This window comes from Molossus molossus, unplaced genomic scaffold (assembly GCF_014108415.1).
Source record: "Molossus molossus isolate mMolMol1 unplaced genomic scaffold, mMolMol1.p scaffold_m16_p_7, whole genome shotgun sequence".
NCBI lineage: Eukaryota > Metazoa > Chordata > Mammalia > Chiroptera > Molossidae > Molossus > Molossus molossus.
This window is the reverse complement of record NW_023425401.1, coordinates 70,606,442-70,678,530: the sequence shown is the minus strand read 5'-3', so window position 1 is coordinate 70,678,530 and position 72,089 is coordinate 70,606,442. Positions and strand designations below refer to the sequence as shown.

The 72,089-nt window shown below is 37.9% G+C and overlaps 3 protein-coding genes across 5 annotated transcripts; 2 read left to right on the top strand and 1 right to left on the bottom strand.

The window, feature by feature from the left end:
- Positions 1-15,700: 15,700 nt before the first annotated feature.
- On the bottom strand, positions 15,701-62,784 carry MRPL32 (mitochondrial ribosomal protein L32). Of its 3 annotated transcripts, XM_036246599.1 has the most exons (6): positions 62,757-62,784; positions 52,579-52,769; positions 47,276-47,351; positions 42,969-43,153; positions 41,628-41,809; positions 15,701-16,196 (listed from the first exon to the last, which is right to left on the bottom strand). In XM_036246599.1, exons 4-6 carry the CDS (start codon positions 43,036-43,038, stop codon positions 15,939-15,941), a joined length of 510 nt encoding a protein of 169 aa, XP_036102492.1. In that variant the 5' UTR covers positions 43,039-43,153; positions 47,276-47,351; positions 52,579-52,769; positions 62,757-62,784; the 3' UTR covers positions 15,701-15,938. The 3 variants fall into 3 exon arrangements, with proteins under 3 accessions (XP_036102492.1, XP_036102491.1, XP_036102490.1); XM_036246598.1 differs by lacking the exons at positions 47,276-47,351; positions 52,579-52,769; positions 62,757-62,784 and adding an exon at positions 43,485-43,601; XM_036246597.1 differs by lacking the exons at positions 42,969-43,153; positions 47,276-47,351; positions 52,579-52,769; positions 62,757-62,784 and adding an exon at positions 43,485-43,716.
- PSMA2 (proteasome 20S subunit alpha 2) lies at positions 43,817-56,851 on the top strand. The gene is made up of 8 exons (XM_036246596.1): positions 43,817-43,898; positions 47,293-47,369; positions 48,283-48,415; positions 51,539-51,661; positions 52,636-52,717; positions 54,013-54,086; positions 55,129-55,186; positions 55,272-56,851. Exons 1-8 carry the CDS (start codon positions 43,858-43,860, stop codon positions 55,386-55,388), a joined length of 705 nt encoding a protein of 234 aa, XP_036102489.1. The 5' UTR covers positions 43,817-43,857; the 3' UTR covers positions 55,389-56,851.
- Positions 62,541-65,289, top strand: CUNH7orf25 (chromosome unknown C7orf25 homolog). Its single transcript, XM_036246595.1, has 2 exons — positions 62,541-62,624; positions 63,637-65,289. Exon 2 carries the CDS (start codon positions 63,658-63,660, stop codon positions 64,909-64,911), a length of 1,254 nt encoding a protein of 417 aa, XP_036102488.1. The 5' UTR covers positions 62,541-62,624; positions 63,637-63,657; the 3' UTR covers positions 64,912-65,289.
- Positions 65,290-72,089: the final 6,800 nt, after the last annotated feature.

Sequence of the window (72,089 nt, the reverse complement as noted above, 5' to 3'; positions counted from 1 at the left end):
CTCATTGTTGTTTTAATTTGCATCTCTCTGATGATTAGTGATGTTGAGCATTTCTTCATATGTCTCTTGGCCATTTATGTCCTGTTTGGAGAGGTGTCTATTCAACTTCTCTGCCCATTTTTTAATTGGGTTATTTGTCTTCCTTTTGTTGAGTTGTATGAGCACTCTATATATATTGAAAATTGACCCCTTATCTGATATATCATTGCAATGATGTTCTCCCATACAGTGGGTTTCATTTTGATGATTGTTTCTTTTGCTGTGCAGAAGCTTTTTAGTTTGATGTAGTCCCATGTGTTGCCTTAGGTGATGTATCAGTGAAAATTCTGCTGTGTAGGATGTCCGAAATTGTGATGCCTACATTCTCTTCTAGAATTTTTATGGATTCACAGGTCACATTTTTTTATCCACTTTGAGTTTATTTTTGTGTATGGTATAAGTTGATGGTCTAGTTTCATTTTTTTCCATGTAGCTGTCCAATTTTCCCAACACCATTTGTTAAAGAGGCTGTCGTTACTCCACTGTATGCTCTTTCCACCTTTGTCAAATATTAATTGAGCATAATGCCTTCAGTCCATTTGTGGGTTCTCTGTTCTGTTCTACTGGTCTATATGCCTGTTCTTGTGCCAGTACCAGGCTGTTTTGGTTACAGTCGCTTTGTAGTATAACCTGATATCTGGTATTGTGATCCCACCTACTTTGTCCTTCTTTTCCAAAATTGCTGTGGCTATTTGGGGACTTTTTTGTTTTCATATGAACTTTTGAAGTATTAGTTTTAGTTCTGTAATATATGTCACTGGTATTTTGATGGGAATTGCATTGAATCTATAGATTGCTTTGGGTAGTATGGACATTTTAATGATGTTAATTTTTCCAATCCATGAACAAGGTATGTGCTTCCACTTTTTTTTATATCTTCCTCTATTTATTTTTTCAATGTCCTGCAGTTTTCTGCAAATAGGTCCTTTACTTCTTTGGTTAAGTTTTTTCCTAGGTATCGTAATTTTTTTGTCATGATGGTAAATGGGATTGGTTTTTCAGTTTCTCTTTCTGTGAGTTCATCATCGGTGTACATGAATGCCGTCGATTTCTGGACATTAGTTTTATATCCTGCTACTTTGCCAAATGCATTTATGAAGTATAGTAGATTTTTGATGGAGTCTTTAGGGTTTTCTATGTATAATATCATGTCATCTGCAAATAATGACAGTTTCACTTTCTCCTTTCCAATTTGGATCCCTTTTATTTTTTTCTCATGACTGATTGCTGTGGCTAAGACTTCTAGTACTATGTTAAATAAGAGTGGTAATACTGGACATCCCTGTCTTGTTCCTGTTCTTAATGGAAATGTTTTAGTTTCTGCCCATTGAGATCTTTCATATATGGCCTTTATTATGTTGAGATGTGATTCCTCTATTCCCATATTCCCATCCATTTTATCAGAAATGGATGCTGGATTTTGTCAATTGCTTTTTCAGCATCTATTGATATGATCATGTAGTTTTTATTCTTCAATTTGTTTATGTGGTGTATCACATTTATTGATTTGCAAATATTGTACCAGCCTTGCATCCCTGGGATGAATCACACTTGGTCATGGTGAATAATTTTTTGATGTATTGCTGGATCCAATTTGCTAGTATTGTGTTCAGGATTTTGGCATCTGTTTATCAGGGATATTGGTCTGTAGGTTTTTTTTTTTTTCTTTGTAGTGTCTTTTTTCTAATTTTGGCATTAGAATTATGCTGGCCTCATAGAACGAGTTTGGAAGACTTCCTTATTCTTGAATTTTTTGAAATAGTTTGAAGAGAATGGGTGTTAGTTTTTTTTTTTTTTTTTTTGAATGTTCAGTAAAACTCCCCCATGAAGCCATCTGAGGCTGGGCTTTTGTTTGCTGGGAGAGTCTTCATTACCTCTTCAATTGCCTTAGTAGTTGTTGGTCTGTTCAAGTTTTCTATCTCTTCCAGGTCCAGTTTTGGAAGACTGTGTGTTTACAAAAATTTGTCCATTTCTCTTAGATTGTCGAATTTGTTGCCATATATTTGTTCATAGTAGCTGTTAACAATCTTTTGTGTTTCTGTGGTGTCGGTTGTTACTTCTCTTTCATTTCTGATTTTGTGTATTTGGGTTCTTTCTCTTTGTTTCTTGGTGAGTCTAGCTAGTGGTCCATCAATCTTGTTTATCTTTTCAAAAAACCAGCTCTTAGTTTCATTGATCCTTTGAATTATTTTATTTTTCTTTTTTTTGGTCTCTATGTAATTTATTTCTGCTCTGATCTTTACTATTTCCTTCTACTTGCTCTGGGTTTTTTTTTGTTTGTTTGTTTGTTTTCTAATTCTTTAAGTTGTAAGGTTAGACAGTCAATTAGAAATTTTTCTTGTTTCTTGAGGTAGGCCTGTAGTGCTATGAACTTCCCTCTCAGATCTGGTTTTTCTGCATCCCATAGATTTTGTGTTGTGTGTTCATTTTCATTGGTTTCCAGAAAGTTTTTAATTTCTTCCTTGATTTCCTCGGTAACCCATTTATTGTTCAATAACATGCTATTTAGCCTCCATGTGTTCAAATGTTTTTGCATGGTCTTGTTGTAACTGATTTCTAGTTTCATGTCATTGTGATCTGAGGAGATGCTTGATATGATTTCCATCTTCTTGAACATGTAGAGATTTAGTTTCCTATCATGTGGCCTCTTTGGGTTCTTCTTACTTGAGACTCTCTGTGCTTCTTGACCTTGAATGCCTTTTTTCTTCACCTAGTTAGGAAAGTTTTCTATCACTAGTTTTTTTCAAATAAATTCTGTAACCCTTGCTCATTTTCTTCTTCTGGAACTCCTATGATGAGCCAACGTTTTATGTTGTCTCACAGTTTTCTTAAGCTGTCTTCTTGTTTTTTAAATTTTTTTTTTTTTCCGTTTGTTTATCTGAAAGGGTAGTTTTTTTTTATCCTGTGTTCTTATTCCCAAATCCTGTCTTTGGCTTTATCTACTCTGCTGATTATTTTTTCCAATGTGTTCTTCATTTCTGCTATGTCATTTTTGATCTCTGCTTAGTGGTTTTTCACTTCCAATTGATTGATTTTTAATATTTCTGTATCTTTATTCATGCTGTTGAACTCTTTACTCATGCTGTTGAGCCACCTCATTATCATTTATCTGAACTCTACCTCTGATAACTTACCCAATTGCATTTCATTTATCTATTTCTCTGTGGAATTCTCTTAGTCTTTCATTTGGGATTTGTTTATTTGTTTTACCATTTTGGCTGTCTCAGTGGGTTTTGGAGCCTGTTAAATTTTCCCTGTGGGTGGTGGTGTTTCACTTATTGTGGCTTCCTCTACTGAAGTGGTTCTCAACCTTCCTAATGCCATGACCCTTTAATACAGTCCCTCATGTTGTGGTGACCCCCAACCATAAAATTATTCTTGTCACTACTTCATAACTGTAATTTTGCTACTGTTATGTATTGTAATGTAAATCAGATATACAGGATGTATTTTCATTGTTACAAACTGAACAGAATTAAAGCATAGTGATTAATCACAAAAATAATATGTAATTATATAGTGTGAAATATTTTTTTCTAATTACAAATAAATGACATTTTGTCTTGCACCACAGGGTAGCATGTGTAATAGTCTTAATATAACAGCAGTAAACTACATTGCTACATTTTGTGACAGTATGCATAAAAAGCCAACATCAGTGCAAAGGTTGAGATGGCTTCTTTCTCACCAGATCAAAAATTCTTGGGGCCGTTTTTGCAAGAGCATAGTGAATATCATCTTCCACAACAAGTTTACTTTTGTATTTAGACTTAATAACCAACAAGTTGGAAAACCTATTTCACAAATATATGTTGTTGGAAATGGAAGAAGAAGGCACAACACAGTCTCAGACAGAACAGGATATTAGTGCAAACACTTGATCCTGAATTTGGTAAATGGCATTGTAGAGAAATCAGTTCTTGCTTCATCACTGTTAATAAATTCAATGAACTCCTCTTGGGCTGTCTCAGGAACATCTTCAATTTTGACTGTGAATGGGCTTCTGGCAAGTGCAAATGGGGTGTCAGGTAGATTTGAAAAGTATGATAAACTTTTTTTTGCAAGCATGTGCAAGTGTTTTTTCATGAAAATTACCTTCGTAATCCTTTTGTCTGGTTCAATGTTATGTTTCTCAAAGAAAGTAGATAAAGTAGGCAACATATAAATTTTATTTTCATCTAGTTTTTGTGTGTGTGTGTGTGTGCCAAAGCTGGTTTCATTTGAAACTTTTTTCTGCAGTTCACTTTTATCACTGAAAAGTGCTTCAAACTGTGGTCTTGTTTATTATTATTATTATTAAAAACATTTTGAGTTTATCACAAAGCTCAAAAACACATTTTGAAACTTTTCCTGTTGACAACCATCTCACTTCAGTGTGAAATAGCAGAGCATTGTTTGGTGCATCCAACTCATTGCACAGTTGTGAAAACAGTCAACTGTTTAAAGTGCTCACTTTTACAAAATTAACAAAACTTATGATGCTTTTCATTACTTCTTGTAACTCTTGTGGCAGCGTCTTCATTGCTAATATTTACCAATAAATCATACAGTGATTTCCAATGGTTTTTGATGACTCATTCAGTACCAAACCCTGAAATCCAGGTCGACATCCTAGCATAGCTGGAGCACCATCTGTGCAAACACCACAAACCTTTTTGCAAGAGATCTTATACTGTTTCAGAAATGAACCAACTGTGTCAAATACATCACATGCAGTAGTTGTCATTTCAAAATGTTTGCAAAAAAACCTCATCTTTAAAGTAACCATCATTAATATACCTCATGTAAACCAGTAACTGTGAACAGTTTGCAACGTCTTTAGATTCATCGAGCTGGATGCTAAATATTGAAAGTGGAGTAGATTTAATTTCCTGGATTACCTGATCAAGAATATCAGCAGATATGTCATATATTTTTTCCAGACAGTGTCGTTAGATAAGAAAATTGCACTCAATTGTGCAACAAATTTGTCTCCGATCATAACTTAATGTATTTGGCCACTGGCAACAGTAAATCCTCAGCAATGTTGTGAGGTTTCATAGTCTGGTGATTCTGAGTGCCACCAAATATAAAGCTTCAATGGCTGCTATGTCTTGTTGGTGGTACTTGCCACCGGTATGGCTTTCTTGAGTCCATCAACTTTGCTTCTAAAATAGTTGGTATCCTTGCTGGCAAAGCTTGGATGCTTGGTATCAAAATGGTGTTTTAGTTTGTTCAGCTTCATAGATTCATCTCATAGAACTTAAACAACAAATAACACATTGTGGTTCCTCAATTTCTGCTATAATTATTGAGGTAAAACCATACTGCAAAAAATTCTCACTATATTTTCTTTTCTTAATGTTCTTCTCTATATGATCCATTGTCATGGGATGGTTTGCTAATGAAAATAACATATTACAATAGCTTTAATAATACAAAAGATGATACATGGCATTGTTTAGTCAATACAGTTCATTAAAGTTTCCTATGATTTACCATTCTCTGTATTGTATTGTATTTTTTTTTTTTTTTACATACCTGTTTCTATCACAAGGGGGCAGTATTCACATCAACCACAGCTAAATATAAAAAGACCAGTCAGGCCCTGGCCGATTTGGCTCAGCAGTTAGAGTGTCAGCCTGCAGTCCAGAGAGACCCACGTTTGGTTCCCGCTAAGGGCATGTACCTCGGTTGCAGTTTGTCCCCAGCCCTGGTTGGTCATGCAAGTGGCAGTCACTCGATGTGTCCCTTTCACATTGATGTTTCTCTCTCCCTCTCTTTCTCTTTCTCTTTCTCTTTCTCCTTCTCCTTCTCCTTCTCCTTCTCCTTCTCCTTCTCCTTCTCCTTCTCCTTCTCCTTCTCCTTCTCCTTCTCCTTCTCTTTCTCTTTCTCTTTCTCTTTCTCTTTCTCTTTCTCTTTCTCTTTCTCTTTCTCTTTCTCTTTCTCTCTCTCTCCCTCCCTCCCTCCATCCCTCCCACTCTATCTGAACAAAAAATGGAAAAATGTCCTTGGGTGATGATTTAAAAAAATAAAAATAAAATAAAATAAAATGACCTGTCAGCATCCAGATTAAGTTCCCATGGTACAGATATTTTTTGCAGTAGTTGATGATTTTACAGTACATGATTTTACATTTACCCAGTAATTATAATTCATGAAGTGCCATTTTACCTCCAATACTGCTGTTTTCAACACAGTAGCTGCTTTTCACAGAGTAGCTACTTTCTACACAGTAGGTGCTCTCTACACATGTGTGACTGGTCCACATAAATACATTATGGCACCAACCCTGTCACATACACTTGTATTTGTATGGGGTGTGCATGTGATGGGGTTGGCACAATGGTGTCATCATGCTGGGTACTTGGTATGTGGGCATATCTGTATGTGGGCATATCTGCATGTGGGCAGACCCACCTGGAAATGGATAGAGGAGTGGTGTCTTGGTGCCTAAGACCATCAAAAATATGTGTTTTCCGATGGTCTTAGGTGACCTCTGTGAAAAGATCATTTGACCCCCAAAGGGGTTGTGACCCACAAGTTGAGAATCACTGCTCTACTGGGTTTGGATGAGTGTGGGAGGACCCACATTAAACACCACTGTCAAATCTTACTTTCCTGGGTATATTCACAGACCAATCAAAGGTTTAGTTTTTCTCTAGCTTTTGTCTGGAGGCTATTAGTCTCAGCTATTGCCTCCACAGTTGCTACCAGGCTTAATTTGGTGTCCTCTTTCAATCCCTAGTTATATGAGTTCTCTCCAGCTGCTTTTCTGTTGGTTTTTCCTGATGATTTGTTGTTATTTTAGTTGTAATTCCAGTTTGGTCCTGGGATATGATCTGTGTACCTTCCATTCACTTCGTCACCATTTTAAAATCCCAGAGGAAAACTTTTAGAAAGACCTGTCTAGAAACGCTATCTCCACTTTCTCAGTTCATGAGCCTACTCCAACCTGGCTTCTGCCACCAATACTAAAATAAAGTCACTTTTTTAATATCACACATGAATTCTATTTGCCACAATCATTAAGTCCTTTTTTATCCTCATTCCAGCCACAATCGAGAGAATGCATGATTGCCTCTTCTTAACTTGCTCCCCTCTCTTGGAATCTGTGGCAGGACAATATCCTGGTTTCCTCCTTAGTTAAGTGCTCTCTTTTATCTCTTTAGTACTTTCTTGGCCTGGATAATCCCATTCCTTTCCATGGTTTTAAATACACTCCATCTTGGAGTACTATGCAGCTGTAAGAAAGAAACATCTCTTATCCTTTGAGACGACATGGAGGGACCTGGAAAGTATTTTCCTAAGTGAAACAAGCCAAGCAGAAAAAGACAAATACCACATGATCTCACTTATATATGGAATATAATGAATATAACAGTCTGAGGAATAGGGTAGACCCAGAAACACGGAAGTAGGGTACAAACTTACAACCCGCAGAAGAGGGGTTGGTGAGGGGTAGGAAGAGATAAACCACAGAACTTATATGCATGTATGCATGAACAATGGACATGGATAACAAAGCTGGGGACAGGGCAGGGAGTGAGGAAGGGGGAGGGGGAAATCAGTGGGGGGAAAAGGAGAAACATCTGTAACAAAAATAAATAAATTAATTTAAAAAAGAAAAAGAAAAAATAAATACAAAGAACCATGTTTTATGAAAAAATAAATAAATAATATAAAATAAATACACTTTATCTGCTGTTTCCAAATTTATATACTCACACATCTATTAGTCTCCTTACCATTTCTGATTAGATGTCCAATAAATATTTCAAATATAATTTGTCAAAAATAGGTATCTAGAGTTTTCCCCATAACCTGCCCTCATCTCATATGGGCTTCCTAATCACACTCGTGCTGCTCAAGCTAGAAACCTGGGAAGCATTCTTGATTTTAATCACTAAGTCCTATCTATTTTTCTTCTGAAACATATCTTAAGTTCCTCTGATTCTTTCTAAGTCCAGAGAACTTTGACCTATTAAGCTAGATCCATTCTTGCCCCTTCCAAATGCATTCTTCTTTCAGTATGCTTGCCTATGGCTCCAAACCCTTTCCACTCAGGACTTATTTTATAGGGGTAAGGTCAAGAGGGTTTTCTTATAAGGGATGAGAAGAAAGAAAAATCAAGAATAACTAGAGTTTTGCTGGAGCAACTTCACAGAAGATGATAACATTTATCAAGGTGGGTAAGATTGGATCAGTTACAGGTTTGGAAGAATGATCAAGAGTTCTGTTTTCTGTGTGTTAACCCTGAAATGTCAATTATTGAAGTGTAGATGTGCTATAGTTGGAATATTAAATACCCTTTAAATGAATAAGTGAACTAAGCTAGGCTACTAGAGAAGCAAAGTATTTAGGGGGGTAAATTTGGAAGAGTTGTTAGGTTGTAATGTGACATTGTAATAGAAATTTCTATTATTTGCATATATATGTCTGAAGATCAATAGGATAATTAAACCCAGAATTTAGGCCTGAGACTCATCCTGGCAAGTTAAAGTACAGAAAAGAGAATATGGAAGTGAGACTTCTAGAAATTTAAATATTTTCATGTCATATTATATTGAAACTAAAATTAGTGTTTTTGAGTCTGACGGGGAAATGTTTAGTAACATCTTTGTTTTCTCTACCCACTAGTAGCTAGTAGCACTCCCCCTAATCCAACTGCAACTACCAAAAATGTCTTGTGATATTTTTTGTTCCCTAGGGGCATGCCAGGAATTGCCTCTGATGGACAATTACAGATTAGAGGAATGTCAATGAAAAAATTGATACTTCATTTTTTTAGCCACTGAAATATTAATATTTGAGAATATTGGAGAAATAGTTACAAAGCAGTATCATTCTTAGTTTTTATCTTGCACAAAGCTCTCAGAAAGGATTTGATAATTAAGCAAGTTGCATGCACCCCAAAGGTGCAGGACAGGGAAAGAAGAGTGTGGATGGGAGCCCTCAACAGTGAGCATGACAAAAGCACAAGCAAAAGAAGAAAGCCAAGTACCTTCACTCAACATTGTGTTGGTGGTGGCAAGAATGGTATCAGGTGTTACACCAGTGGGGTCAGACTGAATCTTGGTTCAGCAACCTTAGTACTTGAGTTCTGGATAAAAAAGAATTCAGAGACAAGAAAACTACAAGAGAACATTTAGAGAATCAGAGGTGGAAGAAGTAAGAGGTAGAATGAGCCCAAAAGACAAGTTACAGAAGCAAAGGAATGGTCCTTGGAGCTTAGGAAATAGATAAGAAAAATGCACCGGAGGGAAGGGGAAGGTGGAGTGAGAGGGGAAAGGCACGAGTGTGATATTAAAAGCTTTTAAGGGTGAAGATCTTACGGGAGGTCCCAGAGGAGGATCTCAATAGAATATTCATCAGCTTTCTAGGTGGTCACTTTCAGGGTCATGGTCTCCACTGATAGGTCAGTATCAGGGCAAGGGGGTCCTTAGTCAATGCAGCTTGTCCTAAGGTCAGCCAAGGCATACATTTTCTGGTTCTGCTGCTTTTCTGGGCCTGGAAATGAAATACAACTGAAGCCTAGATGTTATCTCTATGAAGGAAAGGTCAGTGATCTAAACTGCTTGGCCAGTCTTTTATCCATTTTGAGTTTATTCTTGTGTATGATGTAAGTTGGTAGTGTAGTTCCATTTTTTTTGCATATAGCTGTCCAATTTTCCCAGCACCATTTATTAATAATTCTGTCTTTTCTACATTGTATACTCTTCCCTCCTTTGTCATATATTAATTGTTCATACTGTCTTGGATCGATATCTGGGTTTTCTGTTCTGTTCCATTGATCTAAATGTCTGTTCTTGTGCCAGTACCAAGCTGTTTTGATTATGATGGCTTTGCATTGTAATGTGACATCTGGTGCTGTGATCCCTCCCACTCTGTTCTATTTTCAAAATTGCTGTGTCTATTTGGGGTCTTTTATGGTTCCATATAAACTTTTGGAGTATTTCTTCTAGATCTGTGAAATATGCCATTGGTACTTTAATAGGGATTTCATTGAATCTGTAGATTATTTTTGGTAGTATGGACACTTTAATGATGTTTATTTTTCCAACCCATGGACATGGTGTATGTTTGCACATTTTTATATCTCCCTCTATTTATTTTTTCAATATCCTGTAGTTTTCTGATAACAGGTTTTTTACCTCTTTAAGTTTATTTCCAGGTATTTTATTTATTTTTTTGTTGCAAAGGTAAATGGGATTGTTTTTGTTGTTGTTTCTCTGAGTGTCCATTATTGGTGTTTAACAATGCCATCAATTTCTGGATGTTAATTTTGTATCCTGCTACTTTGCCAAATTCATTTATTAAATCTAGTAGATTTTTGATGGATTCTTTAGGATGTTCTATGTACAATATCATATCATATGTGAATAATGAGTTCTAATTTCTCCTTTCTGATTTGGATGTCTTCTATTTTTTCTTCTTGTTTAATTGATGTGTCTAAAACTTCCAGTACTATGTAAAAAGAGTGGTGAAAATGGGCATCTCTGTTTTGTTCTTGTTCTTAAGGGAAATGCTTTTAGTTTTTGCAGTTGAGTACGATGTTTGCTGTAGGTCTTTCATATCTGGCCTTTTATTATTATATTGAGATATGATACCTCTATTTCCACATTGCTGAGCATTTTTATCAGAAATGGGTGCTGGATTTGGTCAAATGCTTTTTCAGCATCTATTGACATATCATATGGTTTTTATCTTTCATTTTGCTTATATGGTGTATCACATTTATTGATATGCAAATATTGTATCAGTCTTGCATCTCTCAGATGAATCCCACTTGGTCACAGTGAATAAATTTTTTAATGTATTGCTGGATCTGATTTGCTAATATTTTGTTAAGGATTTTGGCATGTATGTTCATTAGGGATATTGGGCTATAGTTTCCTTTCTTTGAAGTATCTTTATCTGGTTTTGGAATTAGGATTATGCTGCCTCATAAAAAGATTTTGGAAGTTTTTTTTTTTTTTTTTTGGAATAGTTTGAAGAGAATGGGTGTTGGTTCTTCTTTGACTGTTCAGTAAAACTCCATGAAGCCTTCTGGGACTGGGCTTTTGTTTCCTAAAAGTTTATTGATTCTGAGACATCATATGTAGTGGAATTTTCACTGATACTTCACCTAGAGCAAGTGAATCACAGTAAAAAATAAATAAACGGGATTACATTAAACTTAAAAGATTCTGCACTGCAAAAGAAACCAGAATTAAAATTAAAAGGGAACCCACTCTCTGGGAGAACATATTTGCCAATGATACATCAGATAAGTTGTTAATATCCAAAATATATAGAGTACTCATACAACTGAACAAAAGGAAGAAAATCCAATTAAAAAATGGGCAGAGGATCTTAATAGACACTTTCCCAAATAGGACATACAAATGGCCAGGAGACATAAAAAAATGCTCAACATCAGAGAATGCAAATTAAAACAACTTGAGATGCCACCTCACACCTTACACCTGCCAGAATGGCGGCCATCAACAATAAATCCTCAAACAACAAATGCAGGTGGGGATGTGGAGAAAAGGGTACTCTAACACACTGCTGGTGGGAATGCAGACTGGTGAAGCCACTATGGAAAACAATATGGTGTTTCTGCAAAAAATTAAAAATGGAACTGCCATTTGATCCAGTGATTCCACTTCTAGGAATTTATCCTAAGTAGCCAGAACCACCAATCAGAAATAATACATGCACCCTTTTGTTCACAGCAGCTCTATTTACAATAGCTAAGATCTGGAAACAGCCCAAGTGTCCATCAACGAATGAGTGGATAAGAAAACTGTGGTACATATACATAATAGAATACTATGAGCTGTTAGAAAGATGACATGAGGGAACCTGGAGAGTATTATGCTAAGCGAAATAAGCCAATCAGAGAAGGACAAGTATCACATGATCTCACTTATTTGTGGAACATAATGAACAAATAAGCTGTTGACTAAAAGTGATCCAGAATCATGGAAGTAGGGAACAGACTGAAAAACTTCAGAGAAAGGTGGGTGGGAAGAGATAAACCGAAGAATTTATATTCATATATGCACAACTAATCAATACGGACATTAGTTTGGGTAGCCGTTGGAATAGGAACTAGTTGTCTCATGTGAGGGTAAAAGTGATCCTCACACCAGGAATGTTTGAAAGGCCCCTACTTTTAGTACTTCTTTAAAGAAATCTTGAATATATAAGACATACCACACAAATTATAGAAAAAATTATTCATATTTTAAAGATTTTATCACAATTTCTTTTGATGGGGCTTACCCATAATATATCCACAATATTTTTGATATACCAAGGAATATACATTGTGTAAGCAAAAATCCTCATACAGTCGTCCCTTGCCACTTCACCCTTCAACTTGCGTGGCTTCACTCTATCACGGTTTTTTGAAATTCTATATTTGAAATAAACACGATAGAGTGACGCTGCGGAAGTCAAAGCACGAAGTGGTGTAGTCAAGTACAAAGTAGTGAAGGATGACTGTATATAAAGAATTCTACTTCGTGAAAATTCATTTATCATGGTGGAGTCTGGAACTGATTAACTGAGATAAACAAGGGCCGACTGTATATGTATCTGCATGATTTAAGAGCAGAGACATGCCAACCTGTTTTAGAAGAACTCTGGCTACTACCCTGGGACTAGGCTATAGGAGACTAAGCCAGCAGCAGGGAGACCAGTTAGTGGAGTGTTTTGGTATTATAGACAATATTATGGGGGCTCTGACCGGGGTGGTAGCTATGTAGGTGGTGATGAGTGGTCAGGTTCTAAGTATATTTTAAATGTAGAACCAATGTGATTTGTGGATTTGTTCAAGGTAGGTTCTAGTTTGACAATTATGTTAGACATTTGACTGAAGATGCCAAGTAGGATTGCAGGGGAGAGGCCCATGTCAGAAATACCAAATTGGAAGTCCTCAACATGTAACTGCTATTCAAAGCCAGTGTGAAATAGATCACTAGGGATGGAGACTTTGGCACTCAAAGTTTAGATGTTGGAAGAAAAGAAGGAATCAGTAAGGGAGTCTGGGAGGGAGACTCAGTGAGGTAGGAGGAAAACAGGGTGAAGCCAAGACAGTGGGATAGGAGTGATGCATACTGAGGTGCTAAACAAACTCTCCTACATTTGGTTATGATTTCAATAGCCTGAGGGGTAAGGTGTGTACTTACCACACCGTGGTAGGTGGGCATAAAGAGTTGCAGATTACGAGGACACAAGAGAGCTTAAATAGGAGCCTGAATTTGATCAGGGGAGTGATATCAGAAATAATGGTGAGGTAGTGCAGCTTTCAGAAGCATATTCACCATGAGGTGTGGTAGCTGTGATGGTAGACACAATTCTTGACTTTTTGCTGGTATACTTTGTATTGCCTTCAGTAGCTATGTGTTACTGTTGTAATATAAAAGCTATTAGATAAAATTAATTAGAAATATGAGACTGGAAAATAATTGAAAAGTACACTGTAACAGCTCAGGAAAGAAACACTTCGGGTTAGGATGAGGACACCAGCAGGGAAATGGAGTAAGTCAGATACTTCAGATTTTTAGAACCTGGTTAAGGGCAAGACAGGAATCCCTCCTTCCAAAAGTGCCTAGTGAATGTCTTAACATCTTGATGTTGTAGGGATTAAGAGGATGGAGTTCTTTTCTGATGTTCAGAACGTGTATAAATCAGTCACATAAATGACTTAATTCAAACTCCTGATGGTTTTTTTTTTTTTTTTTCCTGACAGTAAAAACTGGAGGCAATGAAATGATATAATATACTACAAAGATAACTTAGAAGGAACAACCTCTTGAAAAAGAGTGCTGAGTACTCTTCTTTAAGACATGGTTTCTGACATGAACTAGACATCTGGTTTTGCTCTTTAATTTGGGAACAAATGCATTTTACATCTATCTGTCTGTCAATAGTAAACAATGCCTGCATATTAAGTCTACCTGAATACAGAGCCTACTGCTAATCAAAGTACAAAAAGTAGGGGTACATTTTGCAACCTGGTTAGACTGTCAACTGAGATGCTGAGTAGGCAGTGGAATTTAGGTAAGTACCTGGTTAGCCTTAGCTTTCTTGAATCATTTGTACCTTAAGTGTGACACAGCATTTTGAAAGCTTGCTAGATACTAAGAAATAATTATCTGCAAAGAAGTGTCTTAATAAAAATATTAAGATAATTAATTCCTCCAGAAACTCAATTGTATGCTCAGATCAAGCCAAACCTTACAAAGTTCTTTACCGAGATTCCAATACTGTTAGTTTTAAGGATTTGGCTTTACTAAATTGTATTTTAACATACTGGTCTTATTGTACCTCATGAAACTAGTCATTGTTATAAAATCCTCAGAGAAAAATGTCTGTCAGGCCTTAGTACCAAGAGTGGTGTACTTCTGGATTGTGCCTTAGCTTGTAGGCTTATCCATGTACATTCTTTCCAAGGAAAAGTAAGTTCAGTATTGAACTTGCTGTATAATTCTAATACTTATTTAGACTACTGTGGTATGCATTGTTTTTAATACGTCTACTGATTTTCCATTTAACCATAATCCCTTACATATGTGTTTTAAAAAGCTATCTTTTATTTTTAAGTGAAGCATGAAAAAAAACCCAACAAACCTTCAGTTCAGGGTAGACATAGAAGAAGGATAGAGAAATAGTAATTGATTTGTTTTAAGTTAAAAAGGCCATTGCTATAGCCCTGGCCGGTTTGGCTCAGCAGTTAGTGTCAGCTGGCGGATCAGAGACTCAGGTTTGATTACGGGTCAAAGGCATGTACCTTGGTTGAGGTTTGGTCCCTGGCCCTGGTCAGGGTCACGCAGGAAGCAGCCAATCAATGTTTCTCTCTCCCTCTCTCATATTCTGTCTGAAAATCAATGAAAATATATCCTCAGGTGAGGATTTTTTAAAAAGGCCATTGCTATAGAGATCAAAATGATAAAACAAACTCAAAGAAAAATGTAAAGGCAACACTCTTAGCACATTTTCTGTGTGCTATTGAATTGACCTACATCTCCATTTAAGTCTTTCCCCCAAGACGGTAAATTACAAATCTCATAAGCTATTTAATGAATTCTAAATGTCATTTTGATTTCATGTGAAAACGTCAAGAACTATTTTTGTCTAGGATAATTAACATAATATTATCCCTTGTAAATTCCACCAAAGGCAATTTTAGTTTTCAAAACCAAACCAAACAAAAACCCAAACAGAACAAACCTTTTCTTACTGCCAGAATTACCATCTTAAAAAACAATATCCATAATGAAAATGATAACCTATTTCCGCCTTGGCCATTTTGGCTTAGTGGTTAGAGTATCAGCCTGTGAACCAAAGAGTCATGGGTTTGATTCCAGTCAAGGGTACATACCTTGGTTGTGGTTTTGTTCCTGGATGATTGAGGTCATGCAGGAGGCAACCAGGCGATGGTGTCTCTCTCACATCAATGCCCCCTACCCTTTCCTTCCCTCCCACTCTACCTGAAGATAATGGAAAAATATCCTCAGGTGAGGATTAAAAAAATAAATAAAAATAATAACCTATTTCCATGTGTTACTTAAATAAAAGTATTTGTGAAAGTATTGTTGTATAAGAAAAAAATACTGGCAAACAAAGAAAACCAGAGACAAACACATAACTCTTGGTGTGAATTTTAAATTAATTTATTTTTCTGTCCTGGAAATTTAATGTTTACTTAAAACCTAATAATAGAAAGAGACATATAAATCCACCAAGCCTCTGCTTAAACAAACATTTACAGACTTTATTGCTGATACAGTCTTCAAATTATCCACACAAAACTGCTTATGAAGAAAGTTTTAAGCTATATTGATGATTTTGAAACAGACACAAAACACTAAAAACAAAAATCTCCCTCTTTCCCAGAAGAAATGTTTTATGTTATGTTACCCTCTTTAAACACCTCTGGTGAACCAAGATGGTCGCCTTCCATCTCGTTCAATGATCCTCTTGCCCTGATCTTGTTGAGATGGTGTCTCTCCCCTGTACAGCACCATAGTCCCTACAGTAGGAGCCTTAAAAGGGCCCCCTTCTTGATTCCCTATCTGTCTTCTGATTTCAGCAGTCTCCTTGCACACATTCTCATAGCAATAGCCACAAAGGACATGTTTCTGTTTCAGGTGACCACATTCAGGACAAACGTCTATGTTGTTCTAGAAAAAGAAATCAATAAACAACAAAAAAATATTTTAACAAGAGGCAAAATAATGAATAATTACTGACAGGAGTGATGCTTATATTTAAATTTTCTTGTAGTAGTCATGCTGCACAAAAGGTTATATACCACCTAGTTCAATCTCACTTTAATAGAAAAACTAAGAACATTGAATTAGTAGAAAATTGGGACAACTCAGGTCCACTGACTCAATCCACACAGCAGTAGTCATATTATATAAAACGGTACTCTCTTCCTTCCCACATCTTCAAATACTAAGCATTTAATAAAAAGGAATTCACTTTCCCTTTCAACTTATCTTGGAAAAAACAAGATGATAAACACATTACAAGCTGGCTTTCTCTGATTTATCACAGTCTAACTCAAATCCCTATATAAAGTACAGTTGGTAGATGGTGTAATTTTGAAAAAATATATGAACATTGATTATTCCTTAATGTAAAACTTCCCTGTTTAGTTATAATTTGAGGATATTTTAATGAGTTTTTATGCATGTCTACCCAATTTTAATGACAAAATTATAACCTTTAAACTCTTTTTAACGTGTTTAAAAGAAGGTCTGAAATATAAAGAAAAATAGTAGTGACATCAGCAGGATAGTACCATGAGAACCTCCAGGGCTCTCCCCTTGAAGTAAAAAATCAGGTAAAAAATTAGATAACTATAATGTAACAGAAGATTCTCTGCTCAACACATAAACATATCTGAGAAATCCACATACTGAAACATCTGAAGGTGGGTGTATCTCACGAAATGGAAGGAGGGAAGGAGAAAGGACAGACACAGACACAGGTATCAAAGCAGCAGCCCAGAACTCACTATGGCCCCAGAAGACTCAGTAACAAGCAAAGTGTCGGGTTGCAGTGCACATATTCTGCAGCCCTAAGGAACTGAGGGTTAGAATCAACATTTCTCCTGAGTGACCACCACACACTGCAGCAAAACCCAGTGTAGGGCAGAGATGGAACACAAAAGTGTGACAGCTGTGCTCTAGCAGTCGTTATTACCAGGCACAAAACAAAGCCACAGATGCACAGTTGTCTCCCTCACCCTCCCAAAACTTACAGTGACTGCTGTAGATAATATAGCAGTGGAGGTGTAGGGTTACAGCACACACTATCTTGGCAGCCCTCAGGACTAGAAGGGCAGAAACAGTTATCTCTAAGTGACAGGAACACAATGCAGCTTAACCAGTGACAGGAACAGAGAAGTGGCAACTGATGCCTGGCAGCCAACATTATTGGGAGGAGAGCAAGGCCATAAATGCAAGAAGAGTCCTCTCCCAGCCACCCAACCCCACTCACTGCAGCGGAGACTGGTGGAGGAACTGCAAACACCTCAGAGTGCAGCACTGCTACCAGCATCTACCTGCTGGAGGCAGTTCTGGAATATCACAGGCCCAGAGTACCCATCGCCCACCACAATCCCCAAGTGGGTGGTGCTGAGACTAAGGGATGTCCACTTTCCCAAGGAATAATGGTCATACTTCATGGCAAACACAACACCGCCCCACAGAGATCACAGAAGTCCCAGCAGTCCCTGTCAGAGGGTTGAGATGCAGTGTGTGCCTGATGTCTGATGTTGAGAGAGAAATACTTTGCCCTTCCAGTTCTGTGTTGCAGAGAAAGAAAGTGTGTTGTCATCAATACATCCACTGTTACAGAATCTGCTGGGGCTGCTATGAGCTCTGGAAGAGTGAGGGGAGGCAGCTATACAACTGTGACACTTACTGGAAAACAAACAAACAAAAAAATCTTTACTTATTAATTTACTAAACAGTGAAGTGTCAAATATTTTTAAAAGCAGATATTGCCTTGGTGGGTGTGGCTCAGTCTGTTGGAGTGTCGTCCTGTACACAAAAAGGTGGCAGGTTCAATTCACGGTCAGGGCACATACCCAGGTTGTGGGTTCAATCCTGTTGAGGTAAATGAGTGAGGCAAATGATCGATGTTTCTGTCACATCAATGGCCCCTACTCCCCTCTTCTCTATCTAAAAATCAATTAAAAAATAGGTTTCATTTTCACAAATATCTAGGCAGAGAAATAATCCATCAAATACAATAAATAATCAAGGTAACAAGACAGCTCAAAAAGAAAATAAAAAAATCTCCAGAAAATAAAGTAAAAGACCTAGATATATGCAATTTAAAAAGAGAATCAAGATGGAAGTCCTTAAAAATCTCAACAATACACAAAAACTCAGAGTTTAATGAATCCAGAAATATAATCAATAAATAAAAAGTGTACTTTACTAAAGAGATTAAAACTATAAAAAAAGTAACCAAACAGAAATTCTGGAGCTAAGTTACTCAGTCAGTGAAATAAAAAAATGAATTGGCAAGCCACAGATAATAGAACTTACCAAGTAGAGGAAAAAATTAGTGATACCGAAGACAGAAATTTAGAAAATGACTCAGATGGGAAAGGAAAGAGAGAGAGATGCCAAAATGGTTGCAGACTAGGTGGAAGCTCCAACCACTTGCTTCCAACACTGGACTGGACTTGCAGCTAAACTGCAGAGCAACTGTCTTGAAAAACCAGTTTAAGTGTAGCTGACCTAAAATATTGACAGCAGGAAACACGGAGGAAAGACAGGAGGAGACATGAAGAGGGTGAGCCAACACACAAAGGTGCCTGGCTGGGAAGCCGGAAGCCCCCAACCCTGGGGAGCACGAAGTCTCCCTCCTCCCCCACAGGTATCCCCAGTCCGGAACAGAGAAGGGAGGAGAAATCAGTGGGGATTCAGTTGACCTGGGATCCTCGGAGAGCAGCATGCCAGATAAACTGCAATTTCTTTGTTACACCAGCCTGGGAAGTTGGCTCTAATCTATGACTGTGGGAGGAGCCACAGAGCAAAGCTCAGGGCAGGCTGAGGGGTCTGACTGGTACACCCAGCAGTGACTCTGAGGAGACCTCTAATCTCTGGAAGAACTTTGGCTAAAGATCTGGCAGGGGGCCGGGCAGTGTGACTTGGGAAAGAGGATAGCGATTCTGACCACCTGAAGTGCATGGGCAGTGCCCCTCTCCCTACTTATGAAACTGCTAGTTTGCCCCCTTCCTGCTGTGACCAGAAATAAAGGGGAATGGTGCTGGGCCGGAAACCTGCACCCATACTGCTTGATATGATGGCACAGGTGACTCAAATATTTGGCCCAGTCGGAGCACGATTTTCTTTTTTGATCCCCTCCTATTTGGTATGGCAGGGTCCCAGGGAGCCAGGCAGAACTAAGGCATTGTGACTCTATCTCTAGAGTGGTTTCTGTCCGGGGCACAGATGAGCATGTATTGGGCACTTACTTCAGCTGCGTTACCAGGAAGCAGATCCAAGCTCCCCAGGGAATTCAGCCAGTGCAGTCCTGGGAAAGAAAGTGCCTCCTCCCACAAAGGGAGTCTGTTTAAACCACTTAGCCTGGTCCCCAATACCCCTGTAGAGCTAGGGGGAAGAGAGAGAAGCTCAGAGCAGGGACATTCAAGGTGTGAGACCCCAGGCAGACCAGCCCTCTGGGCTTTCTGGGCCTTGAAGGCCCTGCCCATTAGAAAACTTGAGGCTCCACCCTGCCAACCTTTACTTAGGTTACCTAGGGTGAGCCAGGAATAGCAACTAACATTCCCTTATACCAGATAACTTACTGGGAAGCTAAGAACCAGCATACCAAGTGGCCAACTTTGGGTATCAGAGCAGAATCCAGTGATCTACACAAGCTGCAGATCAAAACATCTTTCCTTTATTTTTTCTTTTATATTTCATCTCTTCTCTTTCCTTGTATCTTATTTTTTCCTTTTCTTCTATTTTTTTAAATTTTTTTCATTATTTTTTCCTATTCTATTTTTCCTATTCTATTTTATTTTTCCCATTTTATTGAATGTTACTACTGCTTATTATTTCACTTCTGTATTGTTTAAAAATCTTTTTAAATTTTGTTTTATTCTTTATCATTTGTCCTTTTCATCCATATCCTTTTTCTTCTCTAATTCTTTTGGAATATTGTCATTTAGTATTCTTATTGTTATATCTTTTTGTTATTGTTTATGTTGTTGATTTATGGGGCTTGTTTTTTTTCCATGTTGTTTTTTGGTTTGGTCTTATGTCAGCACCTGCATAACAGTTGGCATAAAGTGGTTGGAGTTGATCTTTACACTCAGCTGGTCAGAGGGCTGAACCATCAACAAATGGGACAGTAGCAATCAAGACCTAATTACAGACCATGGTTTGGAAGATGGCGGCAGGACTGGGGTGGGTGTGTGAAGAGAGAGGATGCAAGGATGAGGGCGTGTGTATAAGAGCTCTATCTGTGTGGGAACTTGGTGCAGCAGTTCAGGCTTGCTGCTGCTGTCGGCCCTATACTTCTTGCTCCAGGTTTGGAGAGTGGTCATTTTGGAGTATCTGCAGTGTTCTCCAGGAGGAGACTGCTGGGGGCTGCTGCAACTTGACACCTAGCCTTGCCAACACAGTGGCTGACCAGCCTGGTGCTTCTTGCTCCAGGTTCAAAGCATTCGCTACTTTGGAATATCTGTGAAGTCCTCCCGAGGAGGAAGTCACCACAACTCAGCGCCAAGCCTTGCTGCTGCTAGGTTCCGGGTCTGGCATGGCAACACAACCCTGCAAATGGTTATCAGGGTCTGGGAGCTGCACTATTGGCCACAAAAGCAGATAGTTGATTCCCCGACCCTGGGTGCTTTTGGAACAGCAGACTGGATAGTAAGTAAGCAAATGGTAGGTAGGCAGCAGAGCTGGGCAGTGCCAAGAATGGAGAAAGGTAGGTAGCAGGGACAGAGTTGGTTGAGGGGACACAATGGTAGTGTGGGGGCAGGAGTCCGAACTTGAGACTTGCTGGTAAGAGCAGGGTTGAGTGCCCATCCATTGTAACATTGGGAAGTTAGCCCCAATCTGAATCTGCAGAAGGGAGCCACATAGTGGAGCTTGAGATGAGCAAGTGTCAAACAGGCATTTCCACCAGTGATCCTGAGATACCCTTTACTATCTAGAAGAACTTCTGAAGGAGAGTCAGATGGAAACTGCACAGTGGGGCCCAGTAAGGTCTTGCCCACCTCGAAATCCAGGGCGGCCGCCATTCCACCTGTTGAATGGCTGGTCATGTCATGCCCTACAGTGGCCTAGGACAGGCTCTGAGCTAAAAAATCTGCACCCCTGCAGCTGGGTCTGGCAGTACAGGAGACTCGGCCATTTAGCCTGGTCCCTGGTTGGAGCCTTAGAAGAGGCCCTGCCCAGCAGGGACTAGTGGCAATGAAAGAGTGGAGCGCCAAGCAGGATTGATTTATTTTTACTTTTTAGTTTCTTATTCCCTCCTGCTTGAGGTGGCAGTGTGGGGGTGCCAGCAAGCCAGGCAGAGGGGAGCTAATGAAAGGGGAGTAAGTGCCCGCTCCCCACCACTTAAAAGCTATGGGACCAACTCCCAACCTGAGTCTGTTTTTCCATTCTCGCCAGGACCAAAATCCCCACTGTAGAGGCTGGTTCCATGGGGAAAGGGAGAGTACCCCAGTATACAGACATTCAAGTGGGTCTTTTGGGTCTGTATGAGACCCAAAGCAGACCCAGTCTCTGGGCTATAAAGGCCCACCCACAGGACAACTTGGGGCTCTGCACTGCCAGACTTCAGTCAAATTGTCCAGGGCCAGGTAGGGACAGCAAATCACATGGGACCTGAATCAGAGAACCTCTCAAGAGATACAGCACCAACACAACACAACACAACACAACACAACACAACAACAATCTGGGGACCAGATTAAACAACATAGTAGCAAAACCCAGCAAGATATAAAACAGCAAATCCAAGATACAAAAATAGCAGATCCAAAACTTCTCTTTTTTCCCCTTTTACTTTCATTTCCATGATTTAGCTCTCTCCTTTTATTGTATTCTTTTTTTTCTTGCTCATTTTTTTTTCAGTTTCCTATTTTCCAAATTCTTTCTTTAAGATATATTTTTATTGATTTTTTCTTAGAGAGTGAGGAGGGGAGAGAGAGAAACATCGATGTGAGAGAGATCAATCAGCTGCCTCCTGCACATACCCCCACTGGGATCAGCCTGCAATCCAGGCACACATGCTAATTGGGAATTGAACCAGGACCTCTCAGTCCATGGGACAATGCTCAATCCACTGAGCCACACCAGCCAGGTCTGACTGAGCCTCCCAGTCAGCAAGCCTAAGAACTATTAACACCCAAAAAGGGAACAAAAGCAATCACATCCAAAATGAAACAAAAAGTTGACATAACCCACATAAGGTACATTCCTAGAGCACCCAATTCAGAAGACCACAGAGACTACCTCTGGATCCCACAACAACGTCACTTCATCAAGACAGGGAGGCATAACAGACTTATCCAATACAAAGAACCAAACACTAAGAAACAGCAAAAAAAAAAAAAAAAAAAAAGAGGAAACAAGCCCCAAATGAAAGAACAGGAGGAATCTCTAAAAAGTGGGCTTAATGAAATGGAAGCAAGCAGTTTATCAGAATCAGAGTATAAAGTAATGGTCTTTAGAATGCTCAAGAGTTTGAAAAAAGACATAGAAACACTGAAAATCAACCAGTCGAAAATGAACAATGACAACAAAAATAAAGAATACATTAGAAGAAATCAACAGCTGGTTAGAAGAAGCAGAGGACAGAATAAGCAAGGTAAAGGTCAAAATAAAAAAAAAAATTACTCAATCAGAGCAAAAACAACAACAAAAAGTTAAAAGCATGATGACAGTTTAAGGGATCTTTGGAACAATATGAAATGGAACAACATCTGCATCATATGGGTACCAGTGGAAGAAAGTGAGCAAGGGATAGAGAACCTGTTTTAAGAAATAATGAGAAAGCCCTGGCCAGTTTGGCTCAGCAGTTAGAGCTTTGGCCCATAGACCAGAGAGACCTGGGTTCAATTCCTGCTAAGGGCATGTACCTTGATTGAAGTTTGTCCCTGGACCCGGGTAGGTGGCAACCAGTCATTGTGTTTTTTCTCACATCCATGTCTCTCTCTCTCCTTCCCTCTCTCCCTCTCATAAAGATAAATGCAAAAATGTCCTTGGGTGGGAATGAAAAAAAAAAAGAAAAGAAATGAGAGAAAACTTTCCTATACTGGTGAAGGAAAAAGTCACACAAGTTCAGGAAGCACAGAAGATCCCCATCAAAATAAATTCAAGAGATGCACTGCAAGACACACCGTAATTAAAATGGCAAACGTTAAAGACAGAGAGAATCTGAAGTGAAGCAACAAAGAGTCAGTCAGTTACCTAAAAGGGAGTTGCCATAAGGCTCTCAGCTGAATTCTCAACAGAAAACAATATAGGCCATAAGGGAATGGCATGAAATATTTAAGGTAATGAAAAGCAAGGATCAGAAACCAAGACTGCTCTATCCAGCAAGCCTATTATTCTAAATTGAAGGTAAAATAAACAGCTTCCCAGAGAACAAAGGCTAAAGAAGTTAAGTGTCACCAAACCAGCATTGTAAGAAATGTTAAAGGGACTGAGTGAGAAGAAAAAGAACTATAATGAGGAACATGGACAAAGAATAAATGGCAATAACTAAATACCTATCAATAATAACCTTAAATGTATATGAATTAAATCCTCTAATCAAAAAGCATAGGGTAGCTGAATGGATAAAAAAACATGACCCATATATAGGCTGTCTACAAGAGACCTACCTCAGAACAAAAGGCACACAAGATGAAAATGAAGAGAGAAAAAAATTATTGACGCAAATAGAAATTAAAAAAAAGCAAAGGTTAGCAATATTCATATCTGACAAAACTGACTTCCAAACAAAGGCATAACAAGAGACAAACAAGAACACTATGTAAAACTAAATGGCTAGATCCAACAAGAGGATATAACCCTGGTCAACATATATGTACCCAAAGTAAGAGAACCTAAATATATTAAAAAAACTCTTGGAGGACTTTAAGGAAGAGATCGACAGCAATACAATCATAGTAGGGGACATTAACACCCCACTGACAGACATCACTGGATAGACCTTCCAGACATAAAATCAATAAGGAAATAGCAAATTTAAGTGAACACTGGATCAGATGGACTTAATTGACATTTACAGAACATTTCACCCCAAAGCTGCAGAATATATGTTCTTCTTAAGTGCACATGGGACATTCTCAAAGATAGATCACATTTTAGGACACAAAAGAAGTTTTACTAAATTTAAGACTGAAAATATATCAAGCATCTTCTCTGACTACAACAGCATGAAACTAGAAATCAACCACGACCAAAAAACTCAAAAAGATTCAAACACATGGAGGTTAAATAGCATATTAAATAATGAGTGGATTACCAATGAGATCAAGGATCAAAAATTTCCTTGAAACAAATGAAAATGAACAACCAACCAAAATATCTATGGGACACAGCAAAAGCAGTCCTGAGAGGAAAGTTCATAGCATTACAGGCCTACCTCAAGAAAGACAAAATATCTCTAATAAACTAACTGTACAAATAAAAGAACTAGAAAGAGAACAAGAAAAGCCCAGAGTAAATAGAAGGAAAGAAATGATAATCAGAGCGCAAAGAAATGAAATAGAGACTAAAAAGCAATGGAAAAGATCAATGAAACTAAGAGCTGGTTCTTTGAAAAGATAAACAAGATTGACGGACCTTTAAAATGACTCAGCAAGAAACAAGAGAGGATCCAAATGAATAAAATCACAAATAAAAGAGGTGAAGTCAGATCTAATACCACAGAAATACAAAGGATTGTAAGAAAATACTATGAATAATTATATGCCAACAAATAGGACAATGTTGGTGAAATGGACACATTCCTAGAAACGTACAATCCTTTAAACTTTAATCAGGAAGAATCAGAAAACCTGATTAAACCAATAACTAATTAAATTGAGGAGTAATCAAAAACTTTCAGCCACCAAAAGTCCTGGACCAGATGGCCTCACAAGGGTGTTTTACCAAACATTCAAAGAACTAACATCGATCATTCTCAAACTATTTCAAAGGACTGAAGAGGAAAGACTTTGAAGGTCTTTTTACGAGGCCAGCATATTCTAATTCCAAAATCACAAAAAGTTACAGGTCAATATCCTTGATAAACATTAATGATAAATTCCTCAAAATATTACCAAATCGCATGCAGCAATATATTAAAAAGGTCATATACCATGACCAGGTGTAATTTATTCTGGAGATGCAAGGTTTGTACAATATTCACAAATCAATAAATATAATACATCACATAAACAAAATGAAGGATAACAATTGCATGTTCATATGAGTAGATGCAGAAAAAGCATTAGACAAAATACAGCACTCATTTTGAGTAAAATTTCTCAAAGTGGGAATAGTGGGATCATACCTCCACATAATAAAGTCTATATATGACAAACCTATTGCCAATATCCTACTGATTGGGCAAAACTAAAAGCATTTCCCTTAACAACAGGAAAAAGACAGGGATGTCTGCTTTCACCACTTTTCTTCAAAATAATACTGGAAGTCTCACTCACAGTGATCAAACAAGAAAAAATAAAAGTCATCCAAATAGGAAAGGAGGAAGTAAAACCCATGAGCTGAAGATGACATGATATTAGGCATAGAAAACCCTAAAGACTCCACCAAAAATCTACTAATTTTAAAAAATGCATTTGGCAAAACAGTATACAAAAGTAACATCCAGAAATTGATGGTACTTTTATACACCAACAATGAACTCTCAGAAAGAGAAACAAACAAACAAAAAAAAAAAATCCCATTTGCCATTGTAACAACAAAAAATAAAGATACCTAGGAATAAATTTTACCAAGGAGGTAAAAACCTGTACTTGGAAAAGTACAAGACATTGAAAAAAGAAACAGAGGAAGATACAAGCAAGTGGAAGCATATACCATGTTCACGGATTGGAAGAATTAACATAATTAAAATGTCCATACTACCCAAAGTAATCTAGATTCAATGCATTCCCTATTAAAATAGCAATGCTATATTTCACAGATCTAGAACAAATACTCAAAAAGTTTACATGGAACCAAAAAATATCCCAAATAGCCCAGTAATCTTGAGAAAGAAGAACAAAGTGGGAGAGATCAAAATACACATATCAGATTATACTTACTACAAAGACATTGCAATCAAACCAGCCTGATATTGACACAAGGATAGGCATATAGATCAATGGAACATCAGAAATGGACTCAAGTCATTATGCTCAATTAATATTTGACAAAGGAGACAATGGCATTACAATGAAGTAAAGACAGTCTCTTTAATAAATGTTATTGGAAAAATTGGACAGGTATATGTATAAAAATTAAACTAGACCCGCAAGTTACACCATATACAAGAATAAACTCAAAATGAATAAAAGACTTAAATGTAAGTCATGTAACCACAAAACTCCTAGAAGAAAACATACACAGGCAGTAAAATCTCAGACATCTCATGACACAGTATTTTCGCTGATACATCTCTTAGTGCAAGGGGTAAAAAGGAAAAAATAAACAAATGGGACTACATCAAATGAAAAATCTTTTGCACAGCAAAAGAAACCATAAACAAAATGAATATGGAACCCACTGAATGGTAGAATATATATGCAAATAATAAAAGGGGTTAATGTCCAAAATGTATAAAGAACTTACATAAATGAACTCCAGAAAGACAAACAATCCAAATTAAAAATAAGTAATGGACCCAAATAGACAATTCTTCAAAGAGGAAATACAGATGGCCAAGAGATATATAAAAAATGCTCAGGGTCACTATCATCAGAGAGATGCAAATCAAAACTACAATGAGGTATTACCACTCCTGCTGGAATGCCTACCATCAATAAACCAACAAAGAAGTGCTGGCAAGGATGTGGAGAAAAAGAAACCCTAGTATATTGCTTGTGGAAATGCTAACTGGTGCAGCCTCTATGGAAAACAGTGTGGAGTTTCTTTAAAAAATTAAAAATGGAACTGCCATCTGACCCGGTGTTCCTACTTCTAGGAATATATCCTAGGAATCCTGAAACACAATCAGAAAGAATATATGCTCCCCTATATCATAGCAGCATTATTTACAATTGAGAAGGCAAGCCAGGTGCAGACAATCCCCTTAAGCAATGCAGAGACCATGCTCTCGGCTTTTTTAATTCCCGTACATCAGCCAACCACCTAAACTACAGTGGAACTAGAAGGCCCCCAAATGCTTATCATGTATAAAAGGTGGTTGGAACCCGGGCTCGGGGCTCAGCCTTTGGAGGTGACTCAGCTGGAACAGCACCAGGTGCACATTAAACAGTACTTTTCTAATCCTCCGAGTGCGTGCATCTGTCTCTTCCTGCTGACTGATTTTCTGCCACAACACAATAGCAAAGATCTGAAAACAACCCAAGTGCACAACAGTAGTGAAGGGAACAAAAATGCTTTGGTACGTTTACACAAAGGAATACTATGCACTGTAAAAACGAAGGCTCTCTTGCCCTTTGTGATAGCATAGATGGACTTGGAGAGTATTATACTAAGTGAAATAAGCCAATCAGAGAAGTGCAAATACCACATGATCTTACTCACAAGTGGGATCTAATGAATAAAATAAACTGATGAATAAAATAGGTCCAGAGGCATGAATACATGGAACAGACTGACAGATCCATGAGGGGTGGAGGATGGGGGTGACTGAGAGAGATTAACCAAAGAACATATATGCATAGCCCATGAACATAAACAATAGAGTGATGAAGTTCTGGGGTAGTGTGGGGGCTAGGTGATTGAGGGCAAAGGGGCGGGGAATGGGTAACATCTGTAATACTGCCAACAATAAAACAAAAAATCAAAGAACTGTATGAGATTTAACTCCATCAATATGAGCAATGCGGGTATACTAGAAGATGAAAACAGGAACAGAGAGCCTATTCAAACAAATAATTGAGAATTTCTCAAACCTAAAAAAATAATTGGACCCCAGAATCCAATAAGATAATAGAACAATTATCAAAATCCAAAAAGGCCTTCTCCAAGGCACATTTATGTTAATACTGTCAAAAGTTAATGACATAGAATTCTGAAGGCAGCCAGAGAAAACAAGACTGTAATCTATAAAGGAAACCCCATTACATTATCATTGGATTTTTACGCAGAAACACTACAAGCTAGGATAGAATAAAATATTCAAATAACTGAGAGAAAAAAATCACCAGCTAACAATAATAATAAAACTATTAGTAAAATGACTAACAGATAAACAGAAGCAGGAAATGCAAGCTTTGTTCACAATAGGGCATGTAACATTTAAATATAACAAAGTTTAAAGGAGATAAAAACATTGAAAAAAAACAATGGTTACACCCTGCTGGTGTGGCTCAGTAGGTGAAGCTCTTGGCCAAGAGGTCAAGGGCTTGATTGAAGGTAGTGGGTGAGCAAGAGGCAGACAATTGATGTTCCTTTCCCTTTCTCTCTAAAATCAGTAAAAATATATTTAAAAAAACAAAAAACAATAGCTACTGCAAATTGGAAATTAACTCACAGCACAAAAAGGGATAATTTGTTACATCAATAACATAAAAGGGTAGGAGGCAAAGGACTGAACTTGCACTGTTGAATGGAGATACAATCAGAAGAAAACGTATTATTGTATATGATACTTTCTTTTACATAAACTTAATGGTAACCACTCAAAAAAAAAAAAAAAATCTAAAACTAAGGCACATAACAGAGAAAAAGAGGAAACAGGACAAAATTAGAAAATGGCACCAAATCAAAATAACAGACAGAAACACAAGGGAAAATAAACAAAAAAGACACAGAATAACTAGAAAACAAAAGATAAAATGGCTAAAGGAAATCCCCATATAGCAATAATCACCCTAAATGGGCTGAACTCACCAATTCAAAGGTACAGAGTAGAAGGTTGGATTAAAAACAAAAGAAACAACCCAATTATATGCTGCCTTTAGGAGACACACCTCAAATGAAAGTACAGACTCAAAGTGAAGAAGTAAAAAATGATACTTCATGCAAATAAAATCCAAAAAAAAGCTGATGTAGCCAAACTTATATCTGAAAAAATAGATTTCAAGATAAAAAAATCTAAAAAGAGACACTTTATAATCATATAAGGAACAATACTCCAAGAAGATGTAACACATAATAACATATACCCACCCAACCTGGGAGTACCAAATATATTAAGCAACTATTAACAAAACTAAAGGGAAAAAACTGATAAAAACACAATGATGGCAGGGGACCTAAACACCCCATTGACAACTATGGATAGATCATCCAAACAAAAATCAATAAGGAAGTAGCCTTAAATAGCACACTGGACTAAATGAACACAATCGACATTTACAGAACTTTGCATCCCAGAACACCCAATTATACATTCTTTTTTTAAAAAACGTATTTTTGATTTTTTTTAGCAAGAAAAACATTGTTCAGCTGCCTCGCTACTAGGGATTGAGCCCACAATCCAGGTATGTGCCCTGACTGGGAATCGAACCAGGACCTACCAGTCCATGGGATAATGCTCAATCCACTGAGCCACACCAGCCAGGCCAACTTATACATTCTTTTAGGGTGCACACAAAACATTCTCAAGGATAGACAGTATGCTGGAACACAAACAAATTTAAGATTAAAGTCATACCAAGCATTTTCTGACCACAATGCTTTGAAATTAGAAATCAATTGCAAAAAGGAACAGAACAAAACAAAACAAGAAGCTACAAGTACGTAGTATTAAATAACACGCTATTATCAAATGACTGGGTCAAAGGAAAAACAAAAGAAGAGGTCAAAATATACATAGAGACAAATGAGAATGACAATACGACAACAGAATTTGGGGGAAATAGCAAAAGTGGGAATAAAAGGAAAGTTTATAGCATTACAGGCCTACCTCAAGAAACAAGAAAAATCTCACATAAACAACCTTAAAAAACTAAAGAAAGAATAAAAGCAACCTAAATTCAGCAGAAGAAAGAAAATAAGAAAAATAAGAGCAGAATTACACAAAATAAAGAACAAAAAGATAATGAAAAAAGCTGCTGAAACAAAGAGCTGGTTCTTTGAAAAAAATAATAAATTTGGCAAACCTCTGGCTTTTCACTATAAAGAAAAAAGAGAAAAGACTCAAACAAAATAAAAAATGAAAGAGATGTTATACCGAAAACCATACAAATACAAAGACCATACAAGAATACTATGAACATTATACACCACCAAATTTAATTACCTAGAAAAATGGATAAGTTCTTAGAAATATATAACCCTCCTAGACTGAATCATAGTTAATTAAAAATATACTTATCAACAATAAAGAAATTGAAACAGTAATCAAAAACATCCCCCAAAGTAAAAGTTCAGGACCTGATGGCTTCATTAGTGAAATTTACCAAACAGTCAAAGAAGATTTAATAGCCCTCTTCCTTAAAGTCTTCTAAAATATTGAAGGAGAGGCAATACTTCCTAACACATTTTATGAGGCAATATGGCCCTAATATCAAAACCTGGCAAGGACAACACACAAAAAAAGAAAATTACAGACCAGTATCTTTAATGAATATAGTTGAAAATGTCCTAAACAAAATACAAGCAAATCAAATACAATGCATTAAAAAGATAATCAAGTGGAGTGCAAGTATGGTTTAACATATACAAATCAATCCATGTAATATATCACATTAACAAAATAAAGGCCAAAAACCATATAATCCTATCAATAGATGCAAGAAAAGCATTTGACAAGATACAATATCCATTTATGATCAAAACACTCAATAAGGGAGAAAAAATGGCGGCGGAGTGAACGGAAGCTACACAGACCGTCTCCCAGAACCAAACTGGAATTACAACTATAACACAGACAAATCGACGGGAAAAAGCAACAGAAAAGCAGCTTGGAGGACCATATAACGAGGGACACTGACTCCATCCCGGTAGGCCTGTGAAGGCACAAGACAGGGGATGGGAGCCCACGGTCCAAAGCTCGGAAGCGGCCTTAGCTGGGAGCAGCGCCCTCGGGTCACACTCCCAGGCGGCTCCACAGCGCAGAGCCGGGACAGAGGCTGAAACAGCCACAGCCACTCACCTTGGGCTCCAGCAGAGGGAGGGCAGACTGGACTGCAGCTGTGTCGGGACACACGGTATCTGGAGGGCCCTCAGAGCTTTGGCTGAGTGCAGCCACACAGGACTGTGGCCACATGCTCCTTCCCAGGGCTCTGAGAGAGGCAGCAGCCCCTCCCTCGGAGATCCAACCCCACCCTGTGGGCCATTGAAGTGCTAATTGAGGCTCACTAACAATCAGCATCTGCCCCACCCTCAGAAATCCCCTTGTGCTAAGCACCTGAGGGAGCTTTTCAATCAACTGACAACCCAAAACTCATCAAGTAACCTAGACTGCTAGCCTCCAGGCAAAAAGCTGGAGGATAACAGTACCATTCCTGGGCTGGCAACTTTAACCAGGAAAGTAAGATTGACAGTGGTGTTCAACCTGGGTCCTCCCTCACTCATCTAAACACAGGAGAGGGAGCCACAAACAGCAGAACACCAACACCCACAGGGAAAACTTGACAGGCTCCAAAGCCCACAGTGATAGCCAAAATGGTGAAACATAGAAACAGAAGCCAAATGAAAGAGCAAGAAACCTCCACCGAAGATGAGATCAATGTGGAGCAATTAGGCATGTTAACAGAGCTAGAATTCAGAGGCATGATCTTGAGGAAGCTGAACAGCATAAGTAAGGACATAGAGACACTGAAAATAAGCCAAATGGAAATTAAAAACCAACAAGAAGAGAAAAAAAAATGACATATCAGAAATGAAAAACACATTGGAAGGTTTAAAAAGCAGAAGAGGAAGCTGAGGACCGGATCAGTGAATTAGAAGACAGGGTAGAAAAAAATCAACCAATCAGAAAAACAAAAGAAAAAAACTATTAAAAAACAGGAAGACAGCTTAAGAGAACTATGGGACAACTGGAAACATAATAATATTCACATCATAGGAGTCCCAGAAGAAGAAGAAAAGGAGCAAGGGATAGAGAATATATTAAATAAAATAGTGACAGAAAACTTCCCTAATTTGGTGAAGGAAGAAGGCATTCAAGTTCAAGAAGCACAGAGAGTCCCAAGTAAGAAGAACCCAAGCAGGCCCACACCAAGGCTCATAGTAATTAAAATGCCACAAATTAAAGACAAAGAGAGAATCCTAAAAGCAGCAAGAGATAAGCAACAGGTTACCTACAAAAGGAACCCCATAAGGCTCACAGCTGACTTCTCACAAGAAACACTACAGGCCAGAAGAGAATGGCATGAAGTAATCAAAGTCATGAAAAACAAGAATCTGTATCCAAGACTACTCTACCCAGCAAGGCTATCATTCAAAATAGAAGATCAAATAAAGAACTTCCCAGACAAAAAAAGACTAAGGGAATACATTAGCACCAAACCAGCACTGCAAGAAATGTTAAAAGGACTGCTGTAATTAGCAGTACAAATGGGAAGAAAAATAGAACCACACTAAACAAAAATGGCAATAAATAAGTACATATCAATAATCACCTTAAACGTAACGGATTGAATGCTCCCATAAAGAGACACAGAGTAGCTGATTGGATAAGAAAGCATGACTCATCTATATGTTGTTTACAAGAGACCCACCTCTCAACAAAAGACTCACATAGATTGAAAGTGAAGCCATGGAAAAAAATTTTCCAAGCAAATGGAAAGCAAAAAAAAGCTGGGGTAGCAATTCTCATATCTGATCAAATAGATTTCAAACTGAAGACCATAACTAGAGACAAAGATGGCCACTACATAATATTGAAAGGATCTTTCCAACAGGAAGATATAACCTTGATAAACATATATGCACCCAATATAGGAGCACCAAAATATATTAAAAATCTTCTGGAGGACTTCCAAGGAGAAATCGACAACAATACAATCATAGCAGGGGACTTCAACACCCCGTTGACAGCACTGGATAGATCCTCTAGGCAAAAAATTAGCAACGAAACAGAGAATCTAAATGAAGCACTAGACCAAATGGATTTAATAGATATCTACAAAGAATTACACCCCAAAACTACAGAATACACATTCTTCTCAAGTGCACATGGGACATTCTCAAAGATAGACCACATGATAGAACACAAACTAAATCTCTACAAGTTCAAGAAGATTGAAATCATATCAAGCATCTTCTCAGATCACAATGGCATGAAACTAGAAATCAATTGCAACAAGAACATGCTAAGACATTTCAATACATGGAGGCTAAATAGCATGTTATTAAACAACGAATGGGTTACCGAGGAGATCAAGGAAGAAATTAAAAACTTCCTGGAAACCAATGAAAATGAACACACAACAACACAAAATCTATGGGATGCAGCGAAAGCAGTTCTGAGAGGGAAATTCATAGCACTACAGGCCTACCTCAAAAACAAGAAAAATTTCTAATTGACTGTCTAACCTCACAACTTAAAGAATTAGAAAGCAAGCAAAAACAAAACCCCAGAGCAAGTAGAAGGAAGGAAATAGTAAAGATCAGAGCAGAAATAAATGACATAGAGACCAAAAAAACAATTCAAAGGATCAATGAAACAAAGAGCTGGTTTTTCGAAAAGATAAACAAGATTGATGGACCCTTAACTACACTCACCAAGAAACAAAGAGAGAGAACCCAAATACACAAAATCAGAAATGAAAGAGGAGAAGTAACAACCAACACCATGGAAATACAAAAGATCGTTAACAACTACTATGAACAACTACATGGCAACAAATTCGACAATATAAGCGAAATATACAAATTTCTAGAAACACACAGTCTCCCAAAACTATTCCCGGAAGAGACAGAAAACTTGAACAGACCAATAACAACTAAGGAAATTGAAGAGGTAATCAACAGTCTCCCACCAAACAAAAGCCCAGGCCCAGATGGCTTCACAGGGGAGTTTTACCGAACATTCAAAAAAGAACTAACACCCATTCTCCTCAAATTATTTGAAAAAATTCAAGAAGAAGAAAGACTTCCAAACTCGTTTTATGAAGCCAGCATAATTCTAATTCCAAAACCAGAAAAAGACACTACGAAGAAAGAAAACTACAGGCCAATATCCCTGATGAACATAGACGCCCAAATCCTGAACAAAATATTAGCAAATCGGATCCAGAAATACATCAAAAAAATTATTCACCATGACCAAGTGGAATTCATTCCAGGGATGCCAGGCTGGTACAATATTTGCAAATCAATAAACGTGATACAACACATAAACAAAATGAAGAATAAAAACCACATGATCATATCAATAGATGCTGAAAAAGCATTCGACAAAATCCAGCATCCATTTCTGATAAAAACGCTCAGCAATGTAGGAATAGAGGGATCATATCTCGACATAATGAAGGCTATATATGAAAGACCTACAGCCAATATCATTCTCAATGGACAGAAACTAAAAACATTTCCATTAAGAACAGGAACAAAACAGGGATGTCCACTTTTGCCACTCTTATTTAACATTGTACTGGAAGTCTTAGCCACAGCAATCAGACATGAAGAAAAAATAAAAGGGATCCAAATTGGAAAGGAGGAAGTGAAACTGTCATTATTTGCAGATGACATGATATTGTACATAGAAAACCCTAAAGACTCCATCAAAAATCTACTAGACGTAATAAATGAATTTGCAAAATAGCAGGATACAAAATTAACGTCAAGAACTCGATGGCATTCTTGTACACCAATGATGAACTCACAGAAAGAGAAACTGAAAAAACAATCCCATTTACCATCGCGCCAAAAAAATTACGATACTTAGGAATAAACTTAACCAAAGAAGTAAAGGACCTATTTGCAGAAAACTACAGGTCATTTAAAAAAGAATTAGAGGAAGATATAAAAAAGTGGAAGCACATACCCTGTTCATGGATTGGAAGAATTAACATCATTAAAATGTCCATACTACTCAAAGCAATCTATAGATTCAATGCAATCCCCATCAAAATACCAACGACATATTTCATAGAACTAGAACAAATACTTCAAAAGTTCATGTGGAACCAAAAAAGACCCCGAATAGCCACAGCAATCTTGAAAAAGAACAAAGTAGGTGGGATCACAATACCAGATATCAGGTTATACTATAAAGCAACTGTAACCAAAACAGCCTGGTACTGGCACAACAACAGGCATATAGACCAGTGGAACAGAACTGAAAACCCAGAAATGGACCCAAGGCAATACACTCAATTAATATTTGACAAAGGTGGCAAGAGCATACAGTGGAGTAAAGACAGCCCCTTTAATAAATCGTGTTGGGAAAATTGGACAGCTACATGCAAAAAAATGAAACTAGACCATCAACTTACACCATACAGAAAAATAAACTCAAAATGGATAAAAGACTTAAATGTGACCCGTGAATCCATAAAAATTCTAGAAGAAAATATAGGCAACAAAATTTCGGACATCATACGGAGCAGAATTTTCACTGATACATCACCTAAGGCAACAGAAACAAAGGAAAAAATGAACACATGGGACTACATCAAACTAAAAAGCTTCTGCACAGCAAAAGAAACAATCATCAAAATGGAAAGGCAACCCACTGTATGGGAGAACATCATTGCCAATGATGTATCAGATAAGGGGTTAATTTCCAATATATATATAGAGTGCTCCTATAACTCAACAAAAGGAAGACAAAGAACCCAATTAAAAAATGGGCATAGGATCTGAATAGACACCTCTCCAAACAGGACATACAAATGGCCAAGAGACATATGAAGAAATGCTCAACATCACTAATCATCAGAGAGATGCAAATTAAAACAATAATGAGGTATCACCTCACACCTGTCAGAATGGCCGCCATCAACAAATCATCAAACAACAAGTGTTGGTGAGGGTGTGGAGAAAAGGGGACTCTAATACACTGCTGGTGGGAATGCAGACTGGTGCAGCTGCTATGGAAACAATATGGTGCTACCTCAAAAAATTAAAAATTGAACTTCCATTTGACCCAGTGATCCCACTGCTGGGAATATACCCTAAGAAGCCTGAAACACCAATCAGGAAGAATATATGTACCCCCATGTTCATAGCAGCACTATTTACAATAGCTAAGATCTGGAAACAGCCCAAGTGTCCACCAGTAGACGAATGGATAAAAAAGCTGTGGTACATATACACAATGGAGTACTATGCAGTGGTAAGAAAGAAAGATCTCTTATCCTTTGAGACGACATGGAGGGACCTGGAAAGTATTATCCTCAGTGAAAGAAGCCAAGCAGAAAAAGACAAATACCACATGATCTCACTTATATACGGAATATAATGAACATAACAGTCTGAAGAATACAGTAGACCCAGAAATATGGAAGTAGGGCACAGACTGACATCCCTCAGAAGAGGGGGTGGGGGGTGGGAAGAGAGAAACCACAGAACTTATATGCATGTGTGCATGACCAATGGACATGGACAACTAAGCCGGGGATGGGGTGGAGGTGGGGTGGGGTGGGGTGGGGTGGGGGGTGCCAATGGGGTAAAAAAGGTAAAATATCTGTAACAAAAAAATAAATAAAAAATAAATAAAAATAAAAAAAAGAATAAAATGTTTCATGTACTCAAAAAAAAAAATAAACACTCAATAAAACAGGTATAGAAGGAAAGAATCTCAACATAATAAGGTCATATATAAAAAACACTTAGCTAATATACTCAACAGTGAAAAACTGAAATTTTTTTCTCTAAGGTCAGAAACAAGACAAAGACGACCACTCTCAGCAGTTATTCAACATAGTACTTACTGGATGTCCTGGCCAGAGCAGTTAGGAAAGGGAAAAAAATAAAACGCATTTAAATTGGGAATGAAGAAGTAAAACTGTCACTTTTGTCGTGGCCGGTTTGGCTGGGTGGTTACAGCGTGGGCCTGCGGACCGGAGTCCAGGGTTTGGTTCCCACTAAGGGCACATAGCTAGGTTGCAGTCTGTCCCAGGCCCTGGTTGGGGTCGTGTGGGTGGCAACCAGTTGATGTGTCTCTCTCACATCGATGTTTCTCTCTCTTCCCTCCTCTCTCCCTCTTGCTCTATCTGAAGATAAATGCGAAGGTGTCCTTGAGTGAGGATTAAAAAAAAAAAATGTCACTTTTTGGCAGATGACATGATTATTTACATAAAAAAACCCTAAAGATTCCACCAAAAAACTGTTAGGAACAATAAACAAATACAGTAAAGTAGCAAGATACAAAATCAATATACAAAAATCCATGGTTTTCCTATATACTAAGAATGAAATTTCAGATGAAATAATGAAAAAAAAACCAAACATACAAAAAACACCTCAATTATATTTGCAATAGCAATAAAAGTAAAACACCTAGGAATAAACTTAACAAAGGAAGTGAAGGACCTGTACACTAAAAACTATAGACACTGCTCAAAGAAACTGACGATACAAAGGAATGGAAATATATTACAAGTTCATAGATTGGAAGAATCAACAGAAGCAATATACAGATTTAATGCAATCCCTATCAAAAGCCTAATGGCATTTTAAAAAGAAATAGAACAAAAAAATATTCTCATTTGCAGGGAACCACGAAAGACCCCAAATAGCCTGCAAAGCAATCCTGAGAGATAAAGAACAAAGACAGAGGGGTATCATACTCCATGATTTCAAATTACATTACAATACTATAATAATCAAAATGGAAGAAGAAAAGACGCATAAATCAATGAAATATAATAAAGGCCACAGAAATAAGCCCACATATATATAGGAAACTAATTTTTGACAAAGGAGCCCAAAATATACAATGTAGGAAAGAAAGCCTCTTCAATATATGGTACTGAGAAAATTGGAAGCTCATGTAAAATAGACTGCTATTTGATACCATTATACAAAAATTGACTCAAAATGATCAAAGACCTAAAACTATGTAAATTACATAGAAGAAAGCACAGGTTCTAAATTTATGGATCCTGATCTCAGAAAGGATTTTAGGAATTTGACCCTAAGGGAAGTAAAAGCAAAAATAAATGAATGGGACTGTATCAAACTAAAAAGCTCCTGCACAGCACAAGAAACTGCCAACAAAATAAAAAGGCAACTGAATAGGAGAAAATATCTGCAAACAATATAAATCAGTCATAATGAGCCCTGGATGGGTAGCTCAGTTGGTTAGAGCATCATCCCAATATGCCAAGGTTGTGAGTTCATCTGATCCCTGATCAGGGCACCTACAAGAATCAACCAACAAATGCACGAATGGGTAGAATAACAAACTGCTATTTCTTTCTCTCTCTCTAAAATCGATTAATAATAAAAAAAATCCACAATGAGATAACACCTCATACCTGTTAGAATAGTTGTTATCAACACAGGAAACAAGTGTTGGAAAGGATGGAGAGAAAAAGAAATTTTATATCCTGCTGATGGGAATGTAAATTGGTATAACTACTATGGAAAACAGCATGGAGGTTCCTCAAAAAATTAAGAATTGAGCTACCATATTACCCAGCAATCCCTGTTTTAGGTTATCAACCTTAAAATTTGAAAACATTTATTTGCGAAGATGTATATTTACCCCTATATTTATTACAGCATTATTCACATGGAAACAACTGAAGAGTCCTTTGGTAGATGACTGGATAAAGATGTGGTACATAGACACAATGGACTACTACTTAGTAGTAGTAGAGGAAAACAGGAAATACTGCCATTTGAATCCTGAGAATATCATAGTGAGTGAAATAAAACAGAAAGCAACAAACAAAACAAACAGCCCTGGCTGGTTTGGCTCAGCGGTTAGAGTGTCTGTTGGCCTGTGGTCCAGAGAGACCCGGGTTCGGTTCCCGCTAAGGGCATGTACCTTGGTTGCAGTTTGTCCCCGGCCCTGGTTGGGTCGTGTGGGTGGCAGCCACTTGATGTGTCCCTTTCACGTCAATGTTTCTCTCTCTCTCTCTCCCTCCCACTCTATCTGAACAAAATATGGAAAAATGTCCTTGGGTGTGGACAAACAAAACACTCATAGACACAGACAACAGTGCTGTGGTTAGCAGAGAAGGGGGTTGGGGGAAGTAGAAAGTAAAGGAAGCCAAATTCATGGTGACGAAGAAGATTTGATTTTTGTGTGGTAAAAACACAATGCAATAAGCAGAATGTATCACAGAACTGTACAACTGAAACTTAACTAATGTTACCCCAATAAATTTAATTTAAAAAAAGTATACAATATGCTATATGTGTTGTAGCTTACTGTCCTTAGAATTCAACTTGTCTTTAAGCTGCCCTAATTAACAACCTCAGAGACAGCAAGATGAACAATGGGGAATGTTATAGAGGGCTTTAGCCCCATAAAAATTAACTAAAGTTTGACCTTCACTGGGAATTTGAAAAGCAACATCCTTCAAGAAAAGGGAGGACAGAAACGGCCCCAAGGCCAGAGTGTCCTGCATGCTCTGTAAAGAAACTGATAGGGAGAAACTGAAGCTCCCTTTACCCCATTAAACTTTAACTGTTCAACATGTGTGTATTGCACCTGACTGACCGCTGATATCTGTCTCGAATTTGTTAGTTTTTAAAATTTGGATAATGAAATGAATAGCAGGACAGATGTATGCTGACCCAGTTCCCTTTCGCCTCAGCTCCCTCCCCCCTCCGTTCCCTCCTGCTTATCGCTAACTGCCTCGGCTTCTGTACACGCAGCTTGTTTGCTCTGCTAAACTCTTGAATGACCCCTGCCCTATATAAGCAACCCTCCCCGAGCTCGGGGCTGCAGTTCTCCTCTGTGTAGGTTGGCTGCAGTCCCTGCAGTCCCTGCGCAGGTAATAAAACATCCCCAAAAACTGAAAAATGGAGTCTGAGTGTGGTCGATCTCCTGGGTTACAACATATGTAGCAGAAAACAATTCAATGAAGAAAATGAATGCACAGGATTAGAGCTATTCTTTTCCCTCAGAATAAACAGTCAGAAAAATCATAAAATAGATTGGTGCAAGATCTTACTCCTAAAAATCTTTAATCCTCTCAACCAGTTGTATGAATTATTGTTGTTTTAATTAATGAAGTATTTTTCAGTTCTAGATTTTAAGTCTAGTTCCAACTTTGACTTAGCAATACTTCGTGGCTTAAGTTCTAAGGATTTGGTTTAATAATGAATATGGAAGCTTAATAATAAGTTCTCTATTCTGGAGTTTCATGTGCACTGTGCTGCCGCTGTGGAATGCCAGTAATTCAAACATGGTTATTAAAGTCATAAATTAACAGACTAAAGGTAATAAATACTATACTTTTTACTAGATCAATGAAGAGAGTATATCCACGTATCCAATGGAGAGTGGAGATCCGCAATTGTTGAAGGATAGGTGTAAGGTCTTATAGAATTTAGCCTTGTTATTCTGCACACAGGTAACTTGGAAGGAGCCCAGATGTCTTGCAAACAAGCTCTGGAATGTTCCCATAACCTTGGAGAGCACATACCTTGCAAACAAGTATGTTACAACATATGCCTGCAAATGGGATATGGTTGACTCCCAAGGAACTCTTTGACCTTAAAGATTAAGGAACAGTTAGATTACAACGAGAGTGAAGCCAGCGAATTCTTTGGACCTAGCCTAATGTAGATAGAGAATGTAAAAATAAAACGACGCAGTACTCGGCGCTGCAGTCTTGTACCCTGTCTTTTGTGTTTGTCTGTTTCTTTGTTCATGCCCCCCCCCCCCCCACACACACATATGGGAGGCAACAATAGGCACACACACAAAAGTTGAAAGAGAAGAATTTGAGCTCAAGAATTAAACTGCCAGGGCTCAAAACCTGGCTCCCCCACTTAACAGTTTAAGACCATAGGTAAATTCTTTTTGTTTCAGTTTCTTCATCCTAAAAATGATCAAAGTAATGTTTACTTTGTTGTTAGATTAATGAGACAATTCACATCTTAGATACATCATAGGCACTTAATAGATGTCAGCTATTTTTATTAGTAATCTAAAGGTTTTCCTTTATACTATTTTACTGGACACAGTGAAGAATAAAATAAATATGTAAGGGCCAGTAAAACCCAAGATCTAATATAACTACTGCTTCTTTAATTTTACGTTCTGACACAGTTAAGATGTTTACCCATATACAGTTGAAAATCACATAGCTCAGGACTGGCACAGCTCAGTTAAAAAGTCATTTAGGCTCTTCACAACCCAGTCCTCTGTGCAGACTCCAAACTCCCTCTTGACTGTGTTCCTACTATTTAGGCTAAAGGACAGTAGACATACATACTGAGAATATTGTATTCTATTTAAGCCAGAAGAAAGTGGACATATAAGATCTAAGAATAATTTACTTATAGGTCACATGAATACATCAGTAGCATATGTAGTGGTAGTCACAAGAAAAAGTACAACCACAACAATCAATATATTACCTTAACTTTAATAAGCTTCTGAGGATTTCTTCTCCTACACCGGTTAACTTCAATGCTGCGTCTGTTTTTGGGCACTGCCATCCAAAAGATACTATCCAAAAGGCTGAAAATCTCCTTACTTCCATTAGTATCATTTGCTGTTTCTGTAAATATTGCTGGAACTTGGACCACTAATGCTGGTTCTACAAAATCAAACATGGAAATTTAGAATAAGTTTTTAGCTTCTAAATGACTATTTTCAGATATCACTCTCCTTAACGATCAACAGTGACATAAAAACAGACATACAGATAATTTATACTATTACAACCAATAGACATTTAACAGAAAACCTTAGTTTTAAATTCTACCAAAACTCGTACATAAAGCAATTTTAAAGAGTACAAGCAGAATTTTTTCTTAAAGGTACCTGCTGAAATAAAATCAGTGAAATTCTACCAAGAGTTTCTCACCTCATGAAAAACACCACTCTGGGGTTTAGTAGTAAACATGAAAATAATTCTGAGAGGCACCTAATTTAAATAAAACAAAGCAAAAGAAAAAAAAAGAAACCCTCCATTGTCCATATCCAGCCAGTAGGCAGTACACCTAATTACTTTACAAGTAAATCTAAGTTTCAGAATCCAAAAATGTACTTCTGATCCAGTGAGATAACTACCTACTGACTCTTTTTTATTATATTCAAACTGAGTTAATTCCTTTGTCATATAAGCCAGCAGGCCCTATTTAAGTCACTTATTTCATAATATTTAATCTTGACTCCTGTCTGTTCTCTAAGAAAAAGAACTAGCTCTCCGTTTTTTGTATATTAACTTATGTGACTATCAACATTTCACTTTTGTTTTTCTAAATTGCTTACAAAATAAAATAGATTCCTTCACCGTCTCTTTGCTATTTCTCATACTTGCAATACTTATTCTTATTTTAGTAACTCTTAAGAATAGAGGCCTCGGCTGAGTAGCTCAGTCCGTTAGAGGGTGGTTCCAATAGCCAAGGTTGAGTGCTTGATCCCCGGTCTGGGCACACACAGGAGCTAACCTTCCTCTCTCTTTAAAATCAATCAATCAATCAATCAATCAATCAATCAATCTACCTGAGACTCTTCAGTCCCCGGGCGGAGGCTCCAACTGCTGAGCCAAACCGGCCAGGGCAAAACATTTTTTAAAAAACATATATATTTACATATATACATATATAAATATATGTATATAAAGCTGTGTAGCACTTAAGAACTGATATTTCTTTTTATATAACAGTACTTCTAAGCATAACCCAATGGTAAAGAGCACAGGCTTTGGAAGGCTATGTAACCTTGGGACCTTTCGTAACCTACTTACTCACTTGAAAAGTAGAGATGTCTAATGAGATTGTTCTGAAAATTATCCCAGGAAGCACAGGCAGGCTTTGGCATACTCAGTTCAGTAGAATGTAAATACCAAAGCAATAACAATTTTAATGTTCAGGACACCTCCGATTCAAACTAGTTTCCGGGAGAAACTCGGCGATCAGGATTCACATGCACGGAGCTAAAATACCACAAAAGACAAATTGTTTTATGTTTTAGGGTGTGGGAGGACTGGAAAGGAAAAATAAAAGGATCCACATAAAGGCAGCCCTTGACGATGAGCTAATGAGCTTCGGTAACACTGCGTGTAGGAATGCGACACAGGGCTTCTTTCCTAGCGGAATGGGAGCAGAGAAAAACAGCTGTTTCTTCTTCCTAAGTAAGCGCCCCTGGAAAAAGTCGCCTATCGCCGATCGGAACACACGTGAGAAGAGCAGAGTATGAACTGTAACCCTCACGCTGCCTGGAGTTCCCTCATCCATCCCTTCTCTACAGCGGCCTTCTTTACGTACCCCACGAAGTGCTGGGAAAGCCTGGCTGGTTCTTCTGAAGTTTTCGCTGCAGTCGCTCCCAACAGTTCCGGACGACTCCACGGGCTATACGCAACGACGGAACCATCAGCACCAACATGGCTGCCAATACCTTCCCCGCCCGGCGGGAAGCCTTCTCTAACACGGCAGCCGAGTCCCGTCCCTATCCTGAGCATGTGCACAGAGGCAGAATCCTGCAAACCCGGCTTATGGAACTACAACGCCCAGCATGCCGCTGGAGCGCCTCTGACTCTCCTCCAATCAGAGGGAGAGAAAGGAAGGCGCGGGGAAGGAAATGAAAAGAAGCTGGCCGCAGTGCGCAGGTGTGTGGACGTCTTTTGGTCTCCGAATAAAGATGGCGGAGCGTGGTTACAGCTTTTCGTTGACTACGTTCAGGTATGCAGATTCTCTGCGTAGATGAGGTTATCGGATCTTCGCCCACCGCTTTTTTATGTCTTGGTCTCTGACTTGGTGCCTCCCAGGCCCCAGTAGGGTGTCGGGGTGGAAATGCGACTTTGCAAAGTCATCTGTCGGGCCTGCTGGCGGCCTGGAGAGCAGAGGTCCCGGGAGGGCACGTGAACGCTGGTCGGGAGATCCCGGGCGACCCTGAGGTTGTGTAGGGATACGGCCCTCAGCCAGGGATTTGCTTTCTATTTAGAGACTAGGGAAAAAGGCAGCTTTTGCTGAGCTATCTCCGAGTGTCCCGTTCAGAACTCAAGATTTCCTTCCTGACCCAGATAGGCCCAACTCCGGAGCTTCTGGAGCTCGGAATGTTGGTCAAATCTGAGAAAGCCTCTACTTTACCATTTGATCTGAGTCTTAGTCTCCTTTTGGTACTAGTGTCTTTCAAAGTCTCCCATTTTCGGTGCCCTTATTTGAAGCTCAGGGACTAAAAATGAAAGTGCTAAGCTTTCTATCACCTAGTGTTTGTGGACCCCAGACTACTAGTTTCATTTGCGTTTTAGACATTTTTGGAGGACGATATGTTTCCTTTTAAAAAGATTGTATACTTTTCTATTTTAGAACGAGGGGTTAAAATAGTAAGTATATATTTCAAAACAATTGAGATGAACCGTCGTTCACAATGTAAGAAAACCATTGCCGAAGATTTAATAAACCGACGGGGAAGAAAGAGTTCAGTTTGACCATTTTGTTAGGATCAGTAAGGCCCCATTTAATTAAAATGTATTCCTATCTGCCCTGGCCGGTGTGGCTCAGTTGGTTGATCGTCATCCCATGCAGCCATTTCCACCTCCCAGTCTAAGCACGTGCCCGGATTGCGGTCTTGGCTACCGAAGGGGGGGAGGGGGGAGGCGGTGGCGCTGCTAGAGGCAGCCACGGATGTTGCTCATGGATGTTTCTGTCTCTCATCCTCTCCCTTCCTCTCTCTAAAATCAAGAAAAACATATTTAAAATATATTTTAAAGACTTTAAAAAATACACTAAAAACAAAATCTTGCTTTTTATTAGCATGATTGTTTGACTTTGTATTAGATTTTAAAAAACACTTGTTTGTAGCCTGTTGTAATGAAAATTAAATGGTAGAAATGATGAGGCTACTGTATGATGAAAAGGTATTCTTGTATATTGCATGCAGTTGGGAATATTGACAGTAAATGAGGGAAAAAATTGGTGCCTGTAATTGCATTCTGAAAAATGTATGTCTCTTACTTGGGAATTTTTACAAAAGGAGGGTTAAAGAAGAAACATAACTTCAGATTGGGTAGTCAGTCAGGAAAGGTCAGTGCCGGGGGTGGGGGGTGAGTTTTGAGATTGGAAGATGAAAAGGAGCCTACTGTTAATTTTTAAAGATTTAGGGGAAGAGAGTTGCAGAGAGAGGGAAGAGCATATATGAAAGTCCTAAAGTTGAAAAAGAGCTTGAATTCTTAAAAGAATTGATAATAAGGCAAATGGTGTAGAGTATAGTGAGGAATGAGTTAGCGTGGATCAGGTCCAGTCTTGTAGGGCTAGACTAGCCGCTAGAGTAAGGAATTTTTATTATAAGTGAACCAAGAAGTTACAGAATTTTAGCAGGGAGTGACATGGTACAAAGATAATTCTGGCTGGGGGGGGGGAGATGGGGATGGAAGTAGGATGGAAAAGAGGAAAATTATTTACAAGGGCTATTTCAGTTATCCCAGGTAGAGATGTTGGTGCTTTGGAATGAGGTAGAGGCGTGATTGAATACAGAGATTGGTCAGTGAGCTCACAGATTAGTGAGTTTTCATACAGAAGGATGCAATGATAAGTATGATTAATGTGTATATAAGTGATTATATAAACGGGAAAGGTAACTTTAAGTTTACTGAGCCTTTAACATGTTCCCCAGAGGTATTTGAACTAAGTATTGAACAATAATGGAAAGCTGGATGCAATGGACCCAGAATATCATGATATATATAATTGAAGTAGTCACCATTAAATGAAAACAAGCACAGTCTAATTTTTTCATTTAAAAGCCTGTTGATGTTATTCTGCTCAAGTCAGCTGATTTTGTCATTTAATAGCCTTTAAATTACCACATCTAGGCTTATTTCTTAGATAGATCTAGATTTGTCTCTGTCAGCCATGTGATTATGGACTCCTAGTAATAGGTTATGTGTCGGAACTGAATGAACAGAGCTTCCACTTGGTTAAGACAAACACTGTAAACAATAATTCAAGTATGATGCATTTTAGTCAAAGAGGAAGTACATCGTACCATAACGATGAAGGGTATGTGATTCAACCTAGTTTGGGGTGATCAGGGCAGCTTCCCCAGGACATAACATTTTAAGAAAGATTAAGGGTGACCAGGAAAGAGTTCATCAGGTAATGGTGAAATGCATTCCAAACAAGGATTAGTTTATCAAAGGGGTTTTTGAAATCTAAGAGTAGTCTGTATGCCTGGAGCAAAGTGGGATGGTACAAATTGAGATTTGAGTAACAAGAGTATCCATAATTTTATGAAGATATAAAAGAGGGCATTTTGAAACTCAAGATTATATTTTCAGTGGTAGACTGTGGAGCTGTGTACCTAGCTGTGTCACTCTAGACAAACTACTTTTACTCAAGGACTTTATAAAGTAGGAAAGGTGATCTGTGACATTTGTGGTGATTCTAACTCAACAACTAGATGGAAATAAAGTATAATCTAAAAAGCCATTTGGGGCCTAGTATTTGGCTATCAAACCCATGGAACCAGATGTGTTACATGTAACTAGCTTATGACTTCTAGAAATAGTTTTATACTAAGTAGGAAGTGGTTTGTTGTTACTGATACCTAGTTCTTATGTCTTAGGCCAATCTACTTTAGAAAACGTATACATAACTCTACCCACATGAAGTATATGCATTTGTTTGGTATTTAACAGACACATTCATGTTCTTAATAACATTACTATTTTGGTATTTACTTACTGCTCATTTTGTGCTGGAAACAAAAGGCATCCTTCATTCAATCCGCAGCCTTTGAAATAGGTATTGTTATCCCCATTTTACAGATTAGAAAACTGAGACACAGAGAGGTTAAATAACTTGCCCATAGTCACAAGGTTGAGGTGAGTGGTGAAAGACAACAGTAATGATAATTCTTTAAATGGCAGACAAGAAAACAACCAAAGGAAAGAAATTAGTACTTAACTACGAAGATGTTCAAATCGCCTTGGTAAACTTTAGTTTCTGTACAATTTCATGATAAATTTCAAAGTCTAGCTATTTCTGTGCTTTTGATTAATGGATTTAGAGATGCTCCTATAATAAATATTTGAGAATGTATGAATTTAACAAAATACCTTTGTTTCTTCTTAAGCCCGTCTGGGAAACTTGTCCAGATTGAATATGCTTTAGCTGCTGTAGCTGGAGGAGCCCCTTCAGTGGGAATTAAAGGTAATTAAATACTTCATTCATTTCCGATGCCTGTTAATATTTATCCTAATGTTCTTAAGGAATTAAATAGTAATAAACTTATTAATAGCTATAGCATCATAATTTTTAAGTTCTTTTTGTTTATGGTATTTGAAGTTTAAAGAAAATAGTAAGTCTAACAAGGTGATTACTTTTTTTTTTTTCAAAATATGCATAGTACCTTTAGCTAATTAGTTTGATGATCTATAGTCGTTCCCATTCAGATAACTGAGTATTCTTTTATTTTGCCATTCATCATAAATCACTATTCTCTGGCAGTTTTTATCTTTACTGTGATTTAGAAAAGGTTATTTATAAAACTTAATCTAAAAATACCAACATCTCTGTCATTGATTTTAAATTTCAGATTATAAAACCAGTATAACGAAGTAGGCAAAATTCCATTATTTAAAAACATGTGTACTCTTAGATGTCCTGGAATACTTTAAGAAAGTTGTATAATACTGTTAGCTGTAGGGATTTCTTAGTATATATCGATTACCAGATAGGGAAAAATTGATTCACTGATGATCCTTAGGTAACTTTAATATAGAAATGCAGAGGAAAAACTTTTATAAGTAAGAGGAAATGAGTAAAATGTAGCTATAATTAGGAAACTGTTGAAGCAGTCTTTATTTATTTATTTTTGCATTTATCTTCAGATAGAAGGGTGGGGGGAGGGGGAGAGACAACACATCGAGTGGTTGCCACCCACATGACCCCAACCCAGGTGGGGACAAACTGCAACCCAGTTACGTGCCCTAAGCCAGAACCGAACCGGGACTCTCTGGTCCGAAGGCCAACCGATGAGCCAAACCGGCCAGGGCGAAGCAGCCTTTAATGATTAAATATTTAGGTGTTCTTTTGTGTGTGTGTTTTCTTTTATTCTTTTAAGCTGCAAATGGTGTGGTATTAGCAACAGAGAAGAAACAGAAATCCATTCTGTATGATGAACGAAGTGTACACAAAGTGGAGCCAATTACCAAGCATATAGGTTTGGTGTATAGTGGCATGGGCCCAGATTACAGGTACGTCATACTATTTATTAATTTTCTCACCATTTCATGACTTGCTCGGAATTCCCATTTGAGGGGGAAAAAAATCAAGGAATGCTTATCTTTTAATCTCCCAACTCCTCCTTTTTTTCTTTGGTTTTGTATAACAACAGCAGCATCTCTGGCAGCTAAATTTAGATTGCCTTTATGTCACAGACTAAGGTTTACTTTAAGGATATTCATTTCAAGTTGGTTATAAAAGGGGAGATAGATACAGTACTGACTCCTCTTACACGTGTTTAGTAATTTCTTCCTTCTAATCACAGCCTTCTACCATCCAAGGGCTGGGCTTCACGGGCTTTGCTGTTTTCTCGTGCATTTTAAAAACAATAAAAGCAATATAAGTTATAATAGGAATAATAAACTATACAGTGGAACCTTGGTTCTGGAACTTAATTTGTTCTGGAAGGCTTGAGAAGTGATTAGTTCGAAAACCAAATCATTTTTTCCCATAAGAAATAATGTAAATTGGATTAATTTGTTCCAGACTCCCAAATGATTCCGTTTTAACCTTTTGTTTTTTAAAAAAATATGCTTTTATTGATTTTTTTTTTTTTTTAAAGAAAGAGGAAGGGAGAGATAGAAACATTGATATGAGAAAGAAACATTGATATGAGAAAGAAACATTGATTGGCTGCCTCCTGCACACTGCATACTGTGGATCAAGTCTACAAGCCTGGGTGTGTGTCTATTGTACTATTTAATCTATAAACAAACACTTCATTTCTTAAATTTGTTAAACCAACCCCTACCAGCTTCAACCAAATCATTTCAGGACTCCTTCCTGGGGTAACTTTCAGGAAGTCAGTATGCTTCATTTGCTTTTTCAGTTATCACTGCCTCCAAAATGCTGTCACCAGCTAACTGCTTTTTCTTTATCCAAATTAACACCTGTTTTTCTACCTCTTCAGTTGCCTGTGGTCATTGTTTCTTTCATACAGTTAGCAAAATTAGCATTCTTTATGGCCTCTTTATGTTTTAAAATTGTGCTAATCTTCCATTTTGCCAGTAACAAAAGCAAAAAAAAAAAAAAAAAAATACTACTCTTGCCCTGGCCGGTTTGGCTCAGCGGTTAGAACGTCGGCCTGCGGTCCACAGAGACCCGGGTTCGGTTTCCGCTAAGGGCATGTACCTTGGCTGCAGTTTGTCCCCAGCCCTGGTTGGGTTGTGCGGGTGGCGGCCGCTCGATGTGCCCCTTTCACATCGATGTTTCTCTCTCTTCCTCTCTCTCCTTCTCACTCTATCTGAGTAGAAAATGGAAAAGTGTCTTCGGGTGAGGATTAAAAAAAAAAAAATACTCATAGTGAATTTCCTGAGATGTTAACAAGCAAGCAAAAGCTAGGTTTAACTTTTGTAAACTGACTCACATTATTTCCTTTGTTTGTGGCCTGAGAGATGCTTTTGTCATGCTGATACATCAGCATGAAAAGATTGTCAAGTCAAGAACTGAAGTTTTGTTCCACAACCCAGACATTTTTTTTCCCCTGAACAACTTGGTGCAGAACTGAATTGTTTGAAATGGGAGATGTTTGAGAACTGAGGTTTGACTGTATTTTAAAAAGTCATCAGGAGCAGAAGAAAGCATCACCATTCAGAGTTAACTTCATTTTATTTCTGTTTTTAGTAAAGGGACAAAATTCTCAAAGACCACTGAAGGTTGCTGAATATGGCAGCTATTCAGGATCCAGATGCTCATCTAGATGTTCACTCCTTTGCATTTCATAGGAGAGAGTAATCCTGTTAACAACAGGGCACAAGCAAGTTGAAAGATTGACAGCTCTCTGTCTGTCATTTAACAGTAAAAGAAGTATGACTTCATTACCCCCACCCCCGGGAATCCTCACCCGAGTATATTTTTATATTGATGATTTTTTTTTTTTTTTAGAGTGGAAATGGGGATGGGGGCATCAATTGGTTGCATTCTAGGTATGACCCTATCCAGGGCTGGAAATCAAACCTGAAACCCTTTGGTCCGTGGGCTGTCACTTTAACCACTGAGCCAAACTGGCCAGGGCATGATTTCCTTCTTGATTTTATGTGGAAAACAATAGGTAGAGCCAAAATTTCACTTTAATTGTTAGGGAAAAGACTCAGACCAACACCGGAAGAAGCGAAGAGTTTCCTTTATTCATGCATGCAGACCCAGAGGAGGCAATCTCCAAATTCTGGGCCCTGAGTTGTAGGGCACCCCTAGCTTTATAGCAGGCTGGGCAGACATTCTTTAGGTATGAGAGTAATAAGCAGCTTACAGAAGCAAGAAGCAGAAAGGTCTGGTTATCTCCTGGGTGCTTGCTTTTTCTAAAATAGCTGCTTACCTCCTCTGTCATAATAAGTTTAAAGGCAACATTGTTGCTGGAATATGATCAGGCTTCACTACAGTGGATCCTGTTACTCCTGTATAGAAGGGATGCCTCTGTGTACTACCACTGACAGAATAAACTGACAGGTAATAGAACCTCAGTTTTTATTGTACAAGGGCATAATGTGCAGGATTCAGATCAGTAGTACATGAGCAGGTAAAGGTATACCCAATTTCTCTTGCTATATATTTGCTTGTTAAACAGTATATTCTTTTGATAAATTTTACATTTTTTAGTTATAACTAGTTTTTTCCTATCCTTTATCTCTGAAAGGCACTCTGAAGTATAGTGTGTGGAAAAGATTGAGGCAGAGTGAGGAAAAAATGCTTGAAATATTGTGTATTATTACATGTGCAGGTGTATACGTGTGTGCTGGATTGAGATATAAAATAACGGTGATTGCCCTTGGGATAAGGAACACAATCTTGAAACCATGGAGGGAAATAAAGTTCTCCTTGTGTACACTAAATCTGTTATTAGGCTGACCGGTACTTCTAGACTCTCTCTCTTTTGCTTTGTCTTTATTCATTTCCCATGGCTCATCTCCTCTGTGATGCTGTGATGCTTTCTTCTAAATTAACTGGAATCATGTAAGAGCATGACTGGCTTTCAGTAGAAAGCTACTGTGAAAGAGAGATATATAAAACTTGGGCTGTAGATATATACCATTAGAAGGAGAATTAGTCTTTAGAGTGTCTTAATTTTACTTAAACCTTATTTTTTCCTTGTTTGCTAGAGTGCTTGTGCACAGAGCTCGCAAACTAGCTCAGCAATATTACCTTGTTTACCAAGAACCCATTCCCACAGCTCAACTGGTACAGAGAGTAGCTTCTGTGATGCAAGAATATACCCAGTCTGGGTAAGTTGATTTTATTGCTTGAAATGTATCATAAATTAGAAAAAGAAATCACTTTTCAAAAGTAGAGATATTTACAAAAGATGACTTAACTATTTCTGTATTTGCTTAACAAGTAGAGAAAATCACAGCGATGAATAATTGCTCAACTGGAGCCTACAATATTTTCTTAAGGGAAAAATTTGAAGTTTTCTTGCCGTTCATATAAGATGAAAAAGTAGCTTCTAACTAAAGTTCTTTTGTCAGTTACTAAAACTTTTTTATAGGCAAACAACCCTGCTGCTTCCAAGTTTATCATCCATATCAGAAATGCTCATAACATACCATGAAAGCAGTAACTCTTTGACACATCCATATTCTTTTTAATTCTCTTGAGTTTGGGTGTGAACATGGATGAGATAGTGTAAAGAAGTTGCTGATATGTAAAGCCAGTAGAAAATCTGAATTGCTGAAGGTTGTCATTTTGTTAGGATATTAAGTGTTACTCTACACTTATTAAACTAAATATTTCTGGCACTCCAATTACCAAAATTATTTAACCAGTATTCCTTGGTACCACGAAGAGAATTCATCGTGATTTGTTCAGAAAGGTATTAAGTACTTTTCTTTTTTTTTAATCCTCAATCCGAGGATATTTTCCCATTTACTTTCAGACAGAGTGTGAAGGAGAGACAGAGAGAAATATCCATGTGAGAGACACATTGATTGGTTACCTTCCACATGACCCCATCCAGGGCTGAGGACTGAACCACAGCTGAGGCACATGATAGGAATCGCACCCACAACACCTGGTCCGTAGGCTGACACTTCAACAGTTGAGCCAGACCAGCCAGGACTACTTTTTTTTTTTTAAAGAATTTGCAAGTCTAATTGGTTTACCTGATAATTTGCTTTACTTGAGAGTGTTAATAAATTCTTACTTAGGTTGACTTTAACAATGTGAAGATGCCAAGTAATTTCCATTTTGCTTTCTTCAGTGGTGTTCGTCCATTTGGAGTTTCTTTACTAATTTGTGGTTGGAATGAGGGACGACCATATTTATTCCAGTCAGACCCATCAGTAAGTATCACCAGATGTATTTGAGGGATTTGTTAAAGTGCTCCTTTAATATCTAGTAAAAAATAACATAAAAAGTTAAAAATTAACAGTATTTTGTTTTTGTTTTTATTTGGGCTTTAGAAAGTATGAAATGGTGCATTTTTTTTTTTTTTGCACATTTGAAGTGTTGGTAATTCAATCTTTCGATGAGGAAGCTACGTTAGTTCTGTCCTCTCTGTTCTATAAGTCTCTGGAATTCTGTTAACTTTGAGAAATATTGTAGTGAAATATATAGATCTAGAGAACAGTGTTGTACTCTTAGCCATCTATTTAATCTCAGGGTTGATTTGAGTGTGACTGATCCTGTGCAAACATTGATGTAAACTGTCTTGTTTTGCAAAATGGGTGACTTGTCTACTCTAAAGCAGAAGATTGCTCCGAGTTAAAAGGATGCTGATACTCTACATCTGTCTCATTTGCTGTGAGGAGAACTGGAAGAAAAATCATGAATAGGAACTGATTTTTCATATTTTATGGATTATTAGATATTTATAGGTTCCCTTAATTCAAATCTTATGGTCTAATCTTATAATCTGAAAAAGCAAAGAAAAATAATTTGGTTATTTAAATCAGATAAATTAAGTATTTTGAGAACTTTATTATCACATCTCTGTGTTTCTGAAGCTAGGTAACAAACCCTCTTCTTTTCCATGGGTAGCAGAGGCTACCATCACTACAATCCACATTCATCTTTTGCCCTTTTTCATCCTTTTTGTTTAAAAAACAGTTGTTTCATTTAAAATATGTTTGGTATTTTTGTGTGTGTGCGTATGTATTTTTCAACAGATGAAGTCATGACATATTGCTGCTGCTTTAATTTAATTGATTAATTTATTCACCAATGATGATGAATTGAGCACCATTTTTTCAGATACATATGACAATTTATAGAGCCCTTCAATCCTAGTAAGCCAAAATATTAACTTATTTTCTTTAAGTTAACTTCGGTTTCTTAGTTTACGTAATAAATGTATAATAATTGCACATTTATAAAATAGGGTACAATTTCATGGTTGTGATGTATGTAAATACCTGAGAAAACCGTTACCATGATCAAGATACTAAACTTCTCTATAACTTCTAAAAGTTTTTTCGTGCCTTTTTGTTATTTATTCCTGTAACCATTTTAAAAAGAATAACCTACTTTGTGACCTTAGAAGTTAGAGAAAAATTATAGAGCTACAAAATAAATGACAGGGCAATATAATTACATTGACGATTTAAAATATGTGTTTTCCTCTTCTCTTTCTGATTAGGGAGCTTACTTTGCCTGGAAAGCCACAGCAATGGGAAAGAACTATGTGAATGGGAAGACTTTTCTTGAGAAAAGGTAGGTTCACCATAACTGGATGTGTAAGCATATTTACTTTGTGGTTTATAGCTCTCTTTGAATATCCTGAGTCCACACAAATGTATTGTGTTATTCTGTATTCGAGCCTAGTTACAGATAAAACAAAAAACTCCCCACCCTGGCTCCCTGTTCTTCATTATACTAAGTGATAATATTAATTTAAGAACTTCTCTTTCTATCCAAAAAAAACAAAGATAATTGAATTGGGAATAAACATTTTGGGAGGAAAATGTTTTATCTATTTAAATGGTGACATTTTACATTATGACAATTACAAAATAAATTGTGAAGCCAAATACTTGGTATGATGGTAGAGTAAATATATGATATACATGCTTGATAAAAAGTAGAGCACTATGTAAAAATCTTCTGTATTGTACTGAAAACAGTACATTGTTTTCAATTATTTCCACCTGTATTCTGGACTCAACATTAGTGTAGGCCATCAAAAAATGTCCTACATTTTAATGGGAAAAGTTTGCAATTGACTTTGACTAACAAATGAACCTTTTTGGTACATTTTCACATACTAATATTAAGATTGCTAACAGCTGTAGACCTGGGATTAATTGGTAAATTTAAATAATTTTAGGATCTTAAATCACTTCCCTTTTTCTTTTACATATTAATGAGTCTTCAAAACATTTCACGTGGAGTTACAACTTATAAGAACACGAAATTTTAGCAAAAGTCTTTTTTCTGCTTAATTTATTAAAGTTATTGTAATATTGCCACCACATTTTGATTATATTGAACTATTTATACTTAAAGAAGTTTCCTAAAATAAACTCATGTTAGGAGAATACTCTTCATGATATTGGGAATGTACCCTAACTAATTGTAAGTTTCTTATTTGTGGATAGCTATCTCAATGAGGTGACTAAAAGGATTAATCTGTAACTTACTATTTTTAAGTGTTTTACATTTCTAAAAGTCCCTAGCTGTTGCTATCATTGTGTTCAAATAATTATAAATAATACAAATAGTGCCATACATTTTTTTTCTTCAAAAAATTCTTTAGATACAATGAAGATCTAGAACTTGAAGATGCCATTCATACAGCCATATTAACCCTAAAGGTTAGTTCATCTAACAGTTTGATGTATAATGATTTTAATACTTAACTGTTTGGAAATTTGAACTTTTTTCTTGCCTTATCAATAGGAAAGCTTTGAAGGGCAAATGACAGAAGATAACATAGAAGTTGGAATCTGCAATGAAGCTGGATTTAGGAGGCTTACTCCAACTGAAGTTAAGGACTACTTGGCTGCCATAGCATAATAATGAAATGACTGAAAAATCTGGAATTTCAGATAATCTCTAAACTTAAATATGTTTAAAGTATGTTTTGTTTTGCAAACTTTTTGCATACTTATTTCTACATGATTTAATGGAGTGGTGTTTTTAAAATGATACTTAAATCATAATAAACTGTTAAATTCAACTTCAGCTTTTTAGGAGTCAGTAAAATCTTAAAATAGTTATTACCTGATTTTTATCACAGTTGATTTCTAAAAACTGCATCTCAAAACACAATGGTGAGCTCACTCTTTAGTCTTCAGGCAATTTTGGTTAAATCAAATCTTATTACCCTCTTTACTTCCAGGTGTCTATGCTTCAGTAAAGTAAAACGCTGATTTTGATAAACACTATTTTTACAGCTGAGAGAATCTGCCGACATTCATGGATTAGACAAAGTAGGACGCATAGATGTTACTAAGCACCATTAGTTGGGGCTCACTAAAACCCTAGGATGTTCTGTGAAATAGCGCTGGAGCTTAGAAGAGTGCTAAGCCAAATAGTCTCCTATAGGAGGTCACATTACGTAAATAAGAAGGAAATTGTGTGCTGGTTCATGTTAGTTTCTCTCTCACAAGTAGGTAAATGTATTGTAAAAGAGCTCTGGTTCTACTAGACTTGTTTGATGGAAGGATGAATGTGCCAGAAATAAAATACTAATAATTAAGAGTCAAAACTATCGTTTAAGACTCATTCATGTAATCTCAGAGTGATCAGAACCTTTCCTGCAAATTAAGGTTCATACAGGCAAGCAAATGATAGAGGATCTGAACTCTGTTTTCATTATATGTGAAGGTTAATATCGTTTTCTGTGTCTTTTTTAAGGCATCTTAGGATAAGAGAAATTACATTATTCTGGCTCGGATAGTAAGCATTTCCATGATTTAAATGTTGCTAAAAAGATTTTTATTAAAATTTAGCCAACTTTAAGGGAAAAGAGTCTTAGAGACTTTTTGTCAGTTCTACTCACAATGACTGTATAACACCCTATCTCATTATATGTGGCAGAAGCATCATGGTACATGCCAACTTGACTTTTTATTTCAAGATGTTTGTCTTGAAGGCCTCGTCTAATCTTTCCTTGTGGGCTCTTGGTATATTGTGAATCTAGCACACTACAAAGAAGGTAGTGAATGATAAAAAGGAATCAGTTTTAGTAAGGTCTCACCTCTCCCACTAACTGTCTAAGTGGCAGCACAAGGTAATTATCTCAGAGGGTTTTCAGAAACTAATTTGATAATGCAAGTGAAATGCCTGGCAGGGATACTGGTTTGGTTAAATACTCTTAAGTTTTAAATGCCTTTGAATTTGCTCTCTGATGTCCAATATTAAAAAACCAGAGGAATGCCAAAATTCTACAAATCAAAGAAGGGAAAAGTAAAGGCATTTAGTATATTTAGGACAAAAGGGAACCACGTGGAGTTTCTTATTGGATGCTTACATAAATAAAGACAGGAAAAATTAGCTGCAACTGATTGGTGTCAAGAGTCTAATCTCTGCCTATAGCCTCATTAAATATAAAGCCTAGTTCAGTTGAAGCTGCCTAGAACACTTCTCCCTTGTTCTTAGTTTATTCATTTCATTGGCCTTACAAATAAGCCCTTTATGTCTGAATTCTCTGGTTTAGCAACGCATTCCATGCATCTCTAAGTGTCCCCGAACTCTAGTCATTTCCAGCCTGTAGATTCTAGCTTCTGTGTTTTTGTTTTTTTATTGTTGACAGTATTGCAGGTGACCTTAATTTCATCCTCCCTTGTCCCCTCAGTCACTACTGAGTGTACCTATCAGATCCCTCCACTGGCCCAGAGGTTTGCCTTGTGGCCCCTCCCACAGACAGATTGGAGTGAACTTCCCAGGCTGGTGTAACAACAACAAAAAAATCATTCTGTGCTTGGGATGGTGCAGTCTTAGTCTTCCAGGTCAACCAAATCCCCACTTATTCCCACCACCCCGTGCTACGCAGGCACCTCCTACCTTCTCTGTTGCTCAGACTGGGCATACCTGCGTGGAGCTCAGATACCATATTCCTAGGGGGCAGGGACTCTGCTGCTGTGATACCAGCTTCCCAGCCATTATACCTGCTCTAGTTGGCTCATCCTCTCTGTGTCTCCTCCTGGCCTTCCTCTGTATTTCCTGCTGTCAGTATTTCAGATTAGCTACACTTGACTTGCTTTTTCAAGCCAGTTACACTGCAGTTCAGCCACAAGTCTGCTCCAGTGTTGGAAGCAAGCGGACAGAGCTTCTAGCTACTTTGAATCTGATTCTAGCTTCTTTTATTTAAGTATCATAGCCCCTCTATTTTGGGTTCAATTTGTATCTTAAAAATTTGATCTCCACTTGTTCTTCCTTTCCTCTTTTCTAGTTCCTTACTAAACCATGAATTTAAATTTGCAAAACAATTATTAGCAATGAGACATTGAAATACTTCAAGTTCACAAGAAAAGTTGGAATAAGGAAGAAGACTACATAATACTGCTCTTTACAATTATTGAGTACTGTTTGGGCACTGATTAAGTGACAGGGTGAATAAGAGTTTTCATCTATTGTTCAGTTATATTCATGGACCAAAATTGCTACACCTTAGTCCTTAACCTCACCTATTTATCAGGTGTCTTCTAGCCAGTGGAGGCAAGTTCTCTGAGCCCTCGTAAAGAAACACACACTTGGGATATTTAATGAGTAGCCCAAGAACTTAGGAATTAGTAGTGCCCTTGGTTTAGAATTGTCATTTCCTGAAACTCAGTCCAGTGGTCCTGTCTTAATATCACATTGTCTCACGTGGTTTCCTCAATTCACACTTTGTTGATTCTCAAGGACCTTACTAAAGAACAAGCAGTACGTGTTGCCATGAACATGTTTTAAAAGATAGATAACTTGAACACTTCATCAAAGGCCATGTCCCTAAAAGATAGATAACTTGAACACTTCATCAAAGGCCATGTCCCTGAGTTTCATCACTTAACTTTTTTACGTATGCTATTAGGTACTCCTTATTTCAAAATAGGCTTATGTGGTTATTTCTAGGTTCCTGAAATTGAGCCACTATATAAACTTTCTATTCTGCAAGATGAGAATTTAGAACTATTATACCACCCTTAGTAGTCCTCTGTGGCTCAGCTTAGATTACAATGTTTAAGAGGTTTTTATCATGTTTGTGCAAGTATACTATGATGATATTTTTTAAATAATTTTCCTGGAGGTGATTTTAGCCTCACCTTTTTTTTTTAAATCCTCACCCAAGGATGTGTATTAATTGATTTAGAGAGAAAGCGATATCAGTGATGTGAGAGAAACATCAAATGGTTGTCTCCTGTATACACACTGACGGGATCAAACCCCCAACCTTTTGGTATACAGGACAATGCTCTACTCAACTTATCCACCTGGCCCGGAAAACAGCCCTCACTTTCTTATTTGCTTTGTTTTCTGTGTAGCTGTCACTAATTTTTGCCAGTTTTCTCCAACAGGATGGTAAAACCTCTGCATACTGTTTTTCTCATGGTCAAATAATCAGGTAATCTAACAGTTCTAGCCCAAACCTCAAAACCCAAGACCATTTTAAGAAGTTTCTTGGAACCCTCTGTCCTCTGCTTTAATACAAGCTAGTTGTGTATTTGAAACTTATATTTACTCTCTTGATTGGCTGGGTTTAGAGATAGAAACATTGATGAGAGATAAAACATCAGCTGCCTCCTGCATGCCCCCCCCCCCCCCATTGGGGATTGATCCCACAACTCGGGCATGTGTCCCTACCAGGAATCTAACTGGGACCTCAGTCTATGGAATGATGCTCAATCCACTGAACCACACCAGCTGGGCTTTTTTTTTTTTTTTTTTAATTATCTCCATATTTTGAAAGCATTACTCTACTCCCTTCTAGATTCTGTATTGCTGCTGAGATACCTAATGCTGTTGTGTATGTCTGAAGTCAAATCCTTTATACCTTTTTTCCCTCTCTGCAGCTCTTAGTATTGTTCCCTTTACCCACAATATTCTGAAATCTCAGTGATGTAATGCCTTTATGTGGCTTTCTTAACATTCATTGTGCTGAATATTCATTCAGTAGGCCTTTAAACTGTAGAAATTGGTATCTTAAGTTTTCGTAATTTTCTAGTACTGAGAAATAACCTCTTCATTTTCTTTGTTTTTGTTCCTAAAACTCCTATTATTGGATATTAGACCCTTTTGTTATTGCCATATTTTTCACCTGTCTTATTCTACAATTTGGAGATTTTTTACCCACTCTTCCTACTTTACTATTCTATTGTTGTTTTAAGATCTGGGATTATTTTTTTATTTTGAAGAACTCTTTTCTATACTGTCAACTGTCCTTAAAAAAATCCTTGCCCTGGCCAGTGTGGTTCAGTTGGCTGGGCATCGTTGCATGCACCCAAAGGTTACTGGTTCAATACCCAGTCAGGGCACATGCCTGGGTTGTAGGGCACATCCCCAGTAGGGGTCCTGCAGGAGACAGTTAATCGACAATTATGCTCTCACATCAGTGTTTCTCTTTCTCCCTCTTCATTCTTTCTCTAAAAATCAGTTACATATGCATATAATTTTAAATTCGTCTCTTGATTTGTGGCTGAAATACCTTTTATCTGAGGATGCTAGTTAAAGAATATTTTTTGAAACCATTTTGTGCGTTCTGTTTCCTTCAAATTCTAAACAGAAAAATGTTTGGAAGTGCTGTTTGTGAGTGAGTCCCAAATCTACTACTTACTGGGGCATGGTGAATATCAGCATCTACAAACCCTTACACTGTTCTTTAATTTGCTCAGTTTCTCCAGAGAAAATGATTTTTGGGAAAGGGTGGGGGGAGACTGGGAGAGGAGGCTATAGCATTTCATCATTCAGTGGGAAAATTTTCAATTTCAAAACATTTTTCTTGATTTATTTTATTTTTTTTAATTTTCTTGATTTTTGGAGAGAGAAGAAGGGAGAGGGAGAGAGAGATAGAAACATCAATGGGCCGCCTCCTGCATGCCCCCCACTAGGGATCGGGCCCACAACCTGGGCATGTGCCCTGACCGGGAATCGAACCAGCTATCTCTGGGTGCGTGGTTTGACGCTCAACCACTGAGCCACACCGGCTGGGCTTGATTTAATTTTTCTTTTTTTTAAGAGAGGAAGGGAAAGATAGAAACATCCATGTGAGAGAGAAACATCAATTGGCTGCCTCCTGCACACCCGAACTAGGACCTCTCAGTCCATGAGACCAATGTTCAATCCATTGTGCCACACTGGCTGGGCAAAATTTTCACTCTTCATAATGTTTCTAGAGCCCCTCTGGATTCCTCTATTCATCTTGATAAACTAATTCTAACTTGATGTCCTCTTAATTTTTAAGATTAGCCTCACTAGAATAAAGCCCTAACCTTTCTGGGTGACTGGGCACTCTACTAGGTCTTTTGTTCTCTTGAGAGTGGCTCATCTCTATATCCTACTTCCTGTGGAGAGGCCAGGATGGTGTAATGGAAATTGCTTTGCCTTGGTGTCAGAAATCCCAGTCCCAGCACTTACCAGATGTGTAACCTCTGCCAAACATTTTTCTAAGACAACCATTCCCTGGTACTTGGTAGGGGGTTGAGCTTGATAGCAAAACGGTGTACTTAGCTGGAGTAAGGGAATTGTGCTCAACTGGGATAATTTCTCCACTGAAATGCACCGACTTCCACCTAGGAAAGGTCCAACTGAGATTAGGTGCTGGGAGCAGAATTTTCACTGATACATCACCTAAGGCAACAGTAACAGTAGAAAATGAACACATGGGACTACATCAAACTAAAAAGCTTCTGCACAGCAAAAGAAACAACCATCAAAATAGAAAGGCAACGAACTATGGGAGAGCATCATTGCCAATGATACATCAGATAAGGGTTAATTTCCAAAATTTATAGAGTACTCATATAACTCAAAAAAGGAAGACAACCCAATTAAAAAATGGGCAGAGAAACTGAATAGACACCTCTCCAAACAGGACATACAAATGGCTAAGAGACATGAAGAAATGCTCAGCATCACTAATCATCAGAGAGATGCAAATTAAAACAACAATGAGGCATCACCTCACACCTGTCAGAATGGCTGCCATCAACAAATCATCAAACAACAAGTGTTGGTGAGGGTGTGGAGAGAAGGGGACTCTAGTACACTGCTGGTGGGAATGCAGACTGGTGCAGCCACTATGGAAAACACTATGGAGTTACCTCAAAAAATTAAAAATTGAACTGCCATTTGACCCGGTGATCCCACTTCTAGGAATATACCCTAAGAAGTCTGAAACACCAATCAGAAATAATATATGCACCCCCATGTTTATAGCAGCACTATTTACAATAGCTAAAATCTGGAAACAGCCCAAGTGTCCATCAGTAGACCAATGGATAAAAAAGTTGTGGTACATATACACAATGGAGTACTATGCAGCTGTAAGAAAGAAAGATATTTTATCCTTTGAGATAGCAAGGAGGGACCTGGAAAGTATTATCCTAAGTGAAACAAGCCAAACAGAGAAAGACAAATACCATATAATCTCACTTATTTGTGGAATATAATGAAATAACCGTCTGAGGAATAGAGTAGACCCAGAGCCATGAAAGTAGGGCACACAGTGACAACCCTCAGAAGAGGGGATGGGTGTGGGGAGGGAAGAGATAAACCACAGACCTTACATGCATGTAAGCATAACCAATGGACATGGACAACAAAGCTGGGGACGGGGTGGGGGTGGGGGTGGGGGGTGTATAGGGAGGATGGTGTCAATGGGGAAAAAATGGAGAAACAGCTGTAACAACAACAGAAAAAAAGTGGGAAAAAATTTTTTAAAAGATTAGGTGCTGGGAGCGAGGTCAGGGTACCTGGGGCCCTGGGGATGAAGCTGTCGGTGCTGTAGGATTGAGGTCAAGCCCCTCTCCTAAAACGCCATCAGCTTCGCGTGAGGTCGAACCCCGCGAACTCCTCCTCTATTCCTTTCCTTAGGTGTGGTGGTTTTGCGTCTAGGAGATCATCTCCGCGGGCGTGGGACAAGAGAGGTGCCATCAACAAACATGGCCGCCACGTTAACCTCAGTTCCGCTCTGGTGAGGGCGCGGAGCCGCTTGGGAATCGCAGTTCTGCATCCGTCTGCACTGGACCACGTAACGCGGAAGCGCCAGAGGCAGCTCGACTCGCCCGTCCGGAGCACTGGTGGTGGCCTGAGTTGGGATGGGGCGGCCGGGTGAGGTTTCCCCGGGGCAGCGCGGCAGGGGGCTCCCAGTCGGGGTGCGCGGGCACATGCCCACTGCTCGCGGTCCTAGGGTGCTGCCGGTGAGGAGCCGGGGGAGGGAAAGGAGGAGGGAGCCGGACATACCTTCGGGGCCGGTGGGGGCTCAGCCCGGCGGCCGGGCGGGGAGGGTGGCTAGCGCCGGGCCCGCGCGCCCTCCGCCCGGCCCGCGCGCCCTCCGCCCACTCTCGCTCGACGACCCGGCGGCGAAGCTGAGGCTAAGCCTTCCTGGCGAGCCTCACCCTTATTGGTAAATCGCTCTTCCAATGCCGGTCAGGAACGCCCTGCGGACCTCTGGGCCGCCGCGGACTGTTCCACAGAGTTTAGTTGATCTTCGGAGTGGGAGAGGAAGTCGAATTAGTGGGCTCCTTGGCCATTAAAATATGCTGGTTGGTGTTAAATGCAGGAATGGGGAAGTCTTGATTCCTTGGCGCGTGTACTATATGCCCCTGGGTTATCACCGATTAAAGAAGACCCACTCATGAAAGAGGAAAGAGTTCGAAAGCCTAGTGTGGTCATTTTAGAGGAGAGAGTCTTGCTTTTGGACAGTTTGCTAATATCTTTGTGGATAGATTGACTTTAATCAGTTTACTTTGACTTATGAGCTTTTATTAAAATTTCTGTAAGGCTGCTGATAAGGAATTCCTTACATAGATTGCTGAATTCCTGCATTTAATTATGACCCGGGACGTGCTGTGGACCCCATGCCCTTCAAGCTGAAGAAGCGAAGGTTGTAATTTTTAAGAATCCAGCACACCTAAGGAAGTGTTCAGAAGTATAGCTATAATTCTTTCCTTAGCTGTCAGGAAGAAATCATTACCAAAATCAGACGTGCAAAACCCCAGGTTCCTAGACTCAGCCTCCATAAGCTTTGTTGCCAGATTGAAGTTTCATAATCCTCAGAGAAGAATTAGTCGCCATAATTTGTGAGGACTTTAAATGTGCTTTGTTTCTTTTCTTTTCATAGGAAAGGAATAATGCTCTCAGCATGTCTGCACACTCCATGCTTTGTGAACGAATTTCCATAGCCAAGGAACTGATCAAGAGAGCAGAATCACTTTCTAGGTCAAGAAAAGGTGGCGTTGAAGGTGGTGCAAAGCTGTGTAGCAAATTGAAGGCTGAATTAAAATTTTTACATAAAGTAGAAGCTGGGAAAGTAGCTATTAAGGAATCCCATTTACAGAGCACTAATTTAACGCATCTGAGAGCCATAGTGGAATCAGCAGAAAACCTGGAAGAAGTTGTTAGTGTTCTCCATGTTTTTGGTTATACAGATACTTTGGGAGAAAAGCAGACCCTGGTGGTGGATGTTGTTGCAAATGGTGGTCACACTTGGGTGAAAGCCATTGGCCGAAAGGCTGAAGCTCTGCATAATATTTGGCTGGGCAGGGGCCAGTATGGTGACAAAAGCATCATTGAGCAAGCTGAAGACTTCCTTCAGGCCAGTTACCAGCAGCCAGTGCAGTATAGCAACCCTCACATCATCTTTGCATTTTACAACAGTGTATCCAGCCCCATGGCAGAGAAGCTGAAAGAAATGGGTGTATCTGTGAGAGGAGACATAGTAGCAGTTAACTGCCTGTTGGATCACCCTGAAGAGTTACAACCCAGTGAGAGTGAATCAGATGATGAAGGCCCTGAATGTTTCCAGGTGACCAGAGTAGACCGAGAAAATATACTTGCAAGTGTTGCATTTCCAACAGAGATTAAGGTTGATGTGTGCAAAAGAGTAAATCTGGACATTACTACTTTAATCACATATGTATCTGCCCTCAGCTATGGTGGTTGCTACTTTATCTTTAAAGAAAAAGTACTCACAGAACAAGCAGAGCAAGAGAGGAAAGAGCAGGTTCTACCACAGCTGGAGGCATTTATGAAGGACAAGGAGCTATTTGCTTGTGAATCTGCTGTCAAGGATTTTCAGTCTATTCTAGATACTTTAGGAGGACCTGGGGAGAAAGAGAGGGCCACTATATTAATTAAGCAAATTAATGTGGTGCCAGACCAGCCTTCTGAGCGTGCTTTGGGACTAGTTGCCAGTTCAAAAATTAATAGTCGTTCATTAACAATTTTTGGGACAGGAGACACCCTAAAAGCCATCACAATGACTGCCAATAGTGGTTTTGTCAGAGCTGCCAACAACCAGGGTATTAAATTTAGTGTGTTTATCCATCAGCCCAGAGCACTTACTGAGAGCAAAGAGGCTCTAGCCACCCCTCTTACCAAAAAAACTACAAAATAAACACTGAACCCTGATGATATCCTTTAAATACTGTCACAGATATAAGTTATTTATATCAAAGACTGGGTCTTCCCATTTTAATTAGGGGGTAAAAATGTCTATAGTAAAAATAATAACATAGAATTCGAATCGGTAGAATTGATTTGTTTCTCATCAATGAAGTATATAACTTCCTAAAGTAGACGAATCACAAGAGACAACCTTATTTATCAAATTGTTTACATTATAGTAATTAAGAACAGAAGGACATCTATGTAAGGCTTTTATCTGTATCAAAATGCTTTTATTTGATTCAGTAGGGCTACAAATCTCTCTATTGGTAATCATATTTCATGAAATATGACTACACTGCATCTTGTATTAAACACCTGGAGAAAACTGAAGCTTGTTTTTTTTATTATGTTGGTATATCAATTGATAGTATATTGAGGCCAGGAGGTAATAGTGTATAATTAATTTTAGATTCTAAAGTTATGACCATTACTAATGAAAAGAAACTGTGTCAGGTGCAGTCTGTGGGAATATTTACAAAGGGTACATTAATAGGATAAAATAATTTTTTTATTTTTTTCCTATTTTTAAAAAACTCTGATCTCACAACTTTAATGGATCTATTTTTTTTTTTTCTTTATTGATTTGAGAGAGAGAGAGACATTGATGAGAGAGAACAACAATTGCTGCCTCCTGCATGCCCCTCACTGGGGATTTGGGCCCACAACCTGGGCATATGCCCTGACCAGGAATCAAAACTGGCGACCTCTTGGTGCATGGGTTGACACTCAACCACTAAGCCACCTGCTGGGCCCCATGGATGTATTAATACATCTTTGTGGAAAGAAAATAGCCAACATTCACACTAAACCTAGGGCATTTAAGGTAAAGTGTTAATTTGAACAATTTGAAAAAGAATTATGTAAAACATTTAGCCCAGCTGGTGTGGCTCAGTGGTTGAGTGTTGACCCATGCACCAAGAGGTTGCAGGTTCAATTTCTGGTCAGGGCACATGCCCAGGTTGTAGGCCAGTCCCCAGTGGGGGGCATGCAGGAGGCAGCCAATCAATGTTCTCTATCATTGATGTTTCTCCCTCTCCCTTCCTCTTTCTCTAAAGTCAATAAAGGAAAAAAAAAAAAAAATTTTAAAGAATTCAGATTTTACTTTTAAGTATAAACAGTCCCCATATTGCAAATTATAAAAAAGATTTTATATCCTCATAGCCTGACCTCTTTCTACTGTGCCAACTCCTAATTTGTGAGAAGGGAAACTCAATTTCCAGCCACAATGTTTGTTAGGGAGGTAGAATTGGATTACTGTGGTTCATGAACATTCTAAGATGAAATGCAGAATTAAGTGTATCTCTTTTAGGAGAGATTCTATTACTCAGAACACATTTCCTAGGGGAAGTGGTTTTAATTAGAGTTCTAATTTAGTGTAGAGAGGTATATTTAATTTTCATTGCAATTGAAATTATCTAATGTTGGAAATTGGACTTAGGCTTTTTGGAACACCTATTAAAGTACTATTAAGTACTTATCACTATAAGTACTGAGCATTATTATAATAGTTTGGTATAAAAGATAATTGATCTTTGCTATAAGGAATTCTTAGACTGAAATGGAGGTAAACAACTGAAATATTGTTGTATTAAAAAGAATTATGTTTTAAATACTATGAGAACCATAGGTAGTAATTGTTACTATGGAGTCAGGAAATCAGAGAGGAAATGACATTTGAAGGTTTTTAGTGTGAGATTTCCAAAGTTCTGTACAGGGAATGAGTGGGATTGGAAAAGTACAGAAGTGAGTATGAGGTCCTTTCAAAATTTAGGCTCATGTGGATAGTTTGTAAAAGCTGAAACTAGAAGAATAGTTTTCGGAGGAGTGGTATTAGAGGGTCAATGGCAGTTTTTAAGAAATGTTGAGCCAGGATAAAAATATTGGGGAAAACAACTAAAACTTATAGTGTGAAAGAAGAACCCTGGCTGGTTTGGCTCAGCAGTTAGAGTGTTGGCCTGTGATCCAGAGAGACCTGGGTTCAGTACCTGCTAAGGGCATGTCCCTCGGTTGCGGTTTGTCCCCGGCCCTGGTTGGATCGTGCGGATGGCAGCCACTCGATGTGTCCCTGTCACGTTGATGTTTCTCTCTCTCTCCCTCCCACTCTTATCTGAACAAAAAATGAAAAAGTATCCTCGGGTGAGGGTAAAAAATAGTGTGAAAGAAGAATGAAAGGAAGGAAAGATTGGACTATAATGGCCTTGGCTAGAACAGTGATGATAGAATGTAAAGTCATGGGTATAAGCTAGATTTGTTCAAGACAGAATTGACATATTAATTTATTCATTCAGTACACATTTTTGAGTGTCAAGTGCCAGACAGTATGAAGGGCTGAACTTTTAAGCAGAAAAAGGTAGTTTTCTATCCCTGCCTACTATAAATTAATACTTAAGAACTTGAAATCTTTGCCAAATAGAATACGTACAGCTATAGCACTCTGAAGAAAATGCATTCTGAAGTGGCCACAGCTGTGATTCTCCAACAACTGTTATATTTTTCCAGACAATAACTACAATTTCTAACAGTGCAAAGCAATAGATATAGACAAGTAGAGGGGTACTGGATCCTAGAATGTAAAGAAATAGTACCTTCTCTAGATATGACATACTCATACCTCAAAGATCATTCTAGCTGATTAAAAAAATGATCAAGGTAAAAAATGAAGGAAGTAATTTAAAAAAATGAGAACAGTTAAAAGAATGTTCAGTTAAACACCAATTAAAAACTCAAGTAGAAGGGATCTAGTTATACAACAAAACAAATGTCCAAAAAATTGTGAAAAGCAAAGATATGTAAAAATTATGACTAGAAATTGGAAGTAGTGGAGGAAAGTAAAAGCATATTATTTAGAAGGGAGTCAGCAAAAACTTCCTAATTTTTGCCATTAAAATTTAGAGCAATGTAAGTTTGGGTCTCAAACAGGACTTGTAACTAATAGAATAAATTAAACCAAGCCGAATCACCTTCAAATGAGGGGCAAGGATGGAGAATGAATGCCATCTATACAGGAAAAGACAAGTCACTAATATTCTCAAGGAAGTATATAAACAAGAAATAAGAGCTATAAGACCAATGAGAAGATGAAATAGGATTGGAGAAGATTAATTATAGGGAAATATTGCTATATACTACATTAATAAATTTGACACTCTCAATAAAACAGATGAGTTTCTCAGGAAATATGAGTTAAAATTGGAGAGGGAATAAAAAACCTAAATAAGTGATAGTCTTTGAAAAAATTATTCAAGTACAGTAGTTAATGACCTCCAAGAAATTTCCAGGTCCAGTTAACTTCATTAGATAAGCTGCTGCTTATTTTTAAATATCAGATAATCACCTTGCACTAAAAAAAAATTATATGGAGTACAACACCATAAATGGAGTGGAAATACAGAGTGGGGCAAACTTAGGTTTACAGTTGTGATTACACAAAACACAGTGTATTCTTGTATTATTATTTATTAGTTATTTTCCATATGAACAACTGTATGCCTACTTTTGCCTCACCATGTATTTAACATGGTCAAGTGTGGTGTTCCTTTTACTCCTCCTCTCCTGCCCCCAAATGAGAAATTCAACCTGCTCCTTTTTGAAGATGGGGCCTACACCTCGGTGAGTGACTGGGCCCGTAGCCTATATCTTAATTTGTGTAATAGGCTGGTTGTCTCAGATCATTACTATATTGGGAATGTTTTTAAATTATTTTATTAAATATAAACCTGATATGAAAACCTGTCATAATATTCTAAAAAGAAAGCTGCCTCAAAATTTCAGTTTAAGAATATAAATACAAACCCTAGATAAAATGGATTTCAGACAAAGAACACCTCACTCTCTGGTAATCTGGTTTCGAAGGTGATGAAAGGCAGAAATGAGTCCTTAATTTTAACATTAGGAACTTGGGGATTAACCTCCATGCTGGAATAAAATTGGAGGCTTCAAACCTACTTGAGATGAAAAGGTAATCCCAAAACCCCTGCATAAAATACTGCAGCCCCTATGAAAGGTGATCTTGTAAACACTTCCCTGAGAGACAGCAAGAAATTTGACTCCTGTGTCTCTGAATGAGAAAATAGGTGAGAAAAATCAAAGCTCAGCCTGTGTTCTACATAGGTTTAGAGTTCAAGTTCTATTAATGGAATCCTGGGGAAGACCTAGAGATATGAAATTACTATAAAAATTGGTTATAGGAAAGTACTGTCCCTCAGACACCTGATCAAAACAAACCCAGTATCATTCTGGACTTGAGGATACTTCATTTTCAAACCTCACAGAGTCCAGTGCAAAACAAAGCTTTGCTTGGATGAGATTTCAATAAGAAACTATAAAAACAAATGAAAAAACCTCCCATCACTACTGAGTCAGCAACAAAATGTTTCTCAAGAATTTAAGGTAATAATAAAACAACCTGATAAATAATATAAAGTATTGGAATATTTGACATATTCTCCATGTACTGAAAAAAAAAGGGGTCGGGGATTATTTAAATAGGCAGGTGGAGGCTAAAATACCATCTGCAACAAAGCAACAAAGCATTGCGTATAGCTAAGAGGGAGGATGTGGTTTATATCTGCAGCAAGTGGGCTGAACCCCAGAATTAGGCAGACAATACTGACTAGTCACAGGTAGTATTGGGCATGTGACATGGGATAGCTTGTTCCCTGCAAAGAATACCTCACTGAGGGCTAGGGATAAGGAGTTTGTGCATAAGAGAAAAGGGGCAAGAGAGAAGACAAGCATCCCAGGTTGTGCTATCAAATTTAGCTATTAAATAAATGAATATATTCACAGCTAGGAGTGTACTGTGAGGAAAAGAAACCCAAATCTGCCATCATGGAAATCAGAATGGAAAAGTGGCATTTCCCTCTCCACATAAATTAAAAAAAAAAAAAAAAAAAAAGTTTAAACAGGATAAGGAAACTACAGACAAACAGGACTTCTAGAAATAGAAGAACTCTCACTAAAAGTAAAAGCTCAGAAATAAACTTAAAAAGTAGACTAGACAAAACTAAAGAAAAATTTTTGAATTGAAATATAGCTCTTAATAAAATTTCCAGAATTCATCAGAGAAGTAAAAAGATGAAAATCTGAAGGGCTGAGACCTGGAGGTCAAATGGTAAGGTTCAGCAAAGGTCACAGCAGACAGCATAGGCTGACACACTGAGCCTGATTCCAGTATTCGTGTCCTTTGCCCACCTATTCTATAGGGTCTGGAACCACTCAAGTCCTCACTTTCTCAGTCTTACATTTATCCAGAAGCAGCCAGATTCCTTGTCAATGAGACACAAGTGGAAATCTGTTAGTGCTGCCTCCTCTTTTTGCCTTCTAACTGACTTGATGGTGAGGCTTGCCTATGGAAGTATAAAGCAAAGGGTACAATTGGGGAAATCACCATTTTTGTCATTCTGAATGAAATAATTTTATGAGGATGAGAAAAAGGCCAAGGGGATCTCCTAGACTTTGGGGCTGACATATGCTTCCCTCAGGACTTCTTGCTATGTGAAAAAATGAAACCCTAATTTATTTAAGCCACTATAGTTGGTTTTTTCATTACATATAGTTGAACTATTGTTAACTGACATTAAGGTTTATTTGTTCCAAAAAGAGAGAATAGATAAAGTAGGAGAAAAACAATAAATACATTTTTCAAATGTACAGAAAAACAATTAGAATAGCATATGAACACTCACATACCCACCACCTGTGTTTAAAAAGTATCATTATTTTGCCTTCGATGTTTTATCTGGGTTTTTTATGTCCGAGATATTTTAAAATAAATTACAGACACCATAATATTTTACCTACACATCATTATTTTACAAGGAAAATAAACTAGAAAGGGCCCCTCTGAGCAGGAGCTATTTAGTTCCTCTGAAATACAGTTCCTTCTGGAATAGAATATATCCTTAATTCCTTCTCTCTAACAGCAATCAAATTTTGGGAAGGAAATTCTATTTTGTGAATACCATATATATTCAAATGTGTCCAAATCAATTACACTTATTCCTTTTTCTTATAGTTTCTTTTATTTTTATTAAATTTTTATTTTTAGAGCAGTTTTAGGGACTATGCAAAGTTGAGAAGATAAAGTACAGAGATTAATAAAGTACTGAGATTTCCCATATGCTACTCTCGGCCCTTTGTCATTTAGCTCCCCCCATTATCAACATCTTCTACAACATGGTATGTTTGTTACCATGTGGTATATTTGATGGCCCTACCTACATTGACACATCGTAATCACCCAAAGTCCATAGTTTACATTAATGTTCACTCTTGGTGCTATACATTCTGTGGGTTTGGACAAGGCTGAAATGACACATATCCATTGTTACAGTGTCACAAAGTATTTCACTACCCTAAAAATTCTACGTGCCTCACCTATTTATCCCTCCCTGCCACCCCGACCCACTGGAAACCACTGATCTTTTTGCTGCTTTCATAGTTTTGCCTTTTCAATAATTTTATATAGTTAGAATCATCCAGCATTTTCACACAGGTTTCTTTCACTTAGCAATATGCATTTAATATCCTTCCATGTCTTTTCATGGTTTGATAGCTTATTTATTTTTAGCACCGAATAATATTTCATTGTGTGATGTACCACAGTTTGTTTATCCATTCAGCTATTGAAGGACATTAAGTTTTTGGCATTTATATGTAGAGCTGCTACAAACAACTGTATAGGGACAAGCATTTTCAGGTTTTTAGGTAAGCACCAAGTAATATAATTGCATGTCATATATTAACAGTTGGTTTGTTTTGTTAGAAAATGTCAAGCTATCTTCCAAAGTAATTACACCATTTTGCATTCCTACTGGTAATGTGTGAGAGTTCCTGTTGCTCCACATCTTCACCAGCATTTTGTGTGGGCAGTGTTCTGAATTTTGGCCATTCTAATAGGTGTGTAGTGCTATTTTATTTTTTTTTTTAATTTGCATTTTTCTGATGACATATGATGTGAAGTATATTTTCACTTGTCATCTGTATATCTTCTCTTTTTAAATTTATCTGTATTGTTAAAAGTATTACAGACATCCCTCCTTTTTTGGTATCTGTTAAGGTCTTTCATCCATTTTTTAATCGAGTTCTTTGTTGTCATATTGTTGAGTTTCAAATGTTATTTGT

Coding starts and splice junctions, on each gene's coding strand:
- MRPL32 (XM_036246597.1), bottom strand. CDS start 43,602: ATGTTGGTGCTGATGGTTCCGTCGTTGCGTATAGCCCGTGGAGTCGTC. Junction 41,810..43,484: donor CTTTCCCAGCACTTCGTGGG/GTACGTAAAGAA, acceptor TTGATTTTGTAG/AACCAGCATTAGTGGTCCAA. Junction 16,197..41,627: donor AGAAGCTTATTAAAGTTAAG/GTAATATATTGA, acceptor TTCTTTTTCTAG/AACAACATAGACGTTTGTCC.
- PSMA2 (XM_036246596.1), top strand. CDS start 43,858: ATGGCGGAGCGTGGTTACAGCTTTTCGTTGACTACGTTCAG. Junction 43,899..47,292: donor TTTTCGTTGACTACGTTCAG/GTATGCAGATTC, acceptor TTTCTTCTTAAG/CCCGTCTGGGAAACTTGTCC. Junction 52,718..54,012: donor TATTCCAGTCAGACCCATCA/GTAAGTATCACC, acceptor CTTTCTGATTAG/GGAGCTTACTTTGCCTGGAA.
- CUNH7orf25 (XM_036246595.1), top strand. CDS start 63,658: ATGTCTGCACACTCCATGCTTTGTGAACGAATTTCCATAGCCAAGGAA.